The sequence below is a fragment of the Halichoeres trimaculatus genome, unplaced genomic scaffold (assembly GCF_033239565.1).
Source record: "Halichoeres trimaculatus isolate MK-OKI-2021-1 unplaced genomic scaffold, fHalTri1.1 fHalTri1_scaffold_23, whole genome shotgun sequence".
Taxonomy (NCBI): Eukaryota; Metazoa; Chordata; class Actinopteri; order Labriformes; family Labridae; genus Halichoeres; species Halichoeres trimaculatus.
In genome coordinates, this window is record NW_027437201.1 from 279458 (window position 1) to 347500 (window position 68043).

General features: G+C 43.5%; 3 protein-coding genes across 26 annotated transcripts in view; all 3 read right to left on the reverse strand.

The window, feature by feature from the left end:
* Positions 1–23505, reverse strand: part of fmn2b (formin 2b) — a 56624-nt gene extending 33119 nt beyond the window's left edge. The window contains exons 1-12 of one of the 3 annotated variants that reach the window (XM_074663271.1): positions 21611–23495; positions 20831–21066; positions 20060–20238; positions 19783–19909; positions 13647–13693; positions 10687–11627; positions 10448–10595; positions 10095–10182; positions 9175–9236; positions 8753–8844; positions 8524–8653; positions 7609–7755 (exon numbers count right to left, since the gene is read on the reverse strand). In XM_074663271.1, the coding sequence (XP_074519372.1) occupies positions 7609–7755; positions 8524–8653; positions 8753–8844; positions 9175–9236; positions 10095–10182; positions 10448–10595; positions 10687–11627; positions 13647–13693; positions 19783–19909; positions 20060–20238; positions 20831–21066; positions 21611–23196 (3783 nt within the window). In that variant the 5' untranslated portion in view covers positions 23197–23495. Of the gene's footprint in view, positions 1–7608; positions 7756–8085; positions 8229–8523; positions 8654–8752; positions 8845–9174; positions 9237–10094; positions 10183–10447; positions 10596–10686; positions 11628–13646; positions 13694–19782; positions 19913–20059; positions 20239–20830; positions 21067–21610 lie in introns of those variants that run through there. The other 2 variants (XM_074663270.1, XM_074663272.1) reach the window with 2 other exon arrangements.
* A 21566-nt stretch (positions 23506–45071) lies between these two features.
* chrm3b (cholinergic receptor, muscarinic 3b) lies at positions 45072–50702 on the reverse strand. Its single transcript, XM_074663248.1, has 5 exons — positions 49231–50702; positions 48440–48597; positions 47545–47840; positions 46795–47471; positions 45072–46688 (listed from the first exon to the last, which is right to left on the reverse strand). Exons 1-5 carry the CDS (start codon positions 49286–49288, stop codon positions 46204–46206), a joined length of 1674 nt encoding a protein of 557 aa, XP_074519349.1. The 5' UTR covers positions 49289–50702; the 3' UTR covers positions 45072–46203.
* Positions 50703–65202: 14500 nt separating this feature from the next.
* The window catches only part of ryr2a (ryanodine receptor 2a (cardiac)), a 224953-nt gene continuing 222112 nt past the window's right edge, over positions 65203–68043 (reverse strand). For all 22 annotated transcript variants that reach the window (XM_074664020.1, XM_074664015.1, XM_074664009.1 and 19 more), the window contains one exon: positions 65203–68043. This exon is cut by the window's right edge and continues 568 nt beyond it. The gene's annotated coding sequence lies outside the window, so the exon portion shown is untranslated.

Consider the following 68043-nt stretch of genomic DNA (forward strand, 5'->3'; position numbering starts at 1 on the left):
GGCTGCATTTCTCCTGGCAGCACACAGACTTCTCTGAAATGAAGCTTGATTGCACTTTGTAACAGAGAGTTACATGAAAATCACAGAGAGGACGAAATGCTGCATGTCTTCCATCCGTGCTCTTTGTTTACTGTGTCGCGTTTTCTTCGTTGGATTCAATAGCGGGGTAAGCTGCTACGGCATCGCGCTATTGTTTACCAGCTGTGGCTTCCGGCATCTAACTTACACGCCGCCCACCACGAGAGGGCACAGTTTGCTGTGGAAACGCAAATGGGATGAGACTTTACAATCCCAAACAGTCCCAAACCGTCCCAAACCGTACTGAACCGACCCGTACTGCTTGGTGGAAACGCAGCTATAGAGCTCTTACAACCCCACTTAAAAAAAACTGAACTATCCCTTTAATCTTTATGGCCCTAATTGGGATGATGATTCCATTTTTGAAACACTTTTTTCTACTCTTCCAGATGTATCCTCACATTTTCTTATTGTTGGTGGAGATTTCAATTGTTGGCTGGATCCCAACAAAGACCGTTCCTCTCCTCGAACTTGCACTACCTCAAAAGCCGCTAAATTAATTCAGTCCTACATTGAACAACTTGCTCTATCTGACCCCTGGCGTTTTTTCTACCCCTCTGGTAGAGAGTATTTGTTTTTCTCTAGTGTGCATCATACCTATAGTCGTATTGATAATTTTCTGGTTGACAATAGAATCCTCCCATTCGTAAAATTTGCTTTATATAACACAATAGTCATATCTGACCATGCACCAGTTACTATGGATGTTAAATTCGAAGGGGTTGCTAACCCACTCACCATGGCGCTTCAATAACCGGCTACTCTCAAACAAAGACTTTGTGGATTTTATCCGTAAGTAAAATGACTTCTTTCTCAGCATAAATGAGACCCCTGACGTGTCTGCATCTATGTTATGGGAGACCCTAAAAGCTTACATCAGGGGTGAAATAATTTCTTATTGCAGCTTTGAAAAGAAAATTTAGAAAGCAAGGTTTAATGACGTGACAAAACTAGGGCTGGGGGTAAACGATTATTTTCAAAAGAATTAATCGGGAGATTATTTTTCGATTAGTTGACTAATCTAACAATTAATTGGACGTTTAGTCTAACGATTATTACTCTGTTGTTCGATTATTTCAAAACCATAATGTATCCAAATACATGCCAAAACGATCTCTCTCATAACAGCTAATTAAACAACACTGTTTTGTACAGCAAAATGCAAAATAATGAATAAAATTATAAAAAATTAAAAGGCCAGTCTGTTTACTCTGACAGTCCAATAGGGCTGCAACGAACAATTATTATTAAAGTCAACTAATCTTTGTGTTTCAACCTAATTTGGCCTTTAAAATGTGCAGACCTTAATAATTCAACCTGTGTGTTGCATTTTCACTGCATTTACTCAGAGTCAAGTTCTCACCTCTGATTGGTCAGCCCTGTGTCATGTTTTTTTGTTTGTCTTTATTTCATTCATGATAACATAAAAAATATAAGTAGCCTACTATACAAAAAATTAAATAAATCTCAAAATGAATGAAGCAGGTAACAGGGAAATGGCGTTGTTTTACGCAGTTGGACAGACCGCTTATTAGTGACTTTGGGCTTGTTTTCTAATGTTTATTTGCTGATTGGGGCTTGCTTTGCTCACTGTATGATCCCGCCTGACTCTCTCGCTGAGGGGTATTGCACAAAAGTAGGATAAATACATCCAGGATAAATGAGCAGGCGCGGCTTGAATAAGCCTAGTCAGCGCTTTCTCGGATTAATTGGTTGCATGTTTGGGGGGCCAGGATGAAAAGATGCTGCTTAGTCAAGCCAGGTGTGGATCATTTGAATAAGTGCGTGTTCACAGCCTTCTTAAGCGGACCATGAGATCGATCACAGAATCACAGATTGTAAATAGAACAAGGAAGTGCATCTTTCTTCACGCGGGACGAACAGGCAATGCTTCTTCAACTATATGAAGAAGTAAAACATATAATCCACAAGAAAGGCAACACGAGTGTGGTAAAAAAAAAAAAAAAAAAGGAGGGAAAAAGCCTGGCAGTTAATAACGGACCGGCTTAATGCGTAAGTAGCGCGAACATGTACAATTAAGAAACAGTACTCCACACACTGTCATAATTACAGTTTAAGGATGCGGAGCTGCTGACTATTCAAGTCCACTTATCAATACTTGGGTTTTTCTTTAATGTGGCCCATAGAAGTGCATGTTACTCAGGTTATTTAAAGTATAATTAAGTTCAAAGAAAATGTCAACTCTGTGTCCGTGATATCTATTGAATCAATTCATCTTATGTTGTGTTCTGTTTTATCCCTCATCTGTCATGAGGAACAAACCTGTCTGGCCAGAAAAGAACCTGGCAGCAGGTAAAAACCAAATCTAAAAATATTCTGCAGTCTGGTAAGTTACTTATGCGTAGCCCAACGAGCAATTATCAAATGAAGTGATACATTTGTTGTCTGCTGAGAATGAATTTCTGTACAATTTTAGCCGTGAAAAAAAAGACTCGTCAAACCAGCACAGGGAGTGGCCCAACAAGCCAGGACCTGACCCCAGCAGAGGAGCTGGCACTGGACTTAAATAAAGGGAGGCCAGTGATGGAGGGGATCCAGGGGGGACTGTGACAGATAGTGATATAGGCTACATATTAATTAAACCTCTGCCAGAAATTTGACAAGCTGTCTTTATTAGTATTGCAATATAACAGTAGGGCTGACAATGAGACCAAATGAATGAATAGAAAGATTGTTTAAGTTAAAAAGTGGAGTCAGAATGATGTGGGACCCTTTCACTCCTAAAGGTGGAGTCCTAAAACAGGACGCTTTTCCTATTTTCAGGAGACAGTTAAGAAAAAGTTTTATGCTGTCTGTTATATTGTAGTCCATTTCAGTGGTGTGATATAGCCTATTTATATTTCCTTTGTTTCTCCTCTTTCTCATTCTGTAGGTTTAGGGTTGTTTTTTTATTTTTTATTTATTTTTTAGGCCCCTACATCAGTATGGTTGGTTTAGTACCAATTTCAGTAAGGCCTGTTTTTTTTTTCGTTTTCATTATAATAATTTTAAATCTTTTATAGTAGGACTTGTATTAATAAAGAAAGGATTCTCAACTGTCTGAGCTAAAAGTTATTTTTGTCTTCATATAATCTGTGCAAATAGATAATACTAAAGTCAACCAGCAAATGCGAAGACTACAGTTGTAAGATTTGGGTGCAGGATGATTAAATGATGTAATGTGTAGAAAAGGCATGGAAATGCTGTAAACCATGATCATTTCTTACATTACAGAGAGCAGAGCCAGCGCAGGATTAATCTTATCCTGGTAGTTAGCCTGGTCCGGAGCAGGCTAGCTGCAGAGAAGAAATCACCATGGTAACTAGTCTGGGATAAACTTGACCAGCTTTTGTTCAACCGACTTGAGGCTAACTTCATCCAGGATAACCAATGTTTGCCAGCTTAATCCCTTATCCTGGTTTTGTGCAATACCCCCCAGCTCTCCATGACAACGCGTTTAGTTTCGCTTCTCTACATGCGCCATTTCGCTCATGCGCACTCCGCCCCTCCTCCTCCCTGCTGAGTGTTACCGGTGCAGTGTGAGCTTGCGAGTGAGAGATCCATCAGATAAGTGTCCTCTCTTTTCTAAAGTTAGGGGAGTTTTGACACTAGTTTGTGACTCAGATCCTGAAAAACTGTCGGTAACAGAGAGTGAAGGAGACTCTCTAAATCATGTTATCAGACGCTAAACTCCGGGAGCTGTCAGGCTGTCCAAGCCGGAGATGCAGAGCCTCGGTCAGAGCGCACAGCGCTCTCTGGAAGTGGAGATTTTTCCTCATCAATATTCCTCACGTACGAACTTAGTGATCTTTTCCCATAAAAGTATCCAATAACACAGCACCTCATGCTGTGAACTGAAGTTACAAATGAGTATTACCCCCTGGTGTTTGATTTCACCATGTGACAACCACAATAAAAACACTAATACGACGCGTCGACTATTAAAATTTGCGTCGACGAATTTTTATCGTCGACTAGTCGATTACGTCGACTAATCGCTGCAGCCCTAGACAGAACGCATTTCTCAATTAGATGCAATATATGCTACCTCCCCCTCTCCATCTCTCTACAAAGAACGTCTCTCTCTACAGTGCTAGCCACAGATCACACAACAGAAATGCTATTGAAGTCAAAATATATTTTTTACAAACAAGGGGACAAAGCCAGTCGGTTGTTGGCTCACCAACTTGGACAGACTTTAGCCACTCAACAAATTCCGCAAGTAAACACAGCGTCGGGCGTGACTATTGTTCCTGAGAAAATTAACGACGAGTTTAGAGATTTTTATATCTCGCTTTACACTACTGAAAATACAGGTATACAGTTGAATTTTACAAGACTTTTATTAATAAATTAGCCCCTATCCTTTTAGATATGTTCAACAAATCGTTTAAATCCCTTTCATTGCCCCAAACACTCACACAAGCCTCAATGTCCCTTATTTTGAAAAAGAATAAAGACCCCTTATCCTGTGCTTCTTATCGCCCTATCAGTCTCTTAAACATAGACTCCAAATTACTATCTAAACTTTTAGCCCTACGGCTCGAATCTATACTTCCATCCATAATTTCCCCCGATCAAACAGGAGTGGGATTACCTCTTTTATACACTAAACAGATTTGGTCAAAAATTCATTTCTTGGGTTAAACTTCTTTATTCTTCTCCCAAAGCCTCAGTTAGGACAAACAATACGTACTCTAAACATTTCCCCTTTCAGCAATCAACAAAACAGGGTTGTCCCTTGAGCCCTTTGCTTTTTGCTATAGTAATGGAGCCCCTCGCAATGTCACTTCGTTCCAACCCCCTTATTTCTGGGATATCCCGATACGGTCTAGAGCAAAGAGTCTCACTTTACGCGGATGACCTTCTTCTATACATTTCTAATCTACCAACATCCATCCCTGCTGTACTAACCACATTGAAAGCTTTTGGTTTTATATCAGGTTATAAGATCAATTTGGGTAAAAGTGAGTTGTTTCCTTTGAATACAGCTGCACGTGCTCTACCCTTACATAGCTTCCCATTTAAAGTATCTCTTCACTCCTTCACTTATCTCGGCATTCAGGTAACAAGCAGGTTCAAAGATCTCTTTCATGCCAATTTTGTCCCCTGTTTAACGCGTATGCAGAAAGATTTTGATCAATGGTCATTGCTCCCCTTGAATTTAGCTGCTCGGATCAATTGTGTGAAAATGAACACTCTCCTTAAGTTCTCCTACTTGTTTCATTGTATCCCTGTTTTCATCACTCAAAAAATTTTCAAGAAAATTGACTGTTTAATTCTGGAGTTTATTTGGAATTAAAAAAAACCTAGACTGCGTAAGGAATTCCTACAAAGACCCAAGTCTTCTGGAGGGATGGCCTTACCAAACTTAAGGTTTTATTACTGGGCCACAAATCTTAGAATTATACAGCACTGGATCAGATCTGATTGTCTTTACCCCCACCCCTCTTGGTTAGCTATGAAATTCCTCTCCTTGAGGCCCATGTCCCTGTTGTCTTTGGTGCACTCCCCAGTTAGTAACCCTTTCTCCTCCTACGTTAAAAGTTATTGTTAAATCTACCATGAAGATTTGGAACCAATTTAGGTGGAATTTTGGGTTACATACTTTTTCAACCTATACATTAAGGGGATCCTCAAATAAATTTAGAGAAGTGTGGGGCCCTTTTCTTGTTTACACAGAAAGGATTGTTTTCCCAGTTGTTCCTGAAAAGAAATATGCTTTATACTGCTACAAGCCTCTGCTTGTTTACCTAGCCTCTCTTTCTCTTCTTTTTTTTTTTGTTTGTTTGGAAAATCATAACAATGTTGTTTTATTTTTATTTATTTATTTTTTGTATCCTATGTCTTTCTATCCCTGCTCTGTTTTAAAGACTGAGATTATTATTATTATTTTATGTAAGAGCATGATCTTGAGCCATTGTATGAGCAGACCAACCACCCTGTTCTAATGTTGCTGTTTCTGTTTATTTTTGTAAGATTGATGAAAAACTGTTAACACTGTCACTTACAAATGCTGTAGAACTTTGACCTTTTTTGTGTAAAAAATTTAATAAACAAAACCTTGAAAAAAAAAATCAAACTGTGAGGTAGTCAGCGCGAGATTGGATAATTAAGATGCACGTTAACTTTGTAGGACTGAAAACGGCTGTGCATCGACTCGCGAAGCTAAGACTGGCTCACTGTCTAACTTCACAACAGCACACACTTTGGAAAGGGAGCAAGTCTACGCCCATTCCTCAGAGAGGAGAATGGACCCAGCTGGGTGGCTGCAGACTCAAAAGTTGCCTGAGTCAAAATATCTAATTCAGACGAAAAAAAATGCATTGGGGCATCGATACTTAGCTTAAAACAAGTAGTATTTTTTACTTTTTGAGAACAGGGAGTATTGACTGCAACCCTTTTTTGATTTTCAACCAAAATGAGTTGCGAGGGTCCCGCACTTGCCATATTTAACACAAAAAACGGCTAATGACATTCATTATTTCTTCCAGTGTAAGCTAGTGTCTCTCTCTCTCTCAGCTATGAGGCAGGACTCAATGAGGGAGGGGCTGCATGCACTCAGCGTGGGCTCTGTGTGTATGTTTTGACGCCAGCACGTCTAACCAGGGGAAAGATGTTGAGTACCGATCTATCGATACTGGGGGAACTTTATATTGAATCGTTTGCTAAATTTCAGGATTGATATTTACCGATAAAATGATACTTTTGACAACACTAATGTCATCACTCAACAATCCCTGCCTGCAAGAGTGGGAGTCATTCTGAGTGGGAGTGGGATGGGAGTGAGAGTGGGATGGGAGTGGGAGTCATTTTACCAGGAGTGGGACAGGACAGGATTGTTTTTTTTTACTCTGGCTCGGGATTTTTTAAATAATCCCACATGCTTTTTACGTTACTTCATAGGTTCTTTACATTACCCTGAAGGTTCTTTAAATAACCCTACATGTTCCTTACATAACCCCAGAGGTTCTTCACATTACAAGAAAGGTTCTTCACATTAGCCCATGGGATTTTTAAAAAAACCCACACATTCCTTGCATAACCCTGTAGGTTTTTAACATTGCCCCATAAGTTCTATACATTACCCTACACCTTATTTACATTACCCCTTATGTTTTACTCCAACACAAAAGTTCTTTCAAAAACCCTACATGTTCCTTACATAACTCTATAGGTTCTTCACATTACCTCAAATGTTTTCTGGATAACCTCACATGCTTTTTACATTACCCCATAGAGTCTTTACATTACCCCTTAGGTTCTTTAAAAAGATTTTTTTCACTACCCCATGGGTGTTTTACATCACCCTATTTGCTCTTGACATGACCCAAATGTTTTTTACCTATCCTTTACCTTCTTTACATCACACTTCTAGTTTTTAACGTTTACCAAAAATGTTTTTTAACATTACTTAATAAAATGTTCTTTGCATGACCCATACATTCATTACATTCTTTTTCCTGTACATTTCCCTTGCGTTCTGTACATTACCTTTACGTTTTGCACATGACCCATTCGGTTACTCACACTGCTCTTGACATCCTTTAGTTTGGGCAGGATGTCTAAGGAGAAGCCATCAGCCTGGCCACGGGTTCGATTCCCTCCATTCATAAAGTTCCCAAAAGCCAAAACTAGACCCAGAATCAGCTTCACCTTTTCACTGTCTTGCAGCACCTGAACACAGGCAGAGAGACAGGCATACACACAGACAGATAGACAGAAAGAAACACAGACAGACAGACAGGAAGAAACACAGACAGATAGAAAAACATATAGGAATAAAGGCAGAAAAGACAGACAGGAAGAAATACACACAGACAAAGATGACAGACAAACAGATAGAAAAACATATCGAAATACAGACAGATGAGACAGACAGACATACACATATATATATATATATATATATATATATATATATATATATATATATATATATATATATATTTATATAGATAGATAGATAGATAGATAGATAGATAGATAGATAGATAGATAGATAGATAGATAGATAGACAGACAGGAAGAAATCATATAGAAAAATGGACAGAGAACTCAGACACACAGAAATACATACAGACAGAAAAGGCAGCCATACATACACACACAGACAGGCGGACAGAAAGAAAGAAAATATTGTAGAAATACTGACAGAGAAGAAAGACATACATACAAACATACATACAGACAGACAGGCAGGCAGACAGACAGACAGACAAACAGACAGACAGACAGACAGACAGACAAAGAAAGAGAAGACAGTTCTTCAGTCCAAATCACCTGTAAGTTTGTGCTGTAGCTTGAAACAGCTAGCATGTGTGTGTCCAGGTGTAGCAGGGTGATCAATATAATGTGTCTTTTTAGTTCAGGTTCTCTATTCAATGCTGTAACTCTGTAAAGGAGCAGTGACACTATCTGCAATGTCTGAGGTGTTGGACTCACCTTGCACACTCTCTGCAGTGTGTCCAGTTTCCTGTTAATGGATGACATGCACTCAGAGAAGCTGGACTGGAAGAGTATGCAGAAGACTCGTCCAGAGAAGTTTGGAATCATGGAGAGCTGATGGAGGAATCTGCAATACAAAAGGACACACACAACTAAGTCCCTTCCCTATCCTTTAAATAATATTCTTTATCATGTTCTTTGTGGTTCTAACATGATAGACACTCACTGCTCTGGTTTGTCCAAAGGTTTGGCGTTCTCCTTGTCTTTCGAGGACTTGATGTGCTTTTCTATCTTGTCCAGTTCCTCCTGCTGGGCTCTCTGAGGATGCAAACAAAACAAATAATTCCAGCGCAACTGCACAGAAGTGTTTGGATGGCTGAATGTTTCTTTCTGGTAAATTCTACTGAACTGAACTGAGACCATACTGTTGATGAAAACAAAAAAGAGCAGTACACGCTGGATGCAACATTCACTTTGACTAATCCATGATGACACCTCTTGCACAAAAAACAGTTCCTGAAGCTCAGGCCTGGATGACTAATAGTGTCAGGCTTTGTTATTCAAAGGAACCCCTACAGATCCTCTGGAGCCCTTCTAAGACCCCAACGTGGTTCTGTCAGCACCAAGAAAAATTATAAGGTTTCTCACATTTTCATAGAGGGCCTGCAGTGTCTCCAAGTCGACCACAGTGTTATCCAAGTTCAGGATGGCTTCAGGGTAGAGAGAATGAGAGGTCAAAGGTCACAACTGATCACTCTATCATGGTATAGACATCCTGTTTAATCACACATACATCATAATGAGCTGAGGAGGTTAGGGCTCTCTTTTACCAAAAAGTTAAGAAAAGGACTGGAAGAAGAAAGTCTTAATTAGTGCAGTGCTAAATGATGGTAAAGAAAAAAAAAAGAAGGTGAGTGTTATTTACACAATTAGAATGTTTGGTTTCAAATGCATTTGAGTCTGAAGCTCAACAGTGACTGACAGTGAATTCCCCATGAAACACTATGAACCTACTTCAAGTTTACCAGGGAGGAAGCACTTAAAAAAAAAGCAACCTTCACTGACAATCACTTGGCATCCACTCTCTCCAGTGGCCAAGCACAGAGTTTGATCTAAGTAAGCAGGGACTCTTGTGTCTGGCTCAGAAGGCCCTGGCAAGATGAAGATCCCATGCTCCTCCAGGAGGGGTGTCACTTACGAAAACCACACTGTTCAGGGCCAGTTTAGGCTCGCCAGAATCAGCCTTACCCCCCCTCCAGACTCTGTGTAGCAGGGTTAGGTGGAGACTGAATAACCACTGAACTGCCTTTTCACCTTAGCATCAGTGCTGGGGGGGGTTCCCTTGTTTATGTTTCTTCTGGCATCACACTGTCTGTCTGTCCTCACATGGCTCCTCTTTGTATTTGAAAGGGGTGTCTTAGCCAGATAATACCATCAACCACAGTGTGATGTGTTTTAAAAACATATCTATGTCCCCTGCTGCCCTTTGCCTGGGCCAAAAAAAGTCTCCAGACCAGAGTAAAGCGTGTGAGTACAGTCTGAGTCCTGCACTATAATTAAACACTCACCATGCTGAATGTCCTTCATGTCCAAGTGCAAAGAGGACATTAAGATCCCCACAGCCTGAGAACGCTTGTTGTTCAGGAGCTTCACAACCTGAAACACAGACAAACGCACCTAAAACACGCTCAGACACTTACAAATACACCTGAAACACAAACGGACCTAAAACACGCTCAGACACTTACAAATACACCTGAAACACAAACAAAAGGAACCTAAAACACACAAACATAACTGAAACACACATAATTTGGCTTGAACAAGTGTATGTCAGCAGTTGCTAGGTGTTTTAATCCGTAATTACTTTCCTAAGAAACCCAACATGGTGTGTATTATTCACGGGGTTGGATCCACTAACCTGTTTGGCCTTGGATTTTGTGATGGTGTCTGAGAGCGGCTGTTTCTTGACTTTAACAGCAGTTTTAGAAAAAAGCTCTATAAACTCCTCAAAGTCCACGTCTGGCTCCTCAACAGTCTCCCACACCAACGACGAAGAAGACATGTCCCTGAGAACACAAATGACATTTCGAAATCATCCTATTATGTACTAGCTCCAGCTGTAGCTTCATCCTGAGCCTGGTCTGAGTTCATCCTTACTTTTTAGTGGTGAGCTGGATCCGGGTCCAGTACAGTGGCTTCATGGGTCTCGGGGGCTCCACCACAGCCTTCCTCAGAGATTTCTCCTGCATCAGCCCCAGCGCATATAGCCCAGGTGGAAGAGGTGGAGGCATGGAGCCCTGAGGAGCAGAGGGAGCACAGACAGCTCCTGGTGGAGGTGGTGGAGGAGGAGGACCACAGCCTGGTGGAGGAGGAGGACCACAGCCTGGTGGAGGAGGACCAAAGCCTGGTGGAGGTGGAGGTGGTGGAGGTGGTGGAGGAGGAGGACCACAGCCTGGTGGAGGTGGTGGAGGAGGAGGGACACAGCCTGGTGGAGGTGATGGAGGAGGTGGTGGAGGAGGAACACAGCCTGGTGGAGGTGGTGGAGGAGGTGGTGGAGGAGGTGGTGGAGGAGGAGGAGGAAGAGAAAAAAGGTCACCAGGGAGAGGTGGAAGAGGAGGGGGTGGGGGTGGGGGGGCTGCTATTCCTGGGAGTGATGAAGTAGGCAGCATTGAGTCTCCTGGTAACGGAGGGGGTGGGGGAGGAGGTACCACAATCTGATGAGACTGCAGCTGGCATGAGCACTGGAAGCCCACCAGTCCAGAAGGAGCTTGTGTGGAGGCACTAACTTCACCCCCATCAATAAAAGACACTTTGAAGCATTCATCCAGGGGGGAGGTCTGCACGGATTTGGCCTTTAGGAGATCAGGGTTGGACGTCTGTAAATGAGCGTCACAGAGCTCCTTAAACAAGCCCTCCTCTCCCCCACACTCTCTGTCAGTTGTTAAGAGGGGGGCTGTCATAGTGTCTCTGTCCAGCAGAGGGGGCTGCCGCTCCAGTTCAGCTATCTTACTTCTGAGGTCCTCAATGGTTTGCTCCAGCTGCTGTATGACGTTCACATGTTTCTCCTTCAGTTTGGATGCAGCAGAGCTACTGTCCTCCTAGGAACAAGACAGAAACGAGCTTTACCACACGTCCTTACTTCAAAACAACCTATCCATCTCTCTTAATGAAAAAAACAGTCTGGCCACCTTTTCCTTACTTCTTCTTACTTTAAAACAGAGCTGTCTGAAAATCTGTCCTTACTTTAAAAAAAAACAGCCTGACCACCTGCCCTTATTACAAACTGGCCTGACTACACGTCCCTACTACAAACTGGCCTGACAACCCACCTGACCACTAACCATCCTGACCACCTGCCCTTGCTCAAAACAAGCCTGATTATCTGTCATAATGCAACAAGCCTGACCACCTGTCCTTACTACCAACAAGCCTGAGCATCTGCCATTTTTAACACAAACAACCTGACCACCTGTCCTTTCTTTAAATCATCCTGACCACCTGTTCTTACAACAATGCAGCCTGACCAATTTTCACTAAGACAAAAATAAACAGCTTTACCACCTTTCCTTACCACAGACCAGCCTGAGCATGTGTCTTAAGAGCAGTCTGACAAAAAAACACAGCCTGACCATCTGCCCTTATCTCAAACTAGCTTTACCAACTGCTCTTACCATAACCGGTCTGACTCCCTTCTTTCTTTAAAAAAACAGCCTGACCACCTGTCCTTCCTAAAGATCCAGCCTGACTTCCTGTCCTTCATACAAACCAGCCTGATAAACCATGTTCAAAAAACTGTCCTTTAGAAAAAAAAGGAAAGAAAAGAAAAAAAAACAGCCTGCCTACTGTCCTTCTTAAAAAAAAAACAGTCTTGACCACTTGTACTTACTTCAGAACAGTCAAAAAATCCAGCCTGGCCACATCCAAACTGACAACAAGCTCGACTGTTCATTCATTTTGGAAACCAGCTTGACCATTTATTCATTCTTTAAACCAGCCTTACCGTCTGTCCTTCCTGAGAACCACCCTGACCATTCATCCTTCCTAAAACCAGCCTGACCACCTGCAGTTATCAAATATCAGCCTGACCACCTGTCCTTACTAAAGACATTAGATTAACTTTTAAACGTTTTACTTAACATTTAAGATCCTTATCCCACTGCTAGGATCTAAAAAACACTTATTTTGAAATGAGTTTAATTTACAAAACATTTGTCAAATGCAAAAACTGAAAAAAACTGGTGACTTTTCAAGTTTCAGAGGGGTCTGAATGTATCACAGGGGTTGTTAGAAATATGTCTAAACTGGCTGCAAAAGAAGGGAAAATTTAATCAACAGTGCTTGATTCTTGTCTTCTTGCTTAAAAACTGCCTTTTCAAGGTAAATTCTATTTTAAATAAATTACACTTGTTTCTGCAATCACTCAGAATTCTAAAATGGACACACACCATGTATTTGCCCTTCAAGAATCCTGTTATTTTTTGCTTTCTATAGCATTGTCTTGCAGGCGTAAAAAATTCTGCTCAGAGTCTCTCAGCTTTTTGTCACACAACTGACAGGTTGGCAGGTTGGCAAAGCTCAGACATGTAAACTGTAAACAGTGTCAACATTAGTGACAGCATGAACTATAAATAGTTCATAAAAAGTAAATAGCTTGTAATAATGTTTAAATAATTATGGCAATCTGGTTATGTTATATTGCTCAGTGGTCATTGTTGAGATACATGTGTCTTTGGTCATAGTTTTCCTGAACCCATAGAGGTGCAGAACTTAGCTTTGATGGGACAACATTGACAGAAGCAGGAAAACAACCAGAAACTGCTTGGGACTGTGAGGGTAAAAATGGTAACACCACTTGGTCACAGTCTGCCTTCACAAAAGTCTCATGGACATAAAAACAATTGAAATCTTTCCCCACAGGAGTAGAAAAGGACTATGCAGTTCTGTCTATGGCTGCAAAACAACTCTGAGTCAGAGGGTCAGGGTTAGGGTTAAAGGGCCTGCAGAGGCTGATGGACTTCATGGGGGTTTGGTTCCAGCTTGTGTGGACTCTTGTCATTTGACCTAAACATCCTTGGCTCCACTCTCAGACTGAAATAGAGAACATTAAAGCGACTGACCTCCTGGCTTTGCTGCTGCTTTAAATCCAACACACTTGATGGGTGTTCTGAAAAACAAACACAGGTCAGAGGAGAGAAACAGGCCACGATGCTGATGCTGATGCTGATGCTGATGCTGATGATGATGATGATGATGATGATGTTACTGAGACTGTGAATGCACCCTGATTGACTTCTCCTGCAGCTTTAAGGACATTAAAACAACAATGGTCAGTGTGTGTGTGTGTGTGTGTGTGTGTGTGTGTGTGTGTGTGTGTGTGTGTGTGTGTGTGTGTGTGTGTGTGAAGAAGAAGCAGTGGCTGTCCTTTGAAGGCCAAGAAAGAGCTTCAAGGAGCAGCTTGGGGTCCGGAAAGCAGTGGGAGAAACAGAGCTACACTTCGTCGGTAGACCTGAAGTGTTGGATCCGACTCCTGGGACTACTCAATGGCATCTTTTTTAAGATTGGACTATTCACAACTGAGAGTCACTGCAGCAGACCCTTCAGCTTCCCCCTTCTGAAGTACGTGGCGCAGATTTTGAAAAAGCCACCAATGAAGGAGCATCTCTTGGAGGAGTTGACACTGGCACTGGCTGCTAACTGGATTGAGACTCAGCAGTGCTTCCTCTGCAAGACCGTGCTGCCTTCGCTGATGACTGGGACAAAGGAAGGTGAGACGTAGTAAGCTGAGCCGTAGTAAGCTGTCATACCTCTGGCAGCATGGGCATGGGGGGAAAAGTGGACCTGACTACCCAGGGCCCAAGTAGGTAGAGGGGCCCATGAAAATCCTGATTTTTTTTTTTTGAATGAATTGGGCCCTCCAATTAATTGGTGTCATGCTTTTTTCATATATTGATAACATCAGCTGAGAGAATGAACTTCATGTCACAGTCCTCCCAACATATTGGACATTCTGGAGGCCCCCTCTTGGAGGTACAAAATGGTTCAGTCCGCCCGACAGCGACTGGCGACAAGTGTTACGTCAGTGAACCCACATTGAATTGGCATCATGCTGCCCAAAAAGCAGGAATCGGCAGTGGCGTTTTCTCCCGGAGGCCATGCTTCCTCTCTTTTTTTTAAACTGTAGCTGTGATTTAATGAAAATATTCCTTTTGAACAGTTTGGATAATTCTTCTGTGTTTTGTCACTGTCATCTCTTCCTTATTTCTCTCCTCTACTTATTGAGCATTTTACAATGTGTAAAACAGCGCCCTCGTAAATGTTCTGTGGCGAATGCGTGGTGAAAATATGATACTGCACACTGTTGTCCGCAAGGAAGCCAAGCTGAGTTGGCGTCCCTTGGTGAAAAAAAACAAGAATGATTAACCAATCAGATGAGGCCGTGGTCATGACACTGCTCATCTGTGATTGACCAAGACTGTGTCAAGGGAAGCCACCCTGTCTTTGGCCTCAAACCAATCGAATCACAGTATCGTGGTCATCAAGCCACTGAATGAAATCAGGGAGGTTAGCACATTAGCAGTGTGCATGAAGCAAAACAAAGAAGGCAGAATGAGGGGAGGCAGCTGTTGACTGCTTTCTTTCCCAAAGGTGAACTGAGTTTGCTTGTTATGCAAAGTCCAATTAAAGTTAATGTAGTCCACTCCAGACAGCTGCTGCTGATGTCTGTTTGCTCACGTCAAGTCTTTAGCCTAGCTAGTTGGCAACCAGGCTGCTTGCCGCTGTAGTTTAAAGACAGTCATGGGCCAGCTAATGTTAGTTGTCAGCATGAACCAGTTTCAGAAATAAACAGTGGCGCAGCTGCAGCAGCTGGAGCAACAGGAGCAGCAGTGGCCAGTCCTAGCTTCTACCGAAGATGAGACTGAGCTAATAGATGAGCAAAGACAAGGTGAGCTCGTTGTTCAAGTTTTCAAGGGCGCACTCCCCCTACGACTACCCCTTATGGTGGTGTGATGGTTTGCGTGAACGAGAGAGAGAGAGAGAGAGAGCGAGCTGCTCATTTGTAGATCGCTGCCTAAATGCAAGTTGTTTACCTTAAATTGTAAGTAAGTCATCCTTTTAGTACTTTTTTAGTACACAAACCAGTAGTCTAACATGTAGCCTAATGTTTTAGGTATTTGAGCACAAGTAGGCCAAATGAATCAATTCAGGTAGTGAATGAAAAGACTACTCATCAATATAGTCTGATCTGATTGTAGCTCAAAACCGTATTTATGCTTTTTTATTTTAAATAAATACCCTTTTTTTTTCCCTTTTTCTTGTCTTTTCTTTTTTTTTTTATTTTGCTCATGCGCATCATGCACTGGCATGGATAGGGGCCCACTGACATTGAGAGTGTACAGGGCCCAGGATTTGGTGCTACGCCCTTGCCTGGCAGCATAAGCAGGCTAAGGCCATTCAGATTATTCTGAATAATAACGAATACCCTGACCCCCCTCCGTGCCCAAATAATTGCAAGCAGGTGCAATTATATTGTCAGAACAAATGCCGAGGGCAAACATCAATTGAGGACGCGCTTCCACCTCCGCCCTGGCATGATGTCACTGAACTACTCATGGAGCTGCACATCCTCCCAGATGTCGCGCACTTCACACAGCCTGAAGTGGATGCTGTGTTACACACTCTTCCTAATAAGAAAGCTTGTGGCATGAGGGGTGTTTCCTATGAGGATTTAAAAGCTACACAGCCAGGCATTTGAAGATCAATTTTTAATATCTGCCTGGAGAGGAGGAGGGTCCCTTCTTCATGGAAGGGTGCTCTCATTTACAGAATCCCTCCAAAAAGACAATTTCCCTGAAGATCCATCAACCTGGAGAGACATTTCCCTCTTACCAAACATTTACAAAGTGTTCATTAAATATATTCTTGCCATCAATTGGCAGGGAATGAATGAACAAGTGTATTGTCTTAAAACAAAGAATAATGACTTCAAACACGAGTCTTGTAAATTCTTTGCTGTGTTTCTGGACTTTTGTGATGCATTTAGCACACTAGCACACAATGTCATGCTAACAGCTCTTGAGGAAATACACCTACCTCAGTTTTATATTGACATTGTCAGGGATGTTTACTCTGGGTCATTCTGGCAGGTTATCTGTGGTAAACAGCTCACAGACCCCATTCCCCCCAAGTAGGCATTAAGACTGGCTGCCCATGGAGCGCTGTGAACTTTGTAGAGGCTTTGAACCAATGGTTGAGGTGGCTTTGCACCTGTGCCCCTCCTCTTGTTATCTCCCCTAACCCTGTCCAGGGGTATGCAGGCGATGTACAGGTTGCCTCCCATCATGAGGCTGTGATTGTTAACATGCTCTCCAAAACTGACTCCTTCTTAGAGTGGTCAGGTCTGGAGGTGAAGGATTCAAAATGTGCAGTGTTTTATGACAGGTGGAGTGGGGGGAACCGCTGGTATCATTCAAAAACAAATACAATCCCTGTGTTTAAAATCTGCAATAAGCCCCTCAGAGTTTACACTCTTCATGAGTCTTACTCTTATCTAGGTCTCAAGTTCAATGTGGTAGGTGAATGGAAAGAGCAGGTTGATGAAATCATCGCTGAGTACTCTAGCAGACTTGATTTGAAAAATTCATCCCCCCTGCCATTCATCATGGAACTGGAGGCAGTCAGAGTTTTAGCACTGGCCAAAGTACAACATCTACTCTCTAATGTACATATACCACGTAAGACACTACATATTCTGACTGATAAGACTGTACACTTAGTGGGACAGTGGACTGGCCTCAACCAAGGTTGTAATAGTTAACTAAAACAAAACTAAAAACGAAAACTAAAATTTAAAATGCATTGCAGTTAACTCAAACTAATAAAAACTAGAAAAGAAAACAAAAACGATAAGTAAACTAAAACTGTATCTTGTGTTCACAAAACAAACTGAAACTAACCAAAATCATAGACAAAATTCCCTTAGTTGTACTTTTTGACAATATTAACAGCCTTTAGGATTTAAATTAATCCGACACATTTTCCCAACCAATGTTTGACAGTTTTAGGCAGTTGTCAGTGCTGCACAGCACCATCATAGTGGTGTATAGGGATGAGCTTGTTTACTGCACTGACTGGCTGTGCGCTGTGCTGCGACGAAACGTAGTGGAGCAATGAATTAGAGCATCTGTAATAGTTTAATTGTTACAGAGTCCAAGTTTTTATTGTATTTGAGTCTGCCTTTATTGTTACAGAGTCCAAGTTTTTATTTATTGAAGCTCATATTATATTGTTTTTTTTATAATTTATGTTTTCATTATTTTTATGTAATTTATGTCAGCATTATTTTATATAATTGATGTTTGTATTTTTTATACTAAGTTTATATTATTTCTATGTGTTTAAGGCAGCAGCCAACATTTCGGTATCAGCATTGACTGAGCAGTGAGCACTATGTTGGACTTGAAAATAACCAGTATGACAAAATATTTACCCTGACCTTTTTGAATCCTGCACCTGGTTAATAAGGAATGAAAAAGCTAAAACTAAACTAAACTAAAACTAAGCCTTGTTGCAAAAATCAAAACTAAATAAAAACTAGAATGCCTGCTCTAGAACTAATTAAAACTAAACTGTAATGGAAAATAAAATGTCAAAACTAACTAAAACTAAACTATAATGACAAAACAAAACTATTATAACCTTGGCCTCAACACACATACAACACGCAACATCATTTTCCACAGTAGCCGTGAGGGTGGTCTAGGTGTTCCAGACTTTGAATGGACCTATATTTCAACAAGACTTGCACATCTGCTGAACATGCTTAACAACAGTGACCCGTGTGTCTGAGTGCTGGCCTGGTCTTCCTTGTTTCTGGACTTGAGGAGACGCAAGGTTCCCCTGGCCTGTGGGCCAGATCCTAGCTTTCTGGGGCTCAGGAGGAAGCCTAATGGGAAGCTATTCAGCCGCTCTCCAGGTTTTGGTGTGTCATCGGACTGGCCTGACCTCAATGATCTGTGCTGCTGGGCTGAGGTTTCCCTGGAGTGGGTGGGGCCTGAGTCTGAGGTTGTTACTGCCTTGGAGGATGTGATGTCTGACCCCAGGATCTCTGTGAGAGCTTCTGTGAGTGTGTGTGGAGCAGAACATCAGCCACTCACCAACGCTCAGGCCTACCTCCTGGAGGCCCAGCATCTCAGGTGGAGGCAGCACTGGACTGAGCTGAGACTCCAAGGGAAGTTAGCCTACCTCCCTGCTGCAGACTACTCTGTCTCTTATTCAGTGTTAAAAAGTGTTGCCCTAGATGAAAGTGTAATCATTTTCACCATCAAAGCTAGATTGCAGGTCGTACCATCCAAGCTGAATCTGTCCATCTGGTTTCCAGGCAGACATGCTCCTCACAGCATACATCACTGCCATGAACAAGTAACAGAAACCATGTCTCACATCATAAATGGTTGCTATGTTTACAAGGGGCTTTACATTTGCAGGCATGACAGGACTGTGGACCTGATATCAAAAGATATCTTGTCCACCTTAAGATCCTCCAGTGTGTTGTATAAGCACTCTGCTGTAAAGCCCAGTATGTTCAGACTGTGTAGGGATGACACTGTTTTCTAACATCACTGCGAACACACCAGATGTTGTTGTATGTGAGGGTTGCAGAGAGGTGATCATCCTGGAGGTTGGTGTGACTTTTGACCACAGCTTAGAGCAGGTTTCCTGACCAAGATGCTGAAATACCAGCAGCTGCATCAGACCATCTAACAGGTGGGCTACAAGTGTAAACTTGTAGTTCTTATCTTTGGTAGTCTAGGTCATGTTCATAAGTCGGTGGTGAAGCCCCCCCCCCCCCCCCCCCCCATCACCACCACCACCACCACCACCACCACCACACACACACACACACACACACACACGCACACACGCACACACGCACACACGCACACACACAAACAGTGGGCTATGCAGTTAGTCAGTCTCAGCTATTATAGGCTGCCGCTCGATCTGGAGGAGGCGCTGTTTTCTGTACCCATGAGAGTACGTGTCATCATGTGTGTAACTTTGTAATGCATCTTTGAATGCATTGTGCCTGACAATTTTTCCCTGTCGTATTGCACTGTCAGTGTTTATGTCCTTTGATGTGGACATAAATAAACATTTCAAATGTGTGTATGTGTATGTGTGTGTGTGTGTGTGTGTGTGTGTGTGTGTGTGTGTGTCTGTCTGTCTGTCTGTCTGTCTGTCTGTCTGTCTCACCTGTCTCAGAGGACCCGTGTCTCTTCCTGCCTTCTACTGGTCCTGGTCTGGCTGTAGTCCACAGTCCTTTCAGAGGATCCAGAGTCTGAAGGGGCTGGTTCACAGCAGCCCAGGTGTACAGCTGCTCCTGCTAAGAGTCAAAACCTGCTTTAGTGTGAAAACATGAGGAACACTGGACCAATCGGTAAACATAGACTAACATGATCCAGCATGGACCGTCAGAGTTACTTCACTGAGTTACTTCACTGAGTTACTTAACACTGATGTGACAACTTACATCAAATCTGGTTGTTCCTGATGAGCTCATGTGGGAGGGACTTCCTCCCAGCTGTTCCCTGAAACAGTCAGTAAATGGCAACAACAAGCCCATTGCCAAAATCCTGGAGCAGAGTCTCTCCGCCTCCTCTGGTTCTTCCTGCTGCTGCTGCAAGAACAGCTTCTCCAGCAGGGTGCGCCCTAACAGAGAGAACCACAGAAGTTTAACATCTCCAGCAGAGTATGTTCTAACCATAGACCAAAACAAATAAATAAAGGGGGATTTATCTTGCTTTCAAGTGAGGTCTCCAAAAAAATTCCTCCCCTGGTGGCTGGCTGCAGCATAGGTCAAAAACTCTGTCCACCCAGTCATTCCATATGGGCTGTGGCCAAACTTTCAAAGATAAATACACCTGGTAGAAATGTTTCTCAAATTCGTATGCTGTGGTGAAATGCAGATGTTATTGGGCTACATTTTGTATAAGTCCTCTTTTTTTCTAAAAAGTTTCTTATTCATTCATTATTAGAAGTTAAACACGATCTCATGTTAACAGTGATTGCAGTGTTTGTGTAGTTTTTTCTAGGTTTGTAAAATTTAGGGGGGCAAGAAGAGGTTGGACTCCCAATAAAAGACAGAATTATTTTTGTCCCCTGGCTCCACTCAGATTCTCTCAGAGTCCCTCATAGCCTCAACAGTACAGAGTCTAGCTGCACATTAGCAGTGCCTCTGACGGGATGTTTTGGCCTGAAAACTGTACAATGGAACCACGTACCATTCATAAAATCACCTCACCTGTGAAGACGTCCTGGAAGGAGGACACCTGTCCACAGGAAGACCTTCTGGTGTTACACAGCGGTTGACTTCCTCCCCCTCCACCCCTGAAAGAAAGCAGGTATTCTCCTGCTCCTTCCTCCTCTCTGCTCCTCATCCTCCTCTCCAGCTCATCTGACCAATCAGCTGATCTACTCAGAGAGCCCACAAGGCTGCAAGAGCGCTTCCTGCTGGTCATCTGAGCCGCACCCACTGTCCTGAAGACAGGTAATACAAAGATGAATGTCAGGTAGTAAACTCTGACAAGTGAATGACAAATAAGGAAAGAGCCAATCAAACAGACAAGCAAAGGAAAAAGAGAGAGAACTGAGGAGGTCATACAGGTGTTTCATACAGGTGTATCACACAAGTGTTTTCAGCAGGTCATTTCAGCAGGTCATTTCAGCAGGTCATTTCAGCAGGTCATTCCAGGAGGTCATTCCAGCAGGTTATGATGGTTTTAGCTCTGGTTGTGGCTATAAATGACTAATAAAATGGTGGAGGTGGTGCTTCATGCCCTACTGGCTGTGTGTGTGTGTGTGTGTGTGTGTGTGTGTGTGTGTGTGTGTGTGTGTGTGTGTGTGTGTGTGTGTGTGTGTGTGTGTGTGTGTGTGTGTGTGTGTGTGTGGGTGAGAGAGAGAGATAGAGTCGCGTTGTGATGATGCTGGGGCTTCAGCGTTGTGAGCAAACCAATGGTGTGCTGAACATAAATCCACTTAGGTGCTAAAACTCAATGTTAGCATGCTGCTAGGGCTAACCTACCTGGTCAGGTGATGCTGAGCCTTGCGGGGGGAGAGGGGGCTGTGGGCGGGGGAAACTCCAGGGGAGCTGAGCTGGCGGGTGGTGGTCTTGATGTAGGATGGGAAGATGGGGGGGTAAGGTTTCACTGTGGGGGAGGAGGAGGGGGAGGCGTGGGAGGACCTAAGAAGGCATTTGGCCCGGGGGGGGCTTTCCTGTGGGGGCAAGATGTACACAGTGCTCCTTCCATTTTGTGAGGGGGCAGCAGGGTCTGATCCAGGACTAACATAGTCCTCCAGAGACTCTGCACTGGTACCAGAGTCTTGCAACCCCCCCCAATTTTCCCCTCCTTTATCCTCAACCCCTCTCCTTCCTCTACCTCCCTCACTCTCAGAGCGATCCAGACTGATGTGGTCCACTGAGGGGGACCTAAGATCCAGATCCACCTCCAGTACTCCTGAATGCTCAGGCCATGTTCCACCTCCACCCCATCTTCCCTCCTCTGAACGTTTCTGAGAGTCGTTTACCAGGAAGCTGCGACTTCCAGTCGTCATGGAGACTGCACTGACTGCTGACACCCCTCCTGTTTCCACGGTAACCCCTGAGTGAGGGAGCTGCAGCAAAGCATGCTGGTCTTTTGTGCCCGAGGCCACACAAAGAGTGGCTTCTCCTGTGAGGGAGGGGAGGTCCATAGGGACACGGGGGGATTGTGCAAGTGAGGGGGGGTCCATGGGGACAGGAGGAGTTCCTGCCTTTGAGGGGGGGTCCATAGGGCTCTGGGGGGGTCCTGTCTTTAAGGAGTGGTCCACAGTGGGTGTGGTAGATTCTGGCTGTGAGCGGGGGTCCAAAGGGACAGGGGAGGTCTCTGCCTTTGAGTGAGGGTGAGGCAGGGGGGCCTCAAGAAAGTACAGGGCATCAGAGCCCAGCTCTAACTCAGGTGTGAGGTCCAGTGGCTCAGGGGGAGTTAACTTGACACCCCCATTACTCTGCTTCCTCCCGCGATCCCCAATCCCCCAGCCCCCCCCTCCTTGAAGGCGAATGGCAAGCTGGATGTCAGCAAGCAGGTCCTCGTGGTCAGCAGCTGAGTGGAAGCTGTAGATGTCCGTATCCGACCCTGAGCTGCCCCCCCGGTACCCCCTGCCCTCCTCAGTAGGAGACGTAGCCACTGTGGAAAATTTCCTTTGCACTTCCTGGTCTGCCTCCTTGCCAGCTTCCTTGCCTCCTCTCCCCAGTTTTTTCTCAGGGATCGGGGGCTCTGGGTCCCGCTCGTCAGCAGAGAGATCAGGGGTCTTGGTCCCATCTTCATGCTGGGACTCTAAGCCGTCCTCTCCAGACCCGGTCACTGATGAAGATGCGTCTCCTCGTCCTCTTAGGTTGTTCTTCCTCTTTCGGAGAGAGAAAACGGATGGCTTGGAATCTGATTTGTTTTTCTTCTTCATTGGTGCTAAGCTGTGCGGCCCCCCTCCTCCCCCGTGCTTACCATGGTGTTTCTTTCCTCCTTTTTTCATCACCTCCCCTCCTCCCTCCCTCCACCCTTCATCCAGAGATGGGTAGCTGCCGTTTCCTGCAGCAGCTGCAGCCTTCCTCTGCTTGGCCTCCTGGTTTCCCATGATGATGATGATAATGATGATGATGGAGATACTGTCAGGTCATGGTAGGGAGCTCCTCCTGGCTTAGGGAGCAGTGGTCTTGGTCTTGAAGGTGGAGAGGAGTCTGTGTGTGCTGGGATTGAATCAGGAAGAGGAGCTGCTGTTTTTTTTATAAGCCCCTTCTTCCTTGTTGGTGCTGGATGACGGAGGCTGGCGTGGCTGTGATGCTGACGCTGATGCAGTAGAGAGAGGGAGAGAGAGAGAGAGAGAGAGATACAGCTCATTTATCCCCTCCCTTCCCCCTTTCTCTGTCTCCACCTCTTCTCCCTCTCCTCCATCTGCTGGCTGTGATGCAAGATGAGAGAGTGAGAGAGAGAAAGAGAGAGAGAGAGAGCGCTGAGCATGCTGGGAAAAATGCTAACCAGAGCTGAAAGGACTGAAGATGCAACTCCTGCTCCTGCTGCCTACACTACCCAGAGTGCTCAGTGTCTGTGTTTCAGTGAATGTTGTCCTCAGTGATCCTCTGGAGGATGGTTAAAGGTTAATGAATCCTTTCAGCAAAAAGAGAAAGTCCCTGCCTTTCTGGCACAGTGAGGCAGTAAGGTCAGACTGATGTAAGGAGGAAAACATTCATATGATTTATAAAAAACAAAAATACCTCCTCTGAACTCCACTGACTCCATTCTGCATGTATCTCCTTATGTAAAACATCTGAAAGATAAGGTAAATATGTTCACTATACAACTGTCTTCAGTCTTTTAACAACATGTAACCTTTTAAATCACGTCATATACATTGACTGATTAAAAGTCTGTAAAATACATCCACTGATTGATAGTTTGTACAATTCATTACTAATTATTTATCTGTAGAATACACTTACTGATTTATAATCTCTCCAGGTTTTCCGGCGTCCTCCCACAGTCCAAAAACATGCTGTGAGTGTGTGAGTGAATGGTTGTCTGTCTCTGTGTGTCAGCCCTGCGATTGACTAGTGACAAGTCCAGGGTGTACCCCGCCACTCGCCCAATGACAGCTGGGATAGGCTCCAGCCACCTGCGACCCTGAACAGGCTAAGCGGTATAAAAAATGAATGAAAGAATAATCTGTGAAATACATCTGTATCTGTAATCTGTAAAATACATTCACTGGTTATTAATTTATAAAATACATTTACTGATTAAAAATCTGTAAAACACATTTACTGATTATTAATCTGTTAAATAAATCTACTAATTACTAATCTGTGAGGTACATTTCCCGTTTATGTGTAAAATACATTTCCTGGTTGTCATTCTGTAAAAAAGATTAACTGATTTATTATCAGTGTTGCCAACTCCTCAGTAAGGAAAGTAGCTATTGGCTGTCGCTAAAAGTCGCTAAATGACATCATCACCTATTTTGCATGATCGCCAATTTGCATGAATTGTAAAGGACACGGTAGGAGAGAGAAATAACATCATGGGAGAGACAAAAGTGAGTAAAAGACACCCTAAATATATTTGGAACTACAAATAATCAAAATAACTTCAATGTTAACAACATTACATGATTTTAATGCTCGTTCTGTCCTGTATTGTTAAATGTTGTAATAGCAAATTAAATTGCATGATTGTTATGTGGGGGGGAATTGCTAGCTCTACAACCAACCCTCCTCCTTTACCCGGGCTTGGGACTGGCAAAGTGACCAAAAAAAAGACACACTCTTGCAGAGGTACTTAGGTTTTTTTTTTTTTTTTTTTTTTTTTTTTAAATTGGTGGATATAAGAGTAAAAACAATAAAAAAGTCAGCTCTCCAGAAAGTACTGCGCATGCGCAGTCGGCTCTCCAGGGTACTGCGCATGCGCAGTACTCTCTGGGGAGCTGACTCCTTTCTTTGAGGGACAAACGTAAACAAAGTCTTCGTCAGTTCAGAGGTCATAACAGCCACACAGCGCTGTCTGGAGTGACAGACTGCAGCAGAGCACTTACTTGGAGCGGACCATGATAGAATATTGGTGAAAAACACAAGTTTTTGGACGAAACTGAAATTATCCTTTAAAAGGGGCATTTACAGTGGGAGGGAGTGCAGTGTTGTCAGTGGGGCACAGATTTATAGAGGCAACCAATTTTACTGTGACAGTTCATATGCACATTATTTGGATTTTGTAGAACAGAAGGAGAAGAGCGTGACCGTAAAATGCAAGTTATGCCCAGGAAATAAGAGGCTGAATACTGCGTGGAACACAACCGTGAATCTCTTGAAGCATATAAAGATGTATCAGGGGGATAAAGTAGTGTAACGAGTAGTGTAACGAGTAGTGTAACGAGTAGTGTAACGAGTTACTATTTCCATGGAGTAATCAAGCAGTGTAAGGCACTACTTTTTTCAATAGTAACGAGTAACGGGTTACTTTACTTTTTTGAGTAACGGACCCCAACTCTGATGGTAACTGGTCTGGCGTTAATTCAGGTTCCTTGTTTTTTTCAGACCCCACTCCACACACACGCTGTGCTGGCTCACAGGAAGAGTAAGTTATCATCATTTTGGTCAAGGCTTTCTACGGCATGTTCAGCAACTGAGGGAGCTGACTTAAATGAGTAAGCAGCTGATGTGCCAAAAAGTTGCACAACATTATCAGGCAGCTTGTGCTCATAGCTAGCTTCACCACACAGCTTGAGACCATATTGGATATACAGGGTGGAGTTAAGGATCTGCAAGGACATCTGATTTCTAAGTTTGCTTTTTACCACAGACATCTGACTGAATACTCTCAAGTGTGGCAAGGACAACGTAGACACAGCAGCCATGGCAAGTTCCTGAAATGGGTTGATATCAGCTGCATCCCTGAACTTCCAAATTTCACTCCAGAAGCCCACTATGCTTCACAAACTGTGGTCTGTTGGTGAGGTAGTCCACGGGCGATGCAGCCAGGTGACAGTCAATCCCCGCTACTTCAAGCTTCCCCCTGAGCAATGAAGGCTGGATCGTGTTGAAAGCACCGGAGAAGTCAAAAACATTATGCTTACAGTGCTGCCAGTGTGAAAGGTGAGGTGAGAAAAGGGATCTCTGCAGGAGGTAGATGACAGTATCGTCCACCCCAATGTTCTGTTGGTAGGTGAACAGATGAGAGCTCCAGATGAGAGCTCACCAGGGGTGTTATGCCTGTGGTGTGTATGTTAAGTCGTTTTAGCACTTGACGTGTTTTGTTTATGTTAGTTGCCATGGTAACCCGTAGTCGACGTGCCTCCGGAAGCAGTGAGCGTGCCAATAACGGCTGCTATCATTCTGAGCTTCAACCGTTGTCCTCTCCTTGTGGTTCTCCTTCCCTCTCCCTTTGCTGAGGCAACGCCTGTGTTTCCGATACTGTTGTTCTGTATTGTATCTTGTTTGGACTGTAATGGGGTCACTCCGTTAGCTTCGACGCTAACTCGCGGATGCTAACTCGCGGATGCTAACTCGCGGATGCTAATTCGCAAATGCTAACTCGCGTATACTAACTTGTGTGTGCTAACGTTAGTCAGCTCTATGTTGCTTACTGTTAGTGGCATTCAAGCTCTTTTTTAGTTGCCTTTCTGGTTATAAGGCTAGAGCAGCTCAGCTGCATTGTGTATTGTGTGTATGTGAGGTGAAATGTATAATGTGGTGTGTGACTCTGTACCTTTTCTGTGCTGTTTATTTCAGTTTCACAAAATTCTTCACTAAACCTTCTGGAAATGAATCTACAGTCTCAGAGAGTTTTTTGAAGATTGTTTAAGCTGATTGGGAAGCAGCCCATGACAAGGGGGCAGAGGTTCCCCAGAATGATTCTCTCCAGGGTCTTCATCAGGTGAGAGATGAGAGGTGAGGGCCACAGGTCTGAAGTTGTTGGGCCCCCTGGGGTACACTGTCTTAGGGACAGGAATCAGGCAGGAAGTCTTGCACAGTGCTGGGACCCTCTCCAGGCTCAGGTTCAGGTTGAAGATCTGCAGTTGCAGGTGACAGAGTTGGTCTGCACAGTTCCTTGCCTTAATCTTCCTCGGCCCACTTCTCACCTGGTCTGCCGTTATGGAGAAACCGGGGGCAGGGGTGGTGGAGGACGGTGCGAGGGGTGGGGGTGATGATGGAGGTGGTGGTAAAGAGCTGAGACAGTGTGAAGAAGCAGACGGGGTGTTTCTAGGAGGAGTGGGAGCAGAGTCAAATCTATTGAAGAACAGATTCAGTTTGTTAGCCCACTCTTGATCTCCTGCCTCAGGTCCCCACCCGTGGCCCCTGCTGTGACCTGAGATGGCTTTAAGGCATCTCCAGACCTCCCTTGCACTGTCCGGTTGCAAGAGGTTTTCCATCTTGGTCCCGAAGCTGGCCTTTCCTTCCCTGATCTTCTTCTGTACCCTTCTTAGCTCCTCCTTGTCCCCCAATCCAAAAATCCTTCTCTTCTCCTTCAACAGGGCTTTGAGTTCCCGGGTCACCCAGGGTTTGCTTTTTGAAAAACACCTTACTTTCTTGGTTGGTACAGTGCTCTCTGTGCAGATTTAATATAGTCTGTGATGCAGTCTGTCATGGTGTTGATGTCCTCATCCTGTGGGCTGCACAGAACATCCCAGTCTGTTGTCTCAAAGCAGCCCTGCGGTGCCTCAGGGGCTGTTTACATGACAACGGTTTTAGGGTGAAACTCAAAGGTTTTGTTGCGTGTCAGCCTCGTGTTTACACGGAAACGGGGTTTCAGCCGACCTAAAATGTAAACTTTTGAAAACAGCCTCCAGGTTGTTGGGGGGGGGATGTTGTACACTGTGATCGCGATGACGTGCAAAAACTCCCTCGATAATATGGCTGCAAACTAACCGCCAGCATCTCTATGTCCTCAGTGCAGTGCTGCTCTTTAAAACTGATGTGCCCAGGGTTACACCATCTCTCATTAACATACATCTTGAGTCCCCCTCCCTTCTTCTTACCGCTCTCCCTCACACTTCGGTCCATTCTTACAAGGTGAAATTCATCCCAAGTTACGTGCAAGTCCAGGTTGAGTTTGTTTAGCCATGACTCGGTGAACATCATAAGGCTGCACTTATGGCACTCCCACTGCAGCTGAGTCAGCGCTGAGAGCTCTTCCATCTTGTTAGGGAGAGACCTCACATTTCCCATGATGATGGACAGTTGGCCAGCTTGTAGCGTCTCCTCTTTGCCCACTCCGGCCCGACATCCCCTCCTTCTCCTGCAGAGCTTAATGGGGATGCTCTGTCTCTCCCAGTGAAGTGGCCTGGCCGTTCAAACAATGGGGCAGCTGAACAGGTCACCAGACGCGGACTTAAAAACACCGAAAGTGAATAAAAAGAAAAATAGCAGTGTCATGTAATGTACATCCATGATTGAATTGTGCACAAACAACACAACTGCTACAAAAAGAGATTGATAAAAAGCAAAGAATCACATAAATAGTAAAAGCTTAAAGGGATAGTTCAGTTTTTTTTTAAGTGGGGTTGTATGAGGATTGTGAGGCAGCGTAGGAAATTCAAAATGAGTGACTATGACAGCGACAATGAAGTTTCATTCACTTTGGAACCAAAAGGATACCTGCATGAACCAAGTAGCTACACAGAAGAGGAGCTGCTACAGATGGAGACTGAAAGAAATACAGAGGAAACATCCAGGGACACTGGACATCAGGATGCTGAGTGTTACTGCTGCCACGACTGTTGTTGTTGTTGCTGTTACAGGACACTCCAGAATTCAGAAGAGCAGGGAAATCTGTGTGATGAGTTATACAGACGGCCTGAGAGTCAGCAGTGTCCTCTTACTCAGACAAATCCTGAAGAGTGTCTGTAACCAAGTTCCACTCGTGACAGCAGTAACACTCAGCATCCATGGGCATTGAGTCACAGCTCAGAAATTTACACCACTGAGTATATCCGACTCTGTCTTGATGTCCAGTGTCCGCGGATGTTTCCTCTGTATTCCTTTCAGTCTCCATCTGTAGCAGCTCTTCTTCTGTGTAGCTACTTGGTTCATGTAGGTATCCTTTTGGTTCCAAAGTGAATGAAACTTCATCGTCGCTGTCATAGTCACTTATTTTGAATTTCTTATGCTGCCTCACAATCCTTAGAGTACAAACAAAAGAATTACAATACTTGATCAAACTTACACGAGGCTAAAACCGGCGCTCGAAGCGTAGCTTGTTTACATTCCCTACAGCTGGAAGGAGGAGGGGGGATGGAGTGCACTAGCGCTGCGCGTAAGGACACATGAGTTAGTTAGGTCCAGATAAATGTTTATATTTCCGAAGACTTAATGCACTTAAAAAATATTTTATGTAGCGTACTCTTAAACTGTGGTATTACTTTTTGATTTTAGTTCTTGTAGGCAGAGAAAATAGCCTTTGAATTTGGTACAGTCTGCCCCTGTTAGCGTCTATTTCCTCGTCACCATCGATTAAAGTTTGTGTCTTACTGAGGGGGAGGAGACAACTTTGTACTGTATCTAATGTCCTTAGTGGTCACATAGAGCTCATACAACCCCACTTCAAAAAAACTGAACTATCCCTCTAAGATGTTGTGAGGAGCTGCTGTGACTGGCTGTCACTCAGGGCGCTCAGTCATGAAAGTGAGCCACAAATCCAGAGACAGCCAGCAACCACCCGCACCTTCAGGAAGTGGACTCCTGAGGCAGTGGAGACAATAAGGGGCTGTTTTGAGTCAATGGACTGGAGTGCCCTGCAAGATCCACAGGGTGAGGTTATTGAGGGTGTCACACACTGCACAACTGACCACCTGAACTTCTGTATGAATGTTGTGGTCCCCACAAAAACTGTGCACTGCTTCCCGAGCAACAAGCCCTGGATCACCAGCAATGTCAAGGACATCCTTAATAGGAAGAAGAGGGCATTCAAGGAAGCAGACCAGGCAGAGTTGAAGTGTGTAAAGGGGGAACTCAAGGTCTGGCTCAGAGAGGCAAAAGAGGAGTACAGAAAGTAAGTGGAGAAGAAACTGCAGAATAACAGCATAAGAGAGGTCTGGGAGGGCATGAAAACCATCACAATCTGCAAGAAGAAAGACTATAAAACAAGAGATGTGGACCCTGCAAGAGCAAACCAGTTCAACATGTTTTTTAACAGGTTACCACCCCCTCCTACTGAGAGGCAAGCTGACAAGGTGAGGGTGGACTCACATCTGGTGGGATGGATTACAGACTACCTCACAGAGAGACCGCAGTACGTCAGACTGAAGGACTGCACATCTGACACTGTGGTCAGCAGCATTGGAGCTCCACAGGGGACTGTGCTGTCTCCTGTTCTGTTAACCTTGTATTCCTCTGACTTCCAGTATAACTCTAAGCTCTGCCACATGCAGAAATACTTGGATGACACTGTGATAATTGGTTGTGTCAGGGATGGGCAGGGGGAGGAGTATAGAAGCCTGATCGAGGACCTTGTGACTGGGTGCTATTTGAACCATCAGCCGCGTAACACCTCCAAGACCAAGGAGTTGGTGGTGGACTTCCACCCAGCCTGTTTCTATCAAGGGAGTGGAGGTGGAGATGGTCAAAACCCATGAATACCTGGAGCTGCAGCTGGATGACAGGCTGGACTGGTCATCTAACATAGACATTATCTGCAAGAAGGGACAGAGTCACTTGTACTGCCTGAGAAGGCTGGGGTCCTTCAACATCTGCAAAAAGCTGCTGCTGATGTTCTATCAGTCAGTGGTGGCCAGCGTCCTTTTCTATGCTGTGGTGTGCAGGGGTGGAAGCAGCAAGAAGAAGGATGCAGCACGACTGGACAGACTGGCTGGCTCTGTGGTGGGAGCTCAGCTAGACTCTCTAGTCACAGTAGCAGAGAAAGGGACCCTGAACAGAATGTTCTCCATCATGGAGAACAACCACCACCCCCTGCACAGCACCTTCACCAGACAAAGGAGTGTGCTCCACTGACAGACTCAGAAACTCTATTGTCCCCCTCGCTATCTGTCTGTATAATGTCGCGGCCACACCAAACGCGAACACGCGAATTTATTTGCCCGAAAGGCCTTTCACGCGCCGCGTGAATGCCCGAGTCTCGCTGCTGGACTATCTTGACAAGCTGAGGGGTGAACGTGCGCTAGCGGGGTACTGGGCATGCGGAGTAGAGAGCCCGTTCATTTAAAGACCGAAAGCCAAAAAGAGCATCTGAAAAACAATGAGCTGTGGGTTAAAAAGCATGACAGGAGAGTGCGTGAAAGCTTTGGAGATCACAATCAATGCTTGCTGCCTCTCTCTGGTAATCCACCAGCCCTGCCTGGCTGTTCCCTACGATCTCATCCTCGATCGCCCGAACCTCCAACCCCCGAACCTCCAACCCCCCGAACCCCGACCACCCAAACCCCCAACCCATCCCGGAGGTTTCCCTGGGGATAATGAAGGGGTTGAGGAAAGAGAGGTACCCAGCGAATTCCATCTTTTCCCTGGCTCTGCCCCTGTTCCGCTCTGTCCTCCTCTCTATCAGGCTCAAAAGTCCACTGAGGAAAACACAGTCGGACTCAGTGATGACCCGTGCAGGCAAGTCCAGTTGGGAACGTATATTTCCAGAACTTACCTTCAAAACCTGTCTCCTCAGAGACTTTCAACCAAGCCTGCTCCTTTTTTTCCGGTCTCTGTAGAGTACACACGTAGTATTGTATAACTCTGAATGTTGACACACCGCACAGATTGTTTTCTCCTCCATCCTCCGGCAGAGTTGGAGCCGGAGCAGGCGGCGGTTCCCCCCAAATGTCATCAAATCAATGACGTTGCAAGTCTTCATGCAAATTTGCGTCAAAAGTTCAATATTTTGAACTCAAGCGAATTTGTGTCTACCACCCAAACGCGTGAATGCGTGAATGCGTGAATGCGTGAATGCTCCAAACGCCCAAACGCTCGAAACGCACAAATGCGCCGCGCCAAACGCCCCAAACACACTGCCCGAGGCGAATCGGTGTGTAAACGCGTCTTTGCATTGACTTTGTATGTAATCACGCCGCAAATTTGCGTTTTGTGTGGCCGTACCATAACACCTCACAGTGGAGGCCCGAGCCCCTAACTAGAAAAGCAATTTTTGAAGAAATCGCACTGTGAATGCAGAATGCAGAAGCAGCTAGCACCGATTTGCTAATTTAGAATACTGAACATAAATAACTTAAGATGTGTCTGAAAATAGTTGAATGAAGTACTAAAATGCTTTCGCTGAAATGCTGAATGCAGAAATCTGAAAGAGCCTGCTATGAACTCTTACATGAAAGAAAAGAATGAATGCATGCATCATAGGAATGAATAAATGAATATAGAAGTTTTGATGGCTGAATGAAATCAAAAATTAAAGGAATTAATTTAAGCTGAAGAAAAAGATCTATGAATAAAATGAGTTGACACAGGAAAATGGAAGCCTGAGCCTGTATTCACAAAGCTTCTCAAATTCCTCTCAGAGAGTTCCAATCTTAGCCTAAAAATGCTTAGCAAGGAGTCTTAGTTTGAGAGTAATTCAGGAAGCTTCCAAGAGCAACTTTGAACAAGGAGGAGTCAGAGGCTGTTTTCCAAACCACCTTCTACACGAGCAATACCTACTATTCTGGCTGAAATTCAGTCTGTAGTAGTCAGTATGCAAAAACTTGCAAAATCTGCAGTATACTAATAATCCCCAGATGTCCTACTGAGCCAGGAAAATTTCTCAGTATGCAACAGACCAGTCCACTTGGCATACTGTCCCCCACAATGCACGGCGCTGACGCTGTTGTCAACATGCAGGTGGCAGGTTTCAGTGAATTACTGCCTTCTAGTGGAACAAGTCAGCACTATAACTACAACACAGCAACATTAAAGTTATATAGTCCGTGATGAGAAAGAAACACTGGTAAATATTGTCACTTCTGGTTGTAAAAGAGGTGTTCACTTGAATGAATTCATTAAAATACAAATTTAACACTAGTTACCCTTATTTAACCATACATGGATTATATGAAAGTGTTTTTTCATCAGCTGTTATGATAAAAATCCAGATTTGATTTCAGTCAACAATATAACTTTTGGTGCAAGATTAGAAATCAAGAATGATGATTCTGCTATGACATGGTTAAAAAAATAACTTAATGTCAAGATATGCCCAAAGCTTGTTTTGTGTATCTATGTTAAAGGCAAAACAAACAAACAAACAAACAAACAAAAAAAACATCAGCTGTTGCTCCGCCTTCCGAGACTGGAAACCAAAGTAGTACACTACAAAACAGACCCAACAGAAAATTCATACGACATACTACATGCAAAAGCAGTAGGTAGTTGTCATGAACTTTCGCACAAAAATAACACTTTAACCTTGCTCTCAATTCCCCAGGTAAGTGCAGAAATGAAACAAGATCTAGGGAGGATGGGTTTGGGTTCTGTGACATGGTCGGGAGGATCAAATTTGTGGGACAGGGAATCAGGCTTTATGTTCTTGGAACCGGGACGATATGAGAGAGCAAAGTTAAAACGGCTGAAGAAAATGGCCCAACGAGCTTGCCTCGCATTCAACCTCTTAGCACTTTTCAAATATTCAAGATTTTTGTGATCTGTCTAGACCTGAAAAGGTACCTGAGCCCCCCTTCAGCCAGTGATGCCATTTCCAGAGCCACCTTCACTGCCAGCAGCTCGCGATCATCAATGTCATAATTGCGTTTCGAAGGGGTAAGTTTCTTAGACAGAAAAGCACAAGGATACATCTTACCATCCTTTGTGTTCACTTGGGGGAGGACAGCACCAATACCCAGATCTGAGGCATCCACCTGGACTATGAACTGCTGGCAGGGGTCTGGAAGGATGAGCACAGGAGTGGAGACAAAACTTTCTTTTAGGCCCCGGAACGCTGCGTCGCACAAAGGGTCTGTGGGGAGAAGTGAGGTCATGGAGAGGTGAAGCCTTAGAGCTGAATTTCTTATATAAATTTGCAAAACCCAAGAACCTTTGAACCTCTTTGCGAGATTGAGGAGTAGCCCAGTCAGCCACTGCAGAAACCTTACCCGGGTCCATCCTGATTTCCCCCTCAGCGAGCACAAACCCCAGAAAAGAGACTGAGGATTTGTGAAAGTCACATTTTTCCACCTTAACAAACAGCTGGTTCTCAAGCAGCCGTTGAAGCACAGAGCAGACATGCTGGGTGTGAGTCTCCTCATCAGGGGAAAAAATCTGGATGTCACCTGGATAAACAAAAACATAAACATTAAGCATTTCCCTCAGCACATTGTTTACAAGATTTTGAAAAGTAGCAGGTGCATCAGTTAACCCAAAAGGCATAACCAAATATTCATAATGTCGGTTAATGTGTGCAGGTGTGTTAAAAGCACTCATCCCCTTCCCTTATCCTAACCACATGGTAGGAATTACGTAGATCCAACTTGGAAAACGTCTTGGCCCTCTCAAGAAACTCGAACCCCGAGGAGGTGAGAGGAAGAGGGTACCTGTTTTTAATGGTAATGTTGTTCAGACCCTGGGAGTCAATACAGGGTCGGAAAGAGTTACCACCTACCACCTTACCACCCACCTGCTGGAGATGAAGATGGTCGGAATGATACCTGCAACAAGGGACTCAGCGATGTATTCCTCCATGGACTTACACTCTGGGGATGAGAGAGAACAGTCTACCCCTGGGGGGAGTAGATCCAGGCTATAAGTCTATGGAGCAGTCATACAGGCGATGAGGTGGCAGGGACTTAGCTTTAACTTGACTAAATACTTCTGCTAGATCATGGTTACATGAGGGAACATTAGTTAAGTCTCCGTCAGGGGAAGACTTTGATTCTTTTCTTTTAACTAAGCAGTTCTTAGAACAGAAAGGTCCACATGAAGTGATTCTACTGTTAGCCCAATCAAAGTTCGGGTTATGCTTCTTTAGCCAAGGGTGCCCTTGGATGGCCCGGTGAGTCATGGAATCGAACACATGAAAGCTAAGCCACTCACAATGTTCACCAGCCAGAGAAACTTTGACTGACTGGGACATGTGGGTGACCCTACCCAGATGACTGCCATCAACAGCTTCAACTTCTAGGGGATGCTGAAGACGAAAGACAGAGTCTTGGCGAGAGAAAAATGTATGAGTTAGCGTCTGAACCGAAGTCAATGAATGCAGAAACGGACTGTGAGGCTATTCCAGAACTGAAAATAGCTGTCATTTTCCTTGACTGGGTGGGGTTATCTATCATGATGTTCTGACTCACCCAAAGCCTGGACTTATTCTGGTTCCTGGCACCCTTGACGTGTACCAAAGTGGAGGAATGAAAGGGAGACAAATGTCAATGCCTTGTGGTTTTCTTTTGAAGCCATTTAGAAGCTTAATGGAAGGATTTTCTGGTGAGCTGTAGGTGGACAGGTCCAAGCAACGCAGGCGAAACCGGGCACTTGCCAAGAGGCCTTTGGTGGAGGACAGCTGCATTTTTTGGGACTCAAAACAGGAACCGGAAATGCACAAACACTGGGAATACTAGTGGAAGCATGCAACAGAGAAGCAGGAACAAAATGCTGTGAAACAGAACCATGCAGAGTCATACAATTTTGATGCAGATTTGCTAAACCAGAGCGCATATAGCAAGCAGCTGAAAGCATGTATGTCCACAAGCAACCTTATTATCTATCCTGGAATGTTAGCTGCACGAATAAAGTTCCTTAGCATGGATTCCCAGGTTATATGCCTTGCAAATCTTTGTTTATAATATGGACAGCTGCTTAATTGTCACAAGAGAAAATAATTTCTTTCCTAGATCAGAGAAGACAGCTATAACGACTGGGTATATTACCCTTCCAAAAAGAAGCACTAGCTGGTAGAGATGACAACTCTTTTGGCCATGCATCAGGGAACCACTGATTAACAAAGAACCCCCTGAAACCCAAGGTAGGAGCTGTGTCGGTGAATAAACTAAAGGCCAAAGGCGATTCTGTATGATCGTTAACAAAAAAATGAAATGCCATTCCATTTCTAGAGCAGCAAAGACCAAAACTAGAGCTCTGATCTGCAACTTACATCCAGAATTATTGTGTCGCGTAGCATTCAACTGATTTGAAGCATGGATATAAATGAATGGCCTTGAGGAATCACGCATGACGAAATTGAGATGACCTAGCAGGGAGAGCAGATCTCTTTTTAACCCTAACCCTAACCCTTTGAATTAGATTTTGAAACTTGATCCTTCATTAACTCTCTGATGCCATTTAATTTCTCGAGAGCCAGGGAAGCTTTCCTGAAGAACACTAATTTGATACCTAGAAATTCAATAACTTGAAGTGGACCTGAAGCTTTCTCCTATGATAAGGGACTCTCTGGTTTTTAAAAGTATCTTTAAGTGTGGTGATTGCATGATCTGGCTTGGCATGAGAATAATCCCCGAGTGAAAATCATCTAACAGGTGAAGCACAAATGGCAGCTGCAATTAATTTAAGAGAATCCAGCCAAGAGCTCAGACAATGTGTCAAAATTGTTGGACTGCTGCAACATCCAGAGGTGAGCCTCACTGCAAAATACAGTTTCTCTCTTCATTGAGTGCTGGACAGGAGCCATTGTAAAGAGTGTGGAGGTATGACTTTAAATGCCTCTGGTGCCATCCTTGATAACCACACTCCTCTACCTGCTTGTTTGATGAGCTTAATGGCATCGTCAATTGAGGCATAATGCAGAGAGAATGGCTGACATGAAATTAGACTTTGATACTTTGGACTTCATCATGATGAGGATCTGATTAATCTATGATAAGATGCTTTTACCAGAATATTTCCGGGAGCAACACCTTGGTTAATGTGTGATATAGGAAAGGACTTTTATCCAGAGGTGCGAACATGAAACCTTTCCTGACTTCTTTTCCAACAGAGAGTCAGCAATTCCAGGCTCTTGTTAGAATATTTAGCTTGTTTATATGTGCATTGCTAATATATTATCAAAATGTGCTGTCATGTATTAACAGTTTCTTTACAGATCACTCAGAATAAAGGAAGAATAAAAGGAATATGCAGAATTGTGCTTGGAGCTGTGACAAAGAAGAAATCTTGTGTGTTTGTGTGTTTTTCATATAAATGATGTGCTTTCAGTTTTAGCATGAGTGAGTGTGGTTTGCAGACAAAAACAGGAAGTTCAACTGCATAAGTGAAACTGTGGTTTTGAGGAAAACAGATAGAAAGGAAGAAGTTAGGTCTATCTTTACAAAGGCCATGAATTTGTGCATCTGCATGTGTGTATGTTTATGATGCTAATTTTCATTTATATGCAGACGATACTGTTATTTATTGCTCGGCTCCCACACAAAAACAAGCCCTTTGCTATCTGCAGAACCTTTGATATTCTGCAGGAAAATCTGAGGGAGCTAAAGTTGGTTCTAAATTCTGAGAAAACAAAACTGATGATTTTCACAAACTCGAGAAAGAGGTCACAGAACCTACCATCTATTGTTGCAACTCAGGGTCATGTAATTGAGTCTGTATCTTCGTATAAATACCTTGGATGTCATGGTTTGGGTTTTTGGTTTCTGTGTTTCTGAGTTTTCTTGTGTTTTTGCCCTTGTGTTTCTTTGTATTCTGTTCTGGTTCTGTGTCACCTGTGTTAGTCTTGTGGAATGTCTGTGTCTCTTGTCTTTAGTTTGTGCTTCTTGTGGTTTTGATTTGCTTCTTGTCATGTGTTTGTCTTCTTGCGATCATCATTTCTAGTGTTTTGGTGTCTTTTATGTATTTAGTAGCTGTCTTGAGTTTCCCTGTGTTTGGTTTGGTTCTCCTAGTGTTTCCCTCCTTGTTGATTGCTCCTCATGTGTTTCACCTGTGTCTTGTTTCACACCTGTGCCAATCACTCCCTGTCTATATAGTCTCTGTGTTCAGTATGTTTCGTGTGGGTTCATTGTATGCTGTCCTTGTTTGCTGTTGCTGTTCCTGTCTCAGTGTCTTCGTGCCTCCTGTGTCCCCAGTGCCTTTAGTGAGTTTCTTAGTGTTTTTGGTTTTGTTTCTTTTGTTGGCGTTTTCATGTTTGGTTTGAGTTTTTGAGTTCAGTTAAAATAAAGTTTCATTTCAATCTGCATTTGGGTCCTCCACCTTTTTGGTTTTTTTCCCTCTGGACTTTTCTTGACAGAATGAACCCACCAAAAGAGGACCCAGCAGATTTTTTACTTTCTATGGACTTTTGTTCTAGAATTTCTTATTTTCAATCTATTTTTCGTGGTCCTGAATGGATTAAGGAGGGCCAGAGTCAGTCTCCCTGGAGGGGAACCAGACTGGCCATTTTTCCTGGCACCCAGGGAGGCCGCCACAAGAGGCGTGGTGGTCCCCCACAGCCAGTCAGGACTACCAACCCTACCCTGCAACCAGCAGGGCACCACCCACTCCCTGCTCCTGAGGACCTGCAGAGCACAGCTCTTCTTTCTGGGGTCCTTCCCAGCCCTGCTCCTCGCCCCGAGGTCCTGTCGAGCACCAGTCCTCGCCCGGAGGTCCTTCCCAGCCCTGCTCCTCGCCCGGAGGTCCTGCCGAGCACCAGTCCTCGCCCGGAGGTCCTGCCGAGCACCAGTCCTCGCCCGGAGGTCCTGCCGAGCACCAGTCCTCGCCCGGAGGTCCTGCCGAGCACCAGTCCTCGCCCCGAGGTCCTGCCGAGCATCGTTCCTCGCCCGGGGGTCCTGCTGAGCACCCTTCCTCGCTTGGAGGTCCTGCCAAGCACCATTCCTCGCTCGGCCGTCCCCAGGCCAACACCTCTTCCTCCCTCTCCTCCCAGGCCGACCCCAGTGCCTCGCTCAGCCGACCCCTGCTCCTCGCTCGGCCGTCCCCAGGCTGACCCCTGCTCCTCGCTCGGCAGTTCCCAGGCCAACTCCTGCTCCTCACTCGGCAGTTCCCAGGCCAACTCCTGCTCCTCGCTCGGCCGCCCGCAGGCCGACCCCAGTGCCTCGCTCGGCCGTCCCCAGGCTGACCCCAGTGCCTCGCTCGGCCGTCCCCAGGCTGACTCCTGCTCCTCGCTCGGCCGTTCCCAGGCCAACTCCTGCTCCTCGCTCGGCCTTCCCCAGGCCGACACCAGTGCCCCGCTCGGCTCCCAGGCCGACACCTGTGCCCCGCTCGGCTCCCAGGCCGACACCAGTGCCCCGCTCGGCCGTCCCCAGGCTGACTCCTGCTCCTCGCTCGGCCGTTCCCAGGCCAACTCCTGCTCCTGCACCTGTCTTGTTTCACACCTGTGCCAATCACTCCCTGTCTATATAGTCTCTGTGTTAAGTATGTTTCGTGTGGGTTCATTGCATGCTGTCCTTGTTTGCTGTTGCTGTTCCTGTCTCGGTGTCTTCGTGCCTCCTGTGTCCCCGGTGCCTTTAGTGAGTTTCTTAGTGTTTTTGGTTTTGTTTCTTTTGTTGGCGTTTTCATGTTTGGTTTGAGTTTTTGAGTTCAGTTAAAATAAAGTTTCATTTCAATCTGCATTTGGGTCCTCCACCTTTTTGGTTTTTTTCCCTCTGGACTTTTCTTGACATTGGATTTGTGATTGATGATTCTCTGTCATTTAAGCTTCATATTAAGCAGCTTATAAAGAAGCTTAGGCTGCAACTGGGCTTTTACTACAGGAATAAGTCTTGTTTCACTTTTGCTGTGAAAAAGCATCTTGTTTCTTCTACTTTCTTGCCACTGATTGATTATGGTGATGTCTTATACCAGCATGCTTCTTCTCAATGTCTTAAATCTTTGGATGCTGTTTATCATGGAGCTCTAAGGTTCATAACAAATCTCAAGGCTCTAACACATTATATTACTCTGTATGAGCGTGTTGGGTGGCACTCTCTGACCATTCGTAGACTCAATCATTGGCACATCCTGATTTACAAGGCTATTCTTGGCCTGCTCCCATCTTACTTGAGTAACTATATTCACTTGAAAATTCCTGGAAGCTACAGTCTTCGTTCTGTGACTCAGTCACAAAATTTACTCTTGCTATTGGTCCCTAAAGTTCGTCTTGAAATGGGTAAAAGAAACTTTGGATACGCTGCTCCTGCAGACTGGAATCTGTTACAAGAAAAACTGAGTCTTGGAGAGCTGGTCTCTTTAAATCATTTTAAAAGCAGATTAAAGGTTTTAGAGGACGATGAAGCAGGCTGTAAATGCTTTGACTGAAATGTTCTGCTCTGTGACTCTGACTTAACTGATTGAAATGTTTGTATCTATGTTTGAAATTGTCCCATGTCTGTAACTTTGTAAATGTGCTGCTGCCTATCTTGGCCAGGACTCTCTTGAAAAATAGATTTTTGATCTCAATGAGGCTCTTCTGGTTAAATAAAGGTTAAATAGAAAAATAAAAAAAATGATACAATTCCTTTTTAGGTAACTTATCGATGTTGCTGTGCCCTGAAAGGGGAAACAACGTGAACGAGCACAGAGGCGGTGATGTGACATACACTTGAAGACAACGTCTCAGACTAGGAAATGACATGTCTAAAGAAGGCGGCGCAAGAGAGTACTAGAGGGTTCGAGGAACAAGTTCGGGAGTTCTTTTACCCCAGCATATGTCTGATGACAGGGAAAAGTAATTGAACCCAGATCTGTTGCATATTCTAGACTCATTTCTAATCAATAAATCTGAGCATCAACTGAGAACTCAGTCGTTTCTTTGACATCATTTATCATCATCAGCGAATGCCAGGAAACGTGGTGAATTTAAGGTAAATTACAGTGGGTCAGATGTTTCTATTTTAAGAGTACCCTGTGTAGGACTAAATTGTGTTTAAAGTACCCTGGTGATTATGTGTGATGATTAATATACATAATGACAGGTGTGGGAAGTTGATAAAAAATTAATTGAGTGTTACACAGTGAGGAAAAACACCACTTTTCTAACACTATCCCAGAGCAGACTGCAGATTACTGCATGTATGTGATACTTTGGGTAACCACAACAAAGCAGCCAATAAATCCTTGAACCAGTCCAGTTAACAAATAATTTTTTGGTTTAACCTCTGAATGAACATAGCAGCCTTGGCAGAGAATGATATGTGGTATTCATAGAACAGAGTTCCACCGTATGTCATGGCGAGATCTGCAATGATGGCCTGATAGATGTCTAGTTCGGCTGGATGGGATGGATAGACTTTGCAGATTACATCTATGAACACTCAAAAAACAACAATAAATTCTTCTTAAGGAAGAGTCTTTGAAAGTCTGGGGTCTGTTATGGTAAATAACAGACACATCACCACAATCTGTCACGTGTTTATCACTGACATCTGAGCACAGCAGGGTTTTGACTAGATTGACATCATTACCTGTGAGGCTCTGGCTTCCCCAAATTGCAGGAGATGGAAGCAGCTGGGAGGTAGAATGGAACACCCGTTGAGATTCGGACTGCACTATCCAAGGTGCTGTGTGGGATTTTGATGCCATTGAGGGATGCTGAAATGACGTCGCTGGCCTGGGTTGAAGAAGGGGCAGCGGGGTCCCAGGATGAAAACACATTGGACTGGAAAGCAGCTGGAGGATGAAGCGGCGGTGGCCTCTCATGTCTGGATTCTTGAGTTCATGCTGGAGGGATGACTGAATGGAAGACAGCATTGCTAAGATGACATCGTTTACCGGAGCTGTGGAGAGGACTGCTGAAGTCGGGGGTCTGGCTTTTTTGGCCAAGAGGGCAGCTGCTGGAGTCAGAGCGACTACTGAGTCCTTGGCAGGTTTACATTTGCTGAAGCCTTCCGGGGAGCGGAGACAGGACGCAGCCAGGCGGGAACTATGACAGACAGAAGGAGCCCTCTCTTGATTGATGGCTTCCTCTGATTCGGATATTTGATGAGGCTCTACCATAATACTAATGTAAAGTCACGGGTCTCTATTGTGGACAAGGGGCAACGAAATCTGAAGCAGCAAGGTAGGTATGAATAAGAGCATCTGCAAAATACCAGCAGAGGAAGCAGGAAGTAGGTTGGGTGAGAGTTGGGTGCGTTCATAGGGTACATGTTTGAACGAACTAGTCCTAGGTTTTTTTCTCAGATAAGATAAGATAAGATAAGATAAGATAAGATCTTTATTGTCTCCTATGGGAGAAATTTTTCTTGGATGCGAGGGCCCAGGCAACACTCACACTTCAGTCCAATCACAATCAAGCATAAAAAATAGAAAGGTACTCCAGAATGTATCCATAACATATACAATTTACAGCACAGTTTACAGCATATTGCACAATGCCCATGAATAGAAAAAAGAAAGAAATTTTTGCACAATTTCTTTCTCCAACTCTAACCTTGGCTAATGTATACTGGACAAGCTCTAGATCAGAAATCATGATAGGATTGTTATAATTTTTGGGGGCGTGGTCACAAATGACCACCAAAGTTGACCATTTTCCCGTTTCAATAAAAACTGAATAGCTCTCTTGTACAATGCTGGATCAGGACCAAAATTTACACACAAGTTCACTGTCAAATCCTTATTCCATTTCTGTCACTGGTTGTGCAAACAATAACGCTCCAGAGCACCACCAAGAGGCTTGAAATTTAAGCCCCTCCGGCTACTTTGAGCTACAGGCCTGAAATTTTGTGGGCAAAGCAACCATGACTAGACCTACAAAAAAGTCTATGATGACCATAGTAAATTCTGAACAGGAAGTTCCCTATTCGGACGTAAACGTTGGACTTTGATGATTTCTAGCCTACGTATTACAAGGAACAATACCCACGTTTTTGGTCTGATTATCTCCAAACTTGGCTTTTGTACACTACAGGCATTGCCAATAAAAGTTCCAAATGTTTTTTTGCTACACCAATGGGCATGGCCACAAATGACCGTCAAAATTGACATTTTGGCAGCTTCATGAAAACCTTAACAGCTTTTTTTCTACATTGTATGATCAGGACAAAAATACATACAGAGGCTCAGTTTCACAGCCTCAGTGCATTTCTATTGTTGGTTGCACAAACATTAATGCTTCAGAGCGCCACCCAGGGGCGCAAATCTGCAGCCCGTCCAACTACTTTGAGCTAAGGCATGAAATGTTTTGGGCATAACTATCATGCCGAGACCTATAGCTTTTGGCTGAACCACATTTGCTGCACATGTGGCGGCAAGGACATACTCCAATTGGCAAGGGCCTGCTTATCGCTGCTTGCAGCTTTAATTGCTGTGAGTGCAGTACTGCATTCACAGTGAATGTTCTTCTGTTACGGAATTCTTGATCGCCGTGAATGCAGCAATTCATTCACAGCATATGTTCTTCTGTGACAAAAAAATGTCTTGCTGTGAATGCAGCAATGCATCTTCTTCCGCCTGTTTTTGGACCGCTACTCCTCCTACTAACTTCAACCGTCATTTGTGTGTCTCAGAGAGGAAAAGGGCACTATAGCTTTTCAGAAACTTTTCACAAATACTTTCAGAGATATTCAGCGATTTACACAATTTTGGCCTCATAGAGATGAATGCAGAATTTTCAAAATTTGCTCTTTTTAGGACATTTTTTCAGCCTGTTTCCAACATTTCTTCTTCAGTCGTACATTCAGCTGGAAACTCCATTCAAACTTTGAAATAATCAGCTATCTTTCGGCTTCAATCAGTGGTTTTCATTTTCTCCATAGCATTTATAGTTTCTTCACAATGACCCTCAAAGGTCATGATGCATTTCAGGTCTTCAGACCATTTTACATTGGTGTGAATTGCATGGAATGTTCCAGCTTAGAGTGGGAGATTCAAACGACAGAGTGGGGAGAGGGGGAAAAAAAACCTGGAAAAGTGCAGGCACTTAAACACCCTGATTTCAGTGGGAATGTGTTGGGATTCAGCAGACTCCACCAGCTCTTTGATGGCACTTAGTAAACAATGATCACCATGGTAACATCTGGCTTCAGTTGAGCCTCAGCTGACAGGCTTACATGACAAAAAACTCACACACAGGACACACAGGATTACATTTTAACAGTGTTTAAGAGATCAGACTTGCATTTACGCCTTTTGACTATGGTTGCCTCCTGCATCAGCTCACTCTTCTTTGTCTATTTCTTGGACCTGTCCTTCCATCTATCATTGTTCGGAACATGGGATCTATCTCTGGTGGGATGGACGAGTTAGCTGTGCTGGCCCAGCAGCACAGGGGGTGCTGGAGGGCAGAGTGGCATTGTGATGTTCACGGACGTGGCTGACGGAGCTGACATCGGACGCCGGCGCTACATTGCTCGCCTGCTGTGGGCAGACAGGATCCAAGAGACAGAGACTGAACGGACTGCTGGGGAGGCTCAGTCCTGGACCCTGTGGAGGTGGAGACTGGCTGGGCTGGAGAGTGGTGGACAGGCTGTCATCATCTATTTTCTTCCAGCAGAAATACTGATAGACTCTTTAGTTTGAACAGACCACTGCTGAATAACTGCTGACTGTCGGTCGGAATGAATGTTAGCACAAACAGTTGATCCCATGTTTTAGCCTTAAGCTTGTGTTTTAGCCTTGAGCCCGTGTTTTAGCCTTTGACCCCTGTTTTAGCCTTGAGCCCGTGTTTTAGCCTTTAGCCTGTGATTTTGCCTTTAGCTCACGTTTGAGCCTTTGGCCCTTGTTTTAGCCTAAAGCCCTTGTTTTACCCTTTGGCTCCTGCTCTGTCTCTCTCCTGTTCAGCTTTCTTCTGCTCTTCTGTCCTTTTTCTGACAGTTAGGCTCCAGGGTCCACCATCACTTCAAAATAAATCCCAGAAATTGTTTTCAGCAGAGAAAAACACAGATATCTCTTATCACTACTAAACCTCATCAGCCAGCGTGGTGTTGCCACAGAGACTTTGGCTTAGCGTAAATCAATCTGATCTGATCAATCCTACTTGACCCAATCAGGAAGCTGAAAAGTTGCATTTAAGGAATAATCTTTATTAGTGATAGTAATCTTTTTTTAAAGTGTGGATTAAGATCAGGCATATATCTTGAGGAGAGACTTTTTAAGATCTTTTAAAAACTCCTGACATGAACTTTAAGGCAGACTTGAAGACATTTGCAGACACACTGGTTGGATTCTGTCTGATGGGCGGGGTGATCTGATTTCAGGTAGTCTAGCTTTGTGTCATAGATGGAGGTAAGCAGTGTCAGTGTGAAAGTGTTTCTGTCAGCAGCTTTATTTAAACACAATCAAACTTCAAAACAATTGTTTCACAGTGATCAGCCAGGGTCACCTAAGGGAGCCCACCTGTGGAATCTCACTGACTGATGATAGTGACCTGCTCACTGAAGCTTCAGAGTCTTCAACATGTCACTGTCTCAAACAGCTCAGCAAGCTTCTAATCTGTATGAGTTAGATGATGAACAAACAGAGCTCATTATGCTGTGCTCTAAATCAAAAATAACACACTCATTCACACCAGTGGGGTAAATATATCATGATGTTAAATATGAAAACAAACGTGAACATTAAGCTTTAACTCCTTTCTATCAGTTTATATCAGCTATCAACCAATTGTCAGCTCATTGTGAAAGCACTCATCCAACTCTCCCCGATACATCAGTGCTTTCAAATGAATAGAGACTGGAGTGCTTTTATTTTGAGAAAGCTCTCGCTTTCTCAACCTTTGACTGTAGGACTCCACAATTGCACCAGAAAATGTTTGAAGACATCTCTAATGAGATTGATATCTGAATGTCTAGACATCATCCTGACAGTAGAACTCCCCCTGGGTCTGTTTCTGTTTTGAACCTTATAAAATTTAACAAATGTATCAGTAAGTTGTTTTGAGGGTCAACCTCTTTAACCTGTGAAATGTTTATGGTGCTAAGAGGCACAATTTTCATCCTCTAAAGACCATAAATATTCCATGTAAGCATCGTAAAAACACAGCCAGGGCCGTGGTATTATTAAACTAGATTACTGAAGACTTTCACCCTCTGAGACCAGGATGTCATCACACTGGATTGTGTTCTTCCTCCTGTTGCTCTCCGTACAGGCTGTTTTGTCCTGCTCCATGTCCTGGCCCATTCTGCTCAGACTACAAACAGAGGTTATGTTCAGTTTGGTTGGCAGCTTCAGGTTCTTCTGATCTTTGGATGGATTAATTTTTTTTTGAACATTTAGTTCAGGATTTTATGAATAAATGGTTTTACATTCACACTCAGATTATCCACCAGGAGATGCTTCACACTCACACAGACACACTCAGGGGAAACAGGGTCCTAATTTTTGAAAGCAACATTCTTCCTCTGCTGGAACTGAGGCTTCTTCTTCTGGTTCCACCGACACATCAGGATGTCCCTGAAGGTTGTCCTGAAGGTCTTGTTGCACAGAGCGTAGCACATGGGATTCACCGTGCTGTTGACGTAGCAAAGCCAGTATCCCAGTGCCCACAGTGTGCCTGGGATGCAGTCCTGACAGAAGGTGTTGACCAGCACCATGATGTTGTACGGTAACCAGGTGGTGATGAAGGCAAACAAAATGGCGCTCAGCGTTCGCGCTGCCTTCTTATCGTTCGCTTTTTTCTCATTCACTTTCTTCTCATTCTTTTTCTTGTTGATCTCCATCTTTGCCTTGGAGGCAAAACGTTTGGCCATTGCAGCTGATTGGTCTGCCGGTGATGATGTCACAGACTCTGGTTGAGAACCTTTTACACTTTTAATGGAGGGTGCCTGTTTATCTTTGTTCTTCTTTTTGGATTTTGTGTCTGTAGATAGATAGATGGATGGACAGACAGACAGACAGAGATGGATGTCAGTATCATTTGACAGATTCCTCTTTCTGTTAAACATGTTACAGGTGTGATGTCTGACCTGTTGCTCCGTCCACCCCCTCATTCTCCTCTTCATTGTTGTTCAGGCTGTCACAGCTGCTGGGCTCGGCCTCACCTGCGGTGCTTGTGGTGGTGTTGGTGGACCTCTTGGAGGTATATTGACTTGGCAACAGTGATGAACACTTAAAACAGAAGGCTGAACATATTCCTCCTCCTCCTCCTCTTCCTGGGATGCTGACTTTGTCCTTCATTTGGTTCAGTTCATAGCTGCTGCTGCTCTGAGAGCTCATCTGGCGCTGCATGGCTGAAGAATCCTTCTGGCTGTTGGTCACTCCATCTCCTCCACCATGTATATTGTCATCCCCCTGAGTCTGAGATTGGCCTGGTGCTTTTCCTGCCCCGGATCCCTTCAGACCTTGGACTTCTTTGGCACGCTTCTCAGTCTCCTGAAAGATCTTCCAGAACAGTGTGGCCATGATGGTGACGGGCAGGTAAAAGGCAGCAATGGCAGTACAGAATGTGATGATGGGCTCGGACAGGAACTGGATGTAGCACTCATTGGGTAGGACTGTCCTCTCACCAACAATGTACTGCCAAAAGAGGATGGCTGGAGCCCAGAGGATAAAGGAGATGGACCAGGCCAAGCAGATCATTGTCATGGCTCGCTTTGTGGTACGCTTAGCCCGATAGGTCAAAGGTCGGGTAACAGAGAAATACCTGGGAGAAAGACAGCCACACAGACTTAGTTTACATTAACTTCCTCTAACGCTAATAAGAGGAAGATGTGTACCTGTCAAAGCTGATGACTAGCAGGTTCATGACAGAAGCGTTACTGGCCACGTAGTCTATAGCGAGCCAGAGGTCACACACAACAGGGCCCAGAGCCCACTGGTCCATGATGAGGTAGGTGGTGTACAAGTTCATGGACAGAGTCCCAATGGTCAGATCTGCAAACGCCAGACTGAGCAGGTAGTAGTTATTGACTGTCTTCAAGGCCTTGTTAATCTTAAAAGATACTAACACCAGGATGTTCCCAACCACAGTGACTAGAGAAAGCGACCCAGTGAGGAAGACGATGATGATCACCTGAAAAGGAAGATGCTGAGCATTAGTCTTTCATATCTCTAGCTTTATTTGGATGAACAGTATGGACTAAATGTAAACCATGTGATGTCAAAGGTGAAGAAATAAAGGATAGCTGACATTTCTGCACACTGCTCTTTACACCCAAGTATTATACGCAAAACCTGCATGATTACCTTATTATGCCTGATAACAGGAGCACCATGGGAGTCAGATGGTGAAGCAGATATCATTTCCTGTGTTGTTTTAAAGTGAGTACAGTGATAAATGTGTTAAAAACAGCTCTCAGGGCATCCTCAAAGCCACCGTTTATCTTGGAATGAAAAGATAAGCTCATACTTCAAATGAGCCATTAAATCCTCCAAGATTTAAGCAGCCTTGTGGAGACAGAGCTCACTGCTTGTCTGATGGATATCATTCCTAGCTACTGAAGCTCGGGAATTCCCTGAACTAGCCTTCAAATTACCCAGCATGCTCTGCTCTCGGCTCCCTCAGGATTGTTTTCTGTAAATATGGAACTTTAAAGTGCTCAGGTGAGAAACAGAATCATAGTCTAGTGGAGTCATACTGATATGAGCTGGAAGGGTCCTGGTGTGTTCTACCTGCCACACTGTATGTCCTCCTAATGGGTCGAACTTGTCCTCTTTCTGGGAGAGCATCCTGTTAGCTGCAGAGTCATTTCCTGAGACGTTGCTCACATTATGACGCTCCCACCCTCCAGGACTGTCCAACAACACTGTCAGCTCCCCATACAACACATCTGCCAGACAGGTGAAAACAACAGCACAGAGCAGGTGAAATCCTCTTAACCCCCCACCCCACACACACACACACACACACACACACACACACACACACACACACACACACACACACACACACACACACACACACACACACACATACTTTTAATTTTAACAAAGGTTAACTATCTGTCTCCACTGAAAGAATTCCCTTTGCTTCCTCTTTCTGACTCTTTAATAAAGTGGACTGCAAATAAAATAGGACAGAGCAGATCCCCCTGCTGACAGATCAACCCATAACAGTCTGTGACTGTCTGTAACTGTCTCTGACTTTTTGTGACTGTATGACTTTGTAACTGTTTGTGACTGCCTGTTACTGCCTTATCCTGCCTGTGACTGTAACTATGACTGTCTGCCAGTGTCTGTGACTGATTGTAACTGCCTCTCACTGTCTGTGACTGCCTATTACTGCCTGTGTGAGACTATCTCTCACTGTCAGTGACTGTCTGTTACTGTCTGTGAGTGTCTGTCATTGTCTATGACTGTCAGTTGCTGCCTGTCAATGTCTGTGACTGCCTGTGACTCTGCCTGTGACTCTGTCTGTCTGTTAGTGTTCTAGCCCAGATCTTGGTTGTTTCCTGATTTTGTACCTGTAGAAGAGCTTCCTGTGAGGATGACTACAGAGTCAGAGCTGGGCGTCGGGTTCATGATGACAAAAAAAAAATCATCTAAGAGGGAAGACAAGAAACCAGACTGAGAGGTGCTGTCCTATAAAAAGGATGAAGAGCAGCACTTAAATGTTCTGAACCTACAGGGGCCTGTACTACGAAGCTGGATTAGCTCTTAGAGAGATAACTTCCAGGATAAGTTTCGGGTTTTCCATACTACAAATGTGGATCTTTTTTTATCCAGACACGTTGCCCCAGTAACTGATGCTGAACGCCAAACCTGGTCCGGAGCAGGTTAAGTTCCAGGATAAGAGCTCACGGGGTGTGACAGACCGCCCGCTGACCAATCAGTTCTCTCGGGTGGGCATAAAAGACCGCCCAGTCACCAATTTGCTCAGCTGGAGTGAAGTCCTCCGACGTTGGACCACCCCCTGTCTTTTTGGCCCAACATTTTTTCTTATGGGCTGTGAACAAACAATATCTTACTGATCATCATAACTGAGACATTGTCAGGGAAAAGTAGAAATGTGTGCAAATGGAATCTTTCATACTGACCACTTTGAAGTGGTGGTTATATTTAATATTAATTTGCTCACACGTCTTTTTTTCCCCACTGCTATTGCATCTGCAATACAAACTGCCTGTAATGAGCGTTTTCCTTGGGATTTGTAGGAAAGTGGACTCTTTTTAATTATGAGGTGAGATATGATGCTGATCACACACACACTGACTGACAACATGAATGAATAAGGACCTAACTGTCCATGTCGTCACACGATGAGATAGGTCTATTAATATCAGCATTTTGGAAATTTATGTATTCATAGAGTCGATTTTTTGCCAGCAATCCCCCAGCTTATCACGGCCGCAGTTGTATTGCTCCTGGCCTGGATTATACTGCGGTATTCCTCGTATTTTTGCAGGATTATTTGCTGCTCCTCTGCTGTAAAGTAGGCTGCTCTCCTCTCCATTGTGGAAAATGCTCCAGGGCTGCTAACTACGCCCATTTTATGTGTGCGCGCACAGATCCCAGCCAGATTCACTTATCGAGCTGATAATGAGCTTCGTAGTACAGCAGATCTGGATGACGGAGATCCGGTGAAGTTCAGCGAGTTGTCGCAGAGTTATCCTGAATGACTTAATCCAGCTTTGTAGTACAGGCCCCAGGTCACTTTGATTCTGACTTTTTATAAACACTGTATTATTATTTATCCAACTAAGGTTTGCATTTCCTACTGTTTTCTTCAGATGTTTGTTGTTTCCCTGCAGCAGTAAATCAGGAGGAACAGCCAAAAAAAAAAAACACATTAAAAAAACAAAAAACAAACAAGCCATTACAACAATAAAAACACAGGTAGAACATTCCATTAGACAGAATCATTCTGTGAAATACATTCAACTTCTCTGTTCAACACTCACACTGCTGAGGGACAGGATCTGGAAACAAAAAGAGACAGTTTGAAGCATGGTTCTTAAAGGTAAAGGTCCTGATCCTTTCAGATAGGAGCAGATGATCCTCATAGGGTCAGATGAGGAGGACTTACAGAAGGTAGGACTCTCTGCAGACATACATTTTCTGTCAGCTCTGTGCTTTGCTGATTCTGGCATAGATTAGCATAGCCTGTAAAGAATAGAATACATTACTAATACAGGCTGTACTAATTAAAGCCAGAACCAACAGATCCACCAGATCCAGTAGGCACATCAGATCCACCAGATTCACCAGGTCCATCAGATCCATGAGACTAACCAGGTACATTAGCTCACCAGGTTCATATCCACCAGGTACATCAGATCCACTAGATCCTCTGTTGGACCAGCAGGCTACATTTAGCATGACCTCTGCCATCAATTTGTGTAGCTTGCGTATTGCTTTGTGTGATTCTTTCAGATTTCAGAGTTTGGACTCTTGATGATGGTGAATGATTCTGTTCATGTCAGCTGAGCTTTGCTGGTTACATCTCTGCCCTGCACACTATAACACTACACTGTTAATTCCATCCTAGTCTGTCATGATTTTAAACACATGAACAGGAGTAAAGTAAAATCTGAGAAGCTTTTATGCTTTAAGTATCTAAACTGTGACTGCTTGTTACTGCCTGTGACTCTCTGGGAAAACTCCCAGAGTTTTCCCACAGAATAATAGGTCTGCTGAGACTCACAGCTCTTTTAATCCACATCAAAGACTCACCATGTAACAGCTGCCTTTATTAGAATATTTTAACAGTATACATATATTTTATTGCACAACTCTAAAATGCAACTTTCATTCTTTCATCCTACAATCTTAAAAAAAAACAAAAAACAAACATATTTTAAGCTTTTTTGCCAGTTAATTGTATTTTTTCCTCTTTGTTTTTTTTATTTTTATTCTTTTGATATATTTGCTGACATTTTTTAAGTGTTTTTGTACCTCTGTGAAGTAGTTTTGGTTGTCTGGTGCCCAAATGTGCTGCAATAAATAAATGTCTTTGTTTTTTTTAAAGGTTAATTTCTTTGTTTCTTTATGAAAAAAAGGTAACAGCCATCCAAACTGTGTGATCACACATCCTCCATGATTTGAAGAACAGCAGGGCAGGAACTAACAGGTGTTTTTAATGTTTATAGAGAGTCAGAAACATTACTCTGACCAGATAAGGAGATTTTCTTCTTGAGCACCCTGTGTGTCTGATGTAACTCTCTGCATGAATGATCACAACATTAAGGCTCAGAGTATTTTGTTCTGATGATCTAACAGCATGAGGAGTCAGTCACATAGCAGAGCTTAAGACCAAGACACTCAAAATCATTTCAGTTAATGAGACACTTGTTTCACATGTATTCAGTTCTTGTTACCAGATTAGTAAACATCTATTAAAGCCTTAATGTTACACATTTTGACCCATTAACAATAAAATTAGAAAAACTGTAACCTACAGGCATTTCATTTTATTTCAGACACAGGCTTCTGATATGAGCATCATTCATCAAACACACACACACACACACTCACACAAACACAAACACACACACACACACACACACACACACACGTATATATATATATATATATATATATATATATATATATATATATATATATATATATATATATATATATATATATATATATATATCCTGGTCTCATAATAGTTTTCTCTGCCTACCAGTCTCCAGCTTGTTTGAAAATAAAGTCAAAGTTTTCACTTACCGGTTTACTGTGGATTCCGTTCGAAGAGCTGTGAGGAGTTCAGCTTCATGTTTCATATGCAGACTTGAACTGTTCAGACTCCTCCTTTCCTCATCTCTGTGTGTCTATGGAGAACTCAGTGAGCTGCTTCAGCAGAAAGGACATGGCTCTTAACTGAGGGGGGTCACAGAAAGAAGCCTGACTCAGATTACAGTCAACATTCAGACTCTTTGTCTGACAGGATGGAAAGAACCAAACTGGAGAGAAACGGGAAAAGAACGTGGAGAACAGGTCCAAGTATAGTACAAACAAGCTCTGAAGGGGTTTTATTTTGCTTTAAAAAGCAGAGAAATGTTTGACATAGTGCAGACATAGGTGAATAAAACAAAGATCATCTGAATTATGTTTAAACAGACACTGTTTCCCGTCAGCGTGAGCTCTGATTTAACAAAAAGAGGACAGGTTCCTCACAGCAAACATGTTTAACCCTGATCAGAGAGAGATGTTGACACACTTCAGGGTGTCGGGTGTGACACAGTCAAGGGGTGTGATGATGTTAAAGACACAGACTTTAGAGACACAGACTGTTGTTTCAGTCCACCTGGGTACCCACTAAACATTTATCTGAAAATGGTGTATTCGATGGACAGATTAATGTCATAGATAAAGGCAAACAGCTCTAGATGAGAGGGAGCCAGGACACAACATCTGCGATGAGATTAGCTCAGGTGCCTGCCTGTATAAATTAGAGGTGTTGGATGATTGTTAATAGTTTGATACTGAATTTATTTTCTTGCAAATAACTAAACTAAACTCAATATAAAGAATCCCGAATATGTCTGCAGCAACACATTCTACTACACCTTCTCTTGAACACTCTGATAGCCTGGGACTAAAACTACCATCTGTCTCCATAGTAATCCTTACACACACACACACACACACACACACACACACACACACACACACACACACACACACACACACACTGGTAAAGGATGTTTGATGAATTCTTCAGTAGCTCTCTGACCAAACAAGGACATATAATCGGTCACTATTGCAGTGTGTAATGCCACTGGCCAAACTCTCATGACCCCAAAACACACACACACACACACACACACACACACACACACACACACACACACACACGCACGCACGCACGCACGCACGCACGCACGCACGCACGCACGCACACACAATCGGTGTTAATTAAGGACGTAAGGGTAAGGGATGTCCACAATGGTTAGCTGCACTAAAACCAAATATTTAGATCGATAAACCACCCAAAATATCATCTTATCCTTGACTGTACTAATCCTTGACTAACTACAAAATACCCTCAACTAACCATATCCCAACCAATGATTACCTATAACTTGACCTCATATGAATAATACACCGTCCATATATAAACTTTCAATTAGCTCAGTATGAGCTTTAAAGGGGACATATCATGCTTGTTTCTCCTTTTCACTATGCCAGACTAGGATGCCTGTAAAGCATTTCTGCCCTCAGTACAAGTCATTTAGTTCCTTCATTGCCCCACAATAGCGTTCTCAATATCCTCATTTTAGGCCATTCTGAAGATCTTGTTGAAACACTCCGTTTGGAGAATGACCTCCAGTAACCTCGCAACGTCGCAGCCCTTTGTGCTCTGATTGGTCAGTTCTATCAGAGGGGCAGAGGGGGTAGAGCCAGGGGGCGTTTTTTGCAGCATGGCAGTATTTACAAAATCGCCACATTGAATGGGGAAAGACCGAGCGAGTTTGCCGTTTGCCAAAACTTCACTGTAAGGCATTGATAGCACTAATAAAATGGCAGAGTGTAGGATACGTCCTTTTGTATTGGACCCTGAGTCAGACCCGGACGGTTCTGCAGCTCAGGAGGAAGAAAATCCATCTCGACACAGATCATCTCAGGAGGCTTCAGTGTGGTGAGTCAAAGCGGTACCGTAACATGTATAGTTTATACGTGGAAATATAGGCAGACTTCACCAATAAACTATTTCTATAACAGGGCTCCATCCTGCTCCTTCACTTTTCTCTGTCTGTTTTATCCATCATGCTGAAAGTGTAGTCTAAAGATCGCCTCTACCGTCAGTTCGTCACAATGTTATTACCACCGGTGTTAATAACCCTGGCGGTTGTGTGACTTACTGTCATCACAGAGGAGGAGCTGCTTTATCAGATCACTCCAATAAAAAGAAAGGATCCTTGTGTCGTCACAAAGGTCAAAATCTCGTGGCCAAATGTCAATGACCTATTTTCTAGGATATCAAAAAAAAAAAAAAAAATACAATATCTCATTTTTTGAAAATTCAGGGGGTGAAAGGTCTTGTTTTCAAACTTATTATATTATATTTAAGTATTAAATCAGGGATCAGCATGATATGTCCCCTTTAAACTAACCCAGTATGAACTTGTGAAAAAACAGTATGAAGTTAAAAGTAACCCATTATGAACTTTCTACTATCCCAGTATGAACTTTAAACTTCCTAGTAAAAACCTTAAACTGACCCAGTATGAACTTTAAAGTACCCCAGTATGAACTTTCTACTACCCCAGTATGAACATTGCACTAACCCAGTATGAATTATAGACTTACTCAGTATGAATTTTGAACAAACTTAGTACAAACTTTGAAATGAACCAGTATGAACTTTAAACTAACCCAGTAAAAACTTTCAGCTGACCCGTATAAATAATAAACCATCCCAGTGTAGTGTAACTCTTACACCATTACAATGTTAAGCAAAAGTAATATCATCAAGGCAAACAATGAGGAAAACCTGCAGACAGAGAGTCAGGCATCAGATCTTGCTGGCTGTTTAGTAATCTCTGCGTAACCTTATGGACCCTTCGCTGAAACAGATGCTCTGGTGGCCATAATGGTCCTGGCCTGTCTCACATTAGGTGCTCTGTGTCTTTTGGCTCAGCTTGTGGTTATGTAATAAATCTTCATGATTTTCCATTCAAGGGCTGTATGCAAGCAAACTGGTTAGTAGGGCTGGGCGATTATGGTAAAAATAAGAATCCTGATTATTTTAAGTGATATTGAAATCACAATTAATATACACAATTATTCATTTATTCAAAAACTTCAGTACTGATTTAAACACAACTTTTAAGAACCAGCAAGTGGCACATACAGTATTATTGATACACATAAGTCACACACACTCGCTGTGGCTGCACATGAAACACAGAAGAGCTATGAAGCACAGGAACTTGCATACATCTACACTGTGTGGTATTTTATTTGTTTTTCTTCGATTATATTGTTTTTATGATTGTCAGATGGCAAAATTGAAGTCACGATTAAAATCCGATTAATTGTCCAGCCCTACTGGTTAGCACTGCTGCCTCACAACAAGAATTCACCATTTGGAATACCGGCTTTGCTAAGGTGGGCTTTTCTGTGTGGAGTTTGTGTGTTCTCCTTGTACTGACATGGTTCTCTCTTGGTACTCTGGCTTCTTCCCACACAGACATTGGGTTAATTATAATTGACCCAAGTTAGAATCACTAATTAGTGATTCTGAACTGCCAGTACGTGTGAGTGTGTGCTTGCAAGGTTGTCTTTGTGTGAGCCCTGTCATTGACTAGAGACCAGTCCAGAGCCCCTCTCACCCCTGAGACATCTAAGATAAGCTCCAGCCACACACCACCCCAGCTATAGTGTATATAGAGACAGGTGTCCATGACAGAGATTGAGAAGTTTTTGAAAAGGAATAATCCAAACTCCAAACAGGGCCCCGGGGGATGCCCATGGCTTTCTTTTTTGGAGATTGTGGAGGTAAGAAGGAAAGAAAGAAGGGGTATGTCACTACCTGGGTGGCTAGAGGCCCCCAAGGGTCACATCGGTCTGTGTGCATTGTGTTGTGGTGCTGCTGTGCTGTGGTGTTGGTGGGTGGTTGTCTGGTGGTGTTGTGGCGTCGTGTTGTGGTGTCGTTGTGTCGTTGTGCCATTGTGCTATTGTGCTGGTGTGTCAATGTGTGGGTGTGGAAGGGCAGTATGGATGAAGTGGCGGGGGGGGGGGATCACGGGGAGGGCTGATGATGATGAGCTGGGGATGGGAGGGGGATAGGGGTGGGTTGGGATGCGGGGTGTTGGTCAGGGGAAGCTGGGTCTTGGGGAGAGGAGCTCTGTGTCCTCCGGAGTCTGGCCGGGTGCTCTGAGGGCTGGCACTGACTCGCGGTAGGTGGTGGCCTGGGCTGGGTCCATCATCCCGGATGCCTGACGGAGCACTCCCTCTTAAGGGGTGGGTGGCCCTTGGGCACAGGGGGCCCCAGGTCCTCCCCCCCTGCACTTGATCAGGGGCTCAGCGTCTAGCGGGGCCTGTGGGCCTCAGTCCCCGGTCCCCTGGGGCCCCCACTCCACCCCACAGTGTCCGGGGCCTGCCTCTTGCCTTCCTGGGGCCCCTCTCTTTGCTTCCTTTTCAGTTGGCGTGCTGCTGTCTCCGTGGTGGACTGTCTGGGCTTTGTGTTCTGTTGTGGCTGCTAGATGCCCGGGGATGAGGGCCATCTAAGTGTGGGTCTGGCCTCTGGGGGCAGTGGGGCCACATCTGTATGATCACACCTTGGCATGATCACCTGACCTAAATCAAAACTAACCCCCAATAATCCGCACTCTCACCTGTGCTCCTGTATGTGTAGGTGAGTGTATGCATCTGTGTATACTTTTAAATACATATACATTTTTTTATACAATTGTCGTTGATGGGCTCACTGTTGCAAATGATTTCTCCAGTTAATTTCTCCACAGGTGTTCTCCTTGTGATTATGATGTCAAAGACCTCAGGATACTGTCTCTATTCAGGCTCAGCAGCTGGTTGTTTGTTTCTCCTGTCTGTAGTCATTTGCTCAGTTGTTGTGGTTGGTCTCTACTGTTGTTTTGTTGTCTCTCTCTCCCCCTCTGTCTAGTCTCTTCTCTACACTCTTTCCCTTTATCACTGTTTTTTCCCTGATAACACCTTGTTCTGGTCAAGCAGTTATATTCTAACTCTGCAATATATGGGAAGGAAACTATATATATATATATATATATATATATATATATATATATATATATATATATATATATATATATATATAAGGGATGTCACGGTTTATTAAAAAAAAATCCGAACCGTTCAGTTTTCCTGATGCGGTTCGGGGCGCACGTGTGCCGTCCGTTTTTTTTCCCCTTTGTTTAACTTCTCAGTTTGGAACGTGTGTAATTACGGTCATACGCATGTGCAACTCGAGAGGAAAGCGAAGCACAGGCAGCACAGTGGTACGGAGGCGTGTGTGTTGTGGATATGGCAAGCGGAGAGGAGAAACAGCCAGAAATAGAGGATGCCCCTGTGGCATCCTATCGGTCTCCTGTCTGGAATCACTTTGGATTAAACATTACCTACGACGACGGCGGTAAGAAAGTGGTGGACAAAACCGCGACTGAATGCAAGCACTGAAGAACACACGTTGTTTATGTTAAGGCTAACACATCCAACATGTTAGCTCATCTGCGGAGACATCATCCCAGTGTGTCACTTGGCAGTGCAAGAAGAGACCCGGGTAGGAGAGGACAACTTTCACTACCTGCAGCTTTTAAACAGCCCCTCAGTGGTGACTCTGACAGGGCAAAAACACTAACAAAAGCTCTGGGGTCTTTCATTGCCAAAGATATGCAGCCTTATGCCGTGGTGGAGGGTGCAGGATTTCAGCACATGGTTGAAGCACTTGAGCCGCGATACACTATTCCCTCCCGCAAACATTTCAGTGAGCCAGTAATTCCTGCACTTTATGAAGAGACACGTAGAAGGATTGAAAAGGAGTTGTCTGACACAACTAATGTAGCTCTTACTACCGATGGATGGACCTCCAGAGCTACGGAAAGTTTCCTAACGGTGACTATCCGTTACATAAGCTCAGAGTGGGAAATGAAAAGCACTGTGCTGCAGACCCGCCCCCTTTATGAGAGCCATACAAGCGAGCATCTCTCTGAAGCACTGACAGAGGCTGTAACGGAATGGAAGTTAGAGAGAGGCAGCAGCACAATACCTGTGACAACAGACAATGCTTAAAATATGGTGAATGCAGTCAATGCAACAGTGGGGTTGGGGCCACAAATTGGCTGCTTTGCCCATACTGTAAATCTTGCAGCCAAGAATGCAGTCGCAATAGGTCAGGTATCTTGGCTTCTAGGAAAGATTAGGAAGGTTATAACATTTTTTCATTGACGCACAACAGCCACTCATACCCTAAAAATAAAACAAGGGATGCTGGAGTTGCCAGTTCATAAACTAATACATGATGTTACCACTCGCTGGAACACAACCTATGACATGCTGGAGCGTTATGTGGAACAGCAGGCAGCCATCTATTCTGTCCTGATGGACAAGGATGTCAAGAAGAATGTGAAGGACATTGCTGTTTTGACTGACAGTGAATCAAAACTTGCAGAGGACCTAATAAAGATTCTCCAACCTCTGAAGAATGATACAACCCGCATGAGCACAAAAACATGCCCCTCAGTGTCCATGATCATCCCTCTGCAGAGGATGATATTGAAATCCATGACACCAAGTGAAGAGGATAGCTCCACCATCAAAGATGCCAAGGCAGCCATCACCAAAGACCTGGGCAGCAGTTATGGAAACTCTGATCTTCAGGTCTATCTGCACAAAGCCACAGTTCTGGATCCAAGATTCAAGTCCCTGCCCTACTTGGAAGAGGCCTCTGTTTTTCAAATATACAGTGATCTCACCAGAGAGATCATGGAAATCGAAGAGCAGGTTGTTGTTTTATTATTATTATTTTGTAATTGTAACTTGATTTAATGTATAATCATTAGCATTTCTCAATGTTTTAAACTAAACAGTTAATATTTTTAACACTCTTATCATACAGGGTGCCAGAGGAGCCCAGGTGGCCAGTTCATCCTCAGCTGGAGAGTCAGAGGCTTCAGAGGTGTCATCTCCTCCCCAGCAAAAATCTGCCATGGCTGAGCTTTTTGGAGATTTTTATTACTACAGAGACGGGAACCACTAAGTCTTTGTCCCAGATGGTTGAGGAGGAAGTTGCGGCATACAAGGTCACAGACTGCATTCCTGTGGATGCAGATCCACTTGCATGGTGAAAAAGCAACGCACATTAGTATCCTCACATTTCCAAGTTGGCACGACATTACCTGGCAGTCCCAGGTACATCTGTGCCAAGCGAAAGAGTCTACTCCACGGCTGGGGACGCTGTCACTGCTAGTAGATCTCCTTTATTGGCAGAGAATGTGGACAGACTGATCTTCTTGCAGAAGAACATGATCATTGAATAAGCAGAGCAGTGATGTTGTAGAAATAGTGCAGGTGTGTGTTGTATTGGTTTTTACTACATTTAGATATTAATGGCTTGAGAATTTTGAAATATTCATTTGTTATTTATTTCAGATAACAGTGACAGTTTACATTTGGTAAGAAATCCAACCTGACTTCATTGATTGTATTTCAAAAGCTGCACTTTAATAACAGGTGGAAAGGGATCTTTTCATTAAGAACTGGTAGTCTGTGTTTTGAATCTTATTTTGTTTTTGGATTATGTAAAATGTCGCTATAAAGATACCACAGTTACATTTTTTGTTTGCTCTAAGTCAGGGGTCAGAGCTTTAGTAGCCATTTTTACATTTTATTCTACAAGATATTTTTGTAAGAACTACAACTGATATAGTTGGGTCATTTTGGAGCGAAACGTGACCGCAGTGAGCGAAGGTCCGTTTCTCAATGGATTTGTCATCTAGGAGGGCTAAAAAAATAATTTAGCCGGGGTGTATTTTTTAAAATGGTGGGGAAAATTTTTTAGAGGCCAAAATCCAAAATGGCTGTCATGGAAATGATCTTAAAAGCTCGACCTACAATGATGAACAATACATGTTTTCAGACCTTATTTTTGTTGAGAAATACATATTTCATTAGATAATGATTTGACCTTATTTGAACCTTCAAATTCAAGATGGCTGCCACTTTTGGTGTTTTTTCAGGGTATTTTGGGGGAGTTTTTGCCGTTTTGGGGTCATATTTTTTTCAGTATTGTTACAGAGTCTCTGTGAGGTTAAAATGGAAGCTCTGCTCATGATGAGTTGAGTAATATACAGTTAAAGTTCACAGAAATAACATCTAAAGTCAATGAAGTAGATGTTCATGTGTAAACAATGTAACAGTAAACTGTCATACTTGGCAGTGGTACTTGGCCAATCAGGTCTTAATAGTAGGTGAAGCACACCAGTTGAACAGAATCAGGGCAGGGGAGAGCATGTACAAACGGAGCAACAGGCAGGTTTTTAAACTCATTTCTTTCGTATTATCATTTAACTTAGACATGACACTAAACCCATTGTATTTACTGACTTATAGGAGCCTTCTACCTTGGCCTATTTTGAAGAAATCGAGTCGCGGTAGCGTTTATGGACGACTGGTAAGTCGAATTGTTTGTTGGTGGTAGTGTTAGCTTAGCCGCCTCCATTCATTTTCAAGGGACGCGCTTAAACTCCACGTGTGTGATTACTATGCCTGCTGCTCTAAAATAACTGACTATATATGAAGTGCAATATGAAGTGCCTTAATAGACTGAATGTCCTTTGATTAATTGTTTGCATCAAAACATTAATCATTATTGATGTTATTTGTATATTTAAAGCTGCCTTAATGAAAAAAGTGTATTTATGCTGTCAATGTATTTATGCCCCCAAAGCTAATTTATTAAGTCTTCTTTGTGTACTTTAACATTGAATTTAATGTATTAATTATATGTATTATTATTTATTATATATATTCAATGCCTTATGTATGATGGATTGTGTAGCCATGTTTATTTGGGTATGACTATGAAATGTATTTATGTTTCTTATTGTAAGAGATATATATATATGGATACATAGATGTGAATTTATCATGCCGCTGGTGTTATTTATGAATTTATGTGCACACTTGGATATAGATATAGATATAAATTAATGTACATTAAGGATCTTGAAACTCTGGTGCTGTTCTTTAGGCCAGAGTTGTGTCTCCACTGATGGCGAGCTGAAAGGAGCCTGTCGAACCCGAAGGATAAAAGACTGACCGGTGGAGAGCTGCTCCTCCTCCTGCCAGACTGGTAGGGGGCTCTTTTGTAGCCCAAAGAAAATAACTCATTCCCCATTCACGGCCCCTGTAACACCCCCCCCCCCCCCCCCCCATAAACTTTATCCAGCATCATCATTACTTGCCCTCAACTCAACGAAAACCCAGACGTGGGTTCCAGTTACATTCTCTCTGGACTGTGGGAGGGCTGTGGGGTTTTGGGAGAATTTTGGGAGACTTTGATGACTTAAGTCAATCTGTTTGTGTTTTTTTTTTTCCTTTTCCTTCGCCTGAATTGAGATTAAGTATTTTTGGTTTGTCTAAATAGAATGGCCATTCATTGCTTTGCACTGTAAATAATATGCACTGTTCACTGTATGTAAACTTTGTCAATACATGGTACCATTAATTGCAAACCTCTCAGTCTCTTGTCTTCTCCCTCCAAGAGCAATTCCTACGTCTTCTGATTTAGCTCAGTTAACATACCTATGTCGTGTTTTACATAAACATACCTCATTGAGTAAATTAACACTTGGTAGTTAAACTTATTATTTTGACCCAGGTGCTACATATACAGCAGCCACATATGTCATGGAAAAATACGGGAAAAAAGTAGAATCTGCACACTGGGTACACTCCAAATATTAATTGCTAGTTCCTCATCATAGATAAATACAAACACAATTAATTCAAAGTAGTAAAATATGTAAACTTGGAATAGTGCAAATAATTAGCGCAATAATAAACAGGGCCAAAACAACCTCAATCTAGCCCACAACATCTAGCCAACAACAACAAAAAGGCTAAAAAAAACAGCAGTATTGTCAAGGAAACAATTGGCACATATCTGTAAAGTCTAACAGAGAACATTGTCTTCATCTGGAGTGGTCTAATGGCCTCAAATAGACTTGTGCCCAACTCAATTCTAGAGTCTTACTCGCCTTGTCTTTCTAGCAGCAAAGTGATCTATAACATCGTCATAAGACAGCTGCACAAAACAAACACAAAAACACCCACCCGCCCTCCCAGCCAACCTGAAACACAGACAGGCTCACGCACACACACACACACACACACACACAAGCACGCTCACACGCACACACGCAAGCACGCTCACACACACAAGTATCACACTAAGAGAGAACTCATCAAGCCACAGATAGCCTATATATAATATAACTTAATGTAAATAATTAGTCTGTCCAGCTCAAAAAAGAAAGAAAAAAGATTATGTTATCATTTCCTTGTTGGCTGTGCTTGGTGTGGTCTCTCTGTGTGGTGAACTAGCGGTTGCGTCGCGATGCATAAGCCGTGGCGGCGGGTGTGTTGTTGTGTTACAAGTTACCTGTCTGTAACTAGTTGAGTTCAACAGAGAGAATTACCAACCCAACTTACCTCAAATGCAAGCCTGGTACGACTACAGGAGAGAGCAGGGGGGCGAGGAGGAGTCGTGTCCAGGTCGTGTTCTGTGTGCATGCATTGGGGACCGTGGCAAAATTGCAGGCAGGTTGCAGGCAGAAGACAGATATTCAAGCCCGAATGTAAATTATTTAGCCATTGCTCAACGAATTTACGACAATGTGATGTTGTTAGATTGCTGTGTTTTTGTTGCTGTTGTTTGTTGATCTTGAAAGAGTTATACATATGCTCATAACATCTAGGCTGGACTACTGTAATTCTTTGTATGTTGGTGTTGACCAGTCATCCCTCTGGCGCCTCCAGCAGGTTCAAAATGCGGCTGCACGCCTGCTGACCGGGGGAAGACGACGTGACCACATAACACCTGTTCTGGCCTCCCTTCACTGGCTCCCTGTCAGTTATAGGATCCAATATAAAGTCGTGCCATTGGTTTTTAAAAGTCTTTATGGGTTGGCACCCCCATACCTAAGTGATTGTCTAAACCTGCATGCTCCAGTCAGAGCACTCAGGTCGACACACCAAGTCCTTCTCGGGGTTCCAAGAGTGAGGCTTAAAACAAGAGGGGACAGAGCTTTTGCTGTGTGACTCTCTGGAACAGTCTGCCTCTATATATCAGGACAGCTCAGACTCTTGAGAGCTTCAAGTCCTTATTAAAAACACACCTCTTTGCACTGGCTTTTAATACTAGTTGAGCAAGACATCCATGATTTTACCTTTTTTTCTATTTATTATGGGGTCCTCTTTTGCTATTTATTGTCTTTTGTTGTTTTTACTGTTTTTTATTCTCTTTGAACACATTTTTTTATTTCTATTTTTTTATTTTATTTTATTTTACTTTTTAAAACTTGCTTTTATTTGACTGTGTTCTAAGACTGTGCAGCACTTTGGTCAACCTTGGTTGTTTTTAAATGTGCTATATGAATAAACGTGATTGATTGATTGATATTGTGAAATAAAAATAATTAAAGGGGACATATCATGCTGATCAGTGATTTAATACTTACATATAATATAATAAAGTTGAAAACAAGACCTTTCACCCCCTGAATTTTGAAAACATGAGATATTGTATTTTTTCTGATATCCTACAACGAGATTTGATGCCTCTGAAAATAGGTAATTGACATTTGGCTTCGAGATTTCAACCTTCATGATGACACGAGGATCCTTTCTTTTTATTGGAGTGATCTGATAAAGCAGCTCCTCCTCTGTGATGTCAGTTAGTCACACAGCCGCCACCGAGGGATACACCCACCAAGAGCCGAGTATAAATAAAGCTCCCTACTAGCTCTGGCTAACTTGACTGAGCGCTAACATAGTGACAAACTGACGGTAGAGGCGATCTTTAGGCGACACTTTCAGCATGATGAATAAAACAGACAGAGAAAAGTGAAGGAGCAGGATGGAGCCCTGTTATAGAAATAGTTTATTGGTGAAGTCTGCCTATATTTCCACGTATAAACTATACATGTTACGGTACCGGTTGGACTCACCACACTGAAGCCTCCTGAGATGATCTGTGTCGAGGTGGATTTTCTTCCTCCTGAGCTGCAGAACCGTCCGGGTCTGACTCAGGGTCCAATACAGAAGGACGTATCCTACACTCTGCCATTTTATTGGTGCTATCAATGCCTTACGGTGAAGTTTTAGCAAACTGGCTCGATCTTTCCCCATTCAATGTGGCGATTTTGTAAATACTGCCATGCTGCAAAAACCGCCCCCTGGCTCTACCCCCTCTGCCCCTCTGATAGAACTGACCAATCAGAGCACAAAGGGCTGCGACGTTGCAAGGTTACTGGAGGTCATTCTGGAAACGGAGCGTTTCAACGAGATCTTCAGAATGGCCTAAAATGAGGATATTGAGAACGCTATTGTGGGGCAATGAAGGAACTAAATGACTTGTACTGAGAGCAAAAATGTTTACAGGCATCTTAGTCTGGCATAGTGAAAAGGAGAAACAAGCATATGTGCCCTTTCAAAAAAAAAAAAAAGGATTCTACACTCCCTGGCGCCCTTCTGCTCGTGGGCACTCCTAGCATCCGCCTAATCTGCCTAATGACAGGAGCGCCCCTGGCCTTCAAGGTAATGGCTGGTCTTTTTTTGCACTGGATGCAAGAGGTTTACATGAAGAAACAAGAACAGCTTGCAACCATGCATCCTCCCCCAGGTGTGGCTCCTGGGGCCAGGCCAGGCCCAGACCCTAGGCACAACACCCTAGTTAAAATTTGACTTGACAAAAAGAAATCATTAATGACTGAAAGAAGAATCCACTCTTCACAAGTTAATAAATAAAGTTTTATTTTAAAATCATGCAAATCCATTCTAGACTCACAGACCCAGTTTTTACAGATGAAACTCTCATAAACAGCAGACAGCTGGTATACTTTAAAACACTCATTTTAACCCTCTGAGCAAACAGCAGACCATTTTATACCTGTAAACTCTACACTGGTAGATCTGTTCAGTCTGATGTTATAAAACGAAATCAAAGAAATGCAGATATGATGTCAGCATGAAGTAGTTATCGTAATATGCAATGCACAGAAACATGTCTGTGTTACCACACTTGTACACTCAGTGCTAACGCTAATCATGTGGCCTCACTCATCATTAAAGGTGCAATAGGTAGGAAAAAAAGCTCTTACATGTCCCCAGTAAACAATACTATGTTTTCTGCACCCCCAAACTGTAATTTAGGCTGTATTCAGACCAGAAAAGTCCTTTGGTCCACTTGTTTGGTCATTTTCGTTAAAGCCTTCAAAAATTCAGTCTGCTGAAATCCCAGACTGAAGTTTATCTGTAGTTAGTATTCCAGGCTTAAGTTATCTTGCTAGCTAAGATGCTACCTACATTCCACTGTATAGTTTTTGAATATAATATTTAATGGAGTTGTAAGAAATCAACCTTTAATCATTTTGCTTTTTTTTTGCACGAGATATTTAAAACAGTGACTTAATAATTAGAAAGCCAATCAGAAAGCTGGACAAATTAACACTTACTAATGTTGTGATTTTAAAACAGTATGGGATTTTTTTCACTATTTGATGGTCTTATTGTGTCTACATATTAGTGTTTTTTTTATCTTTTAACATCAGACAAGAGAAATAAATCTTTATTTTTCTAAGGTCCAGCTCTGAAATGTCAGCAGCTTTTGGGATAATAAGAGAAATGAAAATATAACAGGCCTGTCTGTCAGACTTTAAAACTGTCTCCTGTGGTAAGGTCACCTTGGTGTTTGTATACGGAATATTGCACCTCTAAGGAGAAGTGTCAGACTACAATCAACAGAAATAAACTGTATTTAATGATAAAATCAGATTCTTTAATGAATTCTAAATGTCCCTATATGTAAAAAAAAAAAAAAAAGATTATAAAGTATCATTAATTCATGTTCAGTCCATTTCTAATGTTAAAACCAAATAAAACTTAAACTTGATGGGGCTGTGAAGACATTTAAAAGAAAGTTTATGAGAACAAAGATTAAGAAGGATAATTATATTTCACTGAGAACTTAATCCATCTAAAATAATCTTATTTAACACTTTATGGCTGACAGTAATTCAAAGTCTTTTTCACATTTATCCATTAAACTGCAGAATAACATGCAATGAGTTAAATTTGGTCTGTACAAAATCTATGATGGTGCATATAATCATCATCCCTATTCACCTGACATCATCCTATCATCACACACCTGTACTTGGAGAGTAAACATTGTCACACACCTGTACCTGAAGCATAAAAATTACAGAGGAGAAGCTTTCAAAGTTTTTTTAGAGTCTAAGACAACAGATCACATTTTAACCCTACAGAAACCTGGTCTACCTGCTACCACTAACAGGCTTGCTCTCTACAGGTGAGACTGTCTCTCTCTCTCTCTCTCTCTCTCTCTCTCTCCCTCTCCCTCTCTCTCCATCAATAGGTGGACATGAAAGACTGTCTCTCTCTCTGTTTTTATGGGCTGACAGGTGTGACTGTCTCTCTTTTTACAGGCTGTGGACAAAGATGTTGTTTGCAATGTGTATGAATCTTTTTGAGTGCTTGTATCTGTGTGTGTATCTCTGTCTTCCTCCCCTCTCAGCTTCATGAGCCCCCCCCCCCCCCACCACCACCACCACCACCACCACCACCACAACACATACACACACAATTTCTCTTCCTCAGTGGTTTGTGGTGGTGTGGTTGTTGTAACTCCAGCTAACAGGCTAATGCTAACCCTCTCCATTTTGCTGTATCTGTATTGCTTTTTCTCCAAGTCCTCACTGGGTTCAGATGTAGCGAGTGGTCTGTAATTTAAAGAGCATTAATTAAACACAAAGTGACTACTAGTGACACCAGGAGGCTGCAATGTCTACTGTAGGGGAGAGCGACATGCTGAATACTATAAAATAAATTAGTCTGCATACGTTGAGCTGTGTGGTCAGAGGCTGTGCTCACTGAGAGTCCTGTCTCATCTCTGTAACATGAAGCTGTAACACCTGAGAAAGCCGGCATCAGATGGGCCCTGGTTTCAGCACAGCATATCACCTGTTAGTTTAACAGTCTGTGTGAAAGGGGGTCAATAATCTGGTCTGGTGAGCCCACCCGTGGAAGACATTTTCTTTGATCTGTGAACAAGTACAGCTCTCAGATGTTCTACCTAAACTTTAACTCTCCTTTTAGCTCAGACTGTGAACAAAGGCAACACATTGACAGATGTCATAGGAGTCCTTCATCTCTGACTGCTGGATTCACCTGAGGTCTGAGCTGCCCATCACTCCTAGAGGACACACCTTTGTCAGACCAATGAGGCCGATGGTTAAGAGACTAATCTCAGCAGGTAAATAAGTTGTAAGTACTCGTTTTATTTCAGTTAATTCTCTAAACAAAGGAAAAGATGCAGAAACGAGAAGTGCTGAGAAAAGATGATGTAATGTTGACTTGTTGACACCTTCATTGGGCTGAGCATCTTGTTGACTCCAAGTCAGTGGGTGTGAACCTAAACAGATATTAGCTCTGTAAGCACTGAGTGCAGGAGCCCTTCCCACAGTGATGGAGCATGCATGCTGTGGACACAACATGAACACCTGTAATCTCAGTTAAATCCCCACTGATCAGAGGTCTGATCAATAAAT

Bases quoted from the DNA above. Each gene is read 5' to 3' on its own strand.
- chrm3b (XM_074663248.1), bottom strand. From the start codon at position 49,288: ATGAACCCGACGCCCAGCTCTGACTCTGTAGTCATCCTCACAGGAAGC. The intron at 48,598-49,230 runs GTACAAAATCAG...CCTGTCTGGCAG, and splicing joins CACAGGAAGCTCTTCTACAG to ATGTGTTGTATGGGGAGCTG. The intron at 47,472-47,544 runs GTACACATCTTC...TCTTTCTCCCAG, and splicing joins CTAGTCATCAGCTTTGACAG to GTATTTCTCTGTTACCCGAC.